A 52,714-nucleotide genomic window follows, 5' to 3' on the forward strand; every position below is an offset into this window, starting at 1 on the left:
TCTCCATTACTAACAATCCCTTTCCCCCCAAACCCAGTAGTGGGATTAGGATGTTAATTGGGTTGTTACATTTGTGGCGTAAAAATAAAACTTTATTCTTATATCCTTCCTTTATAGAAAGGGATTATCAGTAATAAGGTCTAACAGTTTCATTGTTAGCATTATATTCATCTTGCTACTGCAACCGAAGTTTTAAATGAATGGTAATGGAATGGTAACCCCGTCTGTGTTATCGGCATACACTGGCATGGCACCAGTGAGGGATCATAGATGAGGATGAAGTAAAGACAGGCTCATGGCGACGAATTTGGCAATAATTAATCACGATGGTTTCTTAGAGGAACTCGAGGGTTTTGGGAGGTCGACCTCTACGCGGTCGTATATCGATAGCACAGGTGGATTACTATTTAATTATCACTCACAAAAAAATACTTGAACTCTGATGCGGGCATAAAAGATATAGATAATGCGATAATATAATTTTTATATTTTAATTATGGCAATAACAACGTTTCAGTTATTAACAACTGGACGCGAAAGTCACAAAAAAGCTGTTACTTCTATCGGTGTACCTACCAATAAAAAGATAAAAAGTATAGTAAAACGTTCTATCTATAGCACAGGCATTTCTGTGATCTATAGTTAAATTAGTTTTTGACAGTTTATGGCTGCCATATTTATTTTATGGTGTCGTTAGTCACTCTCACATGTTTAATAAAAGCCGTTAAGCTATTTAGGCTATACGTTGCGGCAATAGATCCGGACATAAATAAGTACAACAACGAAAAAATATTATGCTTTGGAACTACGAGTATGTTAAAGTAATATAGGAAGATTACAATATTTCATTTGATTGTAATACTGTATTTTTAGGGGATGGTTAAAACCCAAACAGGATTAGCTAGGAGGAAATCCTTTCCCCCTAATGAGGGGGATTAGTAATGCGTAATACCCTATCGTGATCGATCCCCGTGGTAACTACTGGAAACCATTATGCTAAATTCCAGGTATATTTATTACGATGGGATAAATGATCTGTTAGCGCAGGCTGGGTTACTATTCCATTACGACCAAGTAACACTTTTTATACAACTTTGAAAGGCAAACAAGCTGACGGCCCACCTGATGGAAAGTGGTAACCGTCGCCTATAGTCATGAGCAGTACCATAGACATAACAGAGTTTAATGTTTCGCCCAGGATACCCCCTTATGCGTTGCCATTCCTGAGGACTCAGGTGTTATTCCTCTGTACCCAGTAAATTCACGCCATATCCCACCCTTCAAATCGAAACATACAAGCCATGCAAACACAACTGCTTCACGGTTGAAACACGAATGGGACAGAGGTACCCAAGCAATCGACTTTTGTACAAAGTCTCCCTCTCTTTTTTAATGATATTTTGAGCGTGTATCCACAATTAGATGTATTTGTCTCCAACTTGCTGGAGTTACGTCAGATGACCACAGAGTGTTTATATTCAGTTATTTAAAATATAAATGTTATTTCTATTATTGTTATGTAGTTATATTGTATTTAACTTTATTAATATTTTTCTTTTAATAAAAGTTATAAAGTATATGTTATTGTCTTAGTGCTTTCTTGGATGAACGCATTCGAAGACTGTAAAGCTCAATTAGTTGATCAAATAAATAAATAAATTATCATTCATAAAAAAAAAATACCTTCACTTTACTTATCCCTCACTGGTATTCCACCAGCGTAAACCAATATTGTATATAACTACCAATTTTCATACATTCAAATATAAAACATTATGCGGTACTGACCATACAAACAGAGGCTCGAAGAACTGCAGCACGATCACGAACCCAAGGGTGACCAGTATGAGACCTAAGTTGAGGAGCAGCATCAGGCAACACATGCCCTTCACGTTCGGGCAAAAAGGGTTCGGAGCCGCCATCGCGTCTACCTTCACACCAGCCTGAAATATTTTTATACAATTATTATAAATTATTAAACTAAATTTCAAAAACGGTCATTTGACGACGCTTGGTAGGTTTAGTGTTAAATTTGTTTTGTTAGAGGAGTTATATGGTGTAATTACACCGTATCTATGTATTTATGCCAATTCTCTCTAATGGTAAGTAGATAGGATTGAGATTACCTTTCTTGAAACTTTGGATCTGTGGGTAGATGCGACAGAGGGCGCCACCGCGCTCCTGTACGAATACACGCTGCGCGGCGCTCGCGACTGTCGACTGTGGATAAAATAATTATTTATTAAAAAATATGTTAAGATATATAACTAATTAGTTTGTAATTAATTCAGCAGAAAAATAGCAACTAGCACAAATAAAAAAATAAATAGAAAAAAGAATTCAACCAATGAAAAATAACAGAAAAATACGTAAAAAGGTAACACAAAATAATGTTCACGACTATAACTCTTAATGGAATAGTCAGAGGTATTCATTCTCAATTAGCATCGTGGTGTAATAAAGTTGACACATCCCTTTGTTTTTAATTCTATTTTTTTTTTATATTTGGTTCCAGCATAGAATAGGCCACCCTTTCCTTTCCCGTGGATGTCGTAAGAGCCGACTAACGGAGAGCGAGAGGGATAGGCAGCAGCATCCCCCTTAAAACATCTCTAAAGCCAATTCGTCTGCCAAGCGTGGCAACTACTGACAGAATCCTCCAAGGAGAAGGCTTAATATTCTCGTCAAGAAATTTATCTAGCGCAGTGTGGTGTCATGTGAATTGGAGCCTGCCTTATTTCCAGTCGCGTTTAATAATAATTTCACTTATTTACACGTAGGTAATGCGTGACGCATCCGACACGACGAAGGCAGTCTGTCAGTAGGGTTGCCAATTTTTTAAGGGAACAGTGTTCTTTCTTGTAAGTACAGGATAAACTGGAAAAATGAATAAACTTGAAACTTATATTTTAAATTAGTTCAAGCTATGTTAGCTGAACTTAAATAAAATAAAGCGCTTTAAAAAGTATACCAATAGCACAGTAAAGGCATAAGTACTTTCTTTTTACATTGTTTCCATATTTGTCACTTCTTTATTCTTATATATTTGTTTGAAATAAACGACAACACTGTCTTTACATCTTTTTACACAATCGTGTATTTGTTTTTATAATAACCAAATAAATAGAGGATAATTGTATTGATTGTACAAATATTCCTGTGTTTAAGTAATATTTTAAAGTAATATTCTTTCGTTCTTGTAATCTGGAATTGCATTCCGAACTAGGTGGTAGTTTCATAAAAAAATGACTGTGCAAAAATTTTTTTTTTATACAACTTACAATGGCAAACAAGCTGACGGCCCACCTGATGGAAAGTGGTAACCGTCGCCTATAGACATGAACAGTACCATGGACATAACAGAGTATACCGTTTCGCCCATGATACCCCCCATGCGTTGCCATTCCTGAGGACTCAGGTGTTATTCATCTGTACCCAGTAAATTCACGCCATATCCCACCATTCAAACCGAAACACAGCCATGCAAACTCAACTGCTTCACGGCTGAAACACGAATGGGACAGAGGTACCCAAGCAATCGACTATGTACAAAGTCTCCCTCTGGTCTTATAATTACTTATTTATTAATTAACTTATAATTACTTATTTACTTTACTTGAAGAATTACGAGTAAGATTGAAATCTATAAAAAAAAAAACAGACTTCAATTTTGACAAAACCAATTATTTTATTTCAAAATTAAACTATTGAACCGATTTTGATAAAATTTCTGTGGGATCAATTTGTATGTATCCTTTTAGATAAAAAACAAAAATTGTAAATTGAACTAATTGAGTTGTGAGGTAACAAACATAAGCAAATACAACCGAATTGAGAATCCCCTTTTTTGAAGTCGGTTGAAAAAATATTCTTTTTGTCTTTAGAGAACAAATAGAATTTGTAGGTTCAGCTAGTCAAAGATAATATGGATTCATAATAATTAATAGTAAGGTAACAACCCTAGTGGCGACTAACGACGGGACATCTCACACTGGTTGGTGTCACGTGCATCACGACTGCATGGCATTCACACTATAACTTTACATTATATACCTATAGCATTGAAAATTAAATGAAAATGTAGGTACTTTTCAAGTTCCTAGGACCACAGGTAAATACCATCTTTTATCTATGGGTTACAATGTATTTCCTAATTTAGATTAATCAAAATACCTATTAATGTAAAGAGCCTATTAATGTAAAGAGAGATTAATATTTGATTATTTATTTAAACTTTATTGACCAATGAAATGTGGTACAAAAGGCGGACTTAATGCTATAGGTATTCTTTACCAGTTAACCTATAGGATATGTAGAGATATTTGATAAGCCATAATTTAGGTATAAGTGTAATTTATGGCATTTTTTTGGAAAAAAATAGTTAAATTTTCCCAACTCACACTATATGCATAAACATCGTAAAGGATTTTATCCATAACTTCGAAAAGTTTGTTTAATGATTCTGATAACTGATCTGATAATGATTCTGACTAACTCAAATGGGTCAGTTAGACTACATTGCTAGCAATCCCTTTCCCCTTGCATTTTATAATTTGAAGGAGATAAAAAACACCACTGTAAAGAACATCTTAAAATTCCTATCACTGACAGTAAACTTGAAAAAGGGCGAGCACTAATGATCATAGACGTCGCAGTGTTACAGGTTTTTCTGGCAGAAAAAGTCCGGTGGTTTGGTTTGATCATTTGGAGAGGATGGATGAAAGAAGAATTACGAAAGAGATTTATCGAGCAAGAATGAATGGAAATGTCGGTAGGGGCCGCCCTAGACGGACGTATGTTGACCAAATAGGCGACATGCTGAAGAAGGGCCAAATTAAAAGTACCCGTAACCGGCGAGCGTGTATGAAAAGATTGATGAATGTGGAAGAAGCGAAAGAGGTTTGTTCGAATCGAAGCATTTGGCGTTCCATTGTTTCTGCCTACCCTAATGGGAGACAGGCGTAACTGATATGTATGTATGTAAAAAGTCTGTCTCTCAATAATAATAATAATAATAGGTCTTAGTGCCTAAATAGCTTAATTAATCATTATGAAATTTGATATATTACGTACTATATAGGATGGAACAGAACAAAGGCTATTTTTTATAACAGCTAGTGTCATGATAAAAAAATCTACTAACGACTTCTAGTAAGAGTCATTAATGTCCAAATAAATCGATTGAAAATATTTCAAGAGGATGACAAACGCTTATTTTATGTTTGACAAGTCAGTTTGATCCTTTATGTTGCGAGAGAAATCGTTAAGTTCTTTTGTAAAGCACTTTTTATTATCCATCCTTTATAAGCTACCATTTAAATAGAAAGTTTTCAATCATGCGTTATATTTGACAAAAAATACCGGCTAACGAGCCACGAAGTCCTAGTCACCGTAATCTGTACAAATATTTACTGTCTATAAATAAGATGTCATGTCGCTGGTGCTGATAAAAAGACAAGTAAAAGCCCTTTTGAATAAACATTCCTGGTTGCCCTCACCATGGATCACGACTTCACTTACCTAATTTCTGTCGAACGTGGATACTTCTATTACTCTATGGTATATTTATTTTTTCATTGAATAATAAACAATTTTATCGTTTATTTAAAAAAATATAAATAAAAAAAATATTTTACATAATAAAATTTAACACTTCAAAGAAAAAAAAATATTTTACCGCATAGTAACCACAGAGTAATAGAAGTAGTATTATTCTATAATAAGTTTCTTTTTTCATATACTAATAGACAATTGTAATTTTTTACTTTATTTAAAAAATATATTAAGTAGAAAAATTTAAAAAAAAAAATGCTAACAATTCTAACAAACAAACAAAATATGTCAATTTTCGACTCAACATGAGTTGTTTAGAACAAAATATTCAGATTAATTATTCGCTAAAATGTACTCTCAAAATGTTGTTAATGATTTATTTATATTTTAGCTTGCATATAAAATTTAATTTCTCATATTAATAATGAGGATAGATAAATAGATAGGTAGACCATCAATATACAATTTAACATTCACGAACATACAATAAATGTAACGTAAAATTTATAATGTACACTAGTATTTAATCGTGTTTATACCAGTACTATATTGCATAGACATTTATTCGCGTAGTAAAGTCGGCGTCTTTTAATTTGGGTCAGTGTGTAAGTCATTGATACCCCGTACTTACTGGTTCTGTGACTCAGTTGCCATGTTTCCTATAAAATATACGCATATTATTCGTAAGTTTTGGGTTTAAAATTGTTTTTTTTTATACAACTTAGAATGGCAAACAAGCTGACGGCCCACTTGATGGAAAGTGGTAATCTTCGCCTATAGACATGAGCATAACAGTACCATGGATATAACAGAGTATACTGTTTCGCCCATGACGCATGGGGGATGCGTTGCCATTCCTGAGGACTTAAATGTTAATCTTTTGTACCTTGTAAATTCACGCCAAATTAATTTTCAGTGTAGAGTGTGCTCAATTTTTGTAGAGTGTGAAGTAATAAGTTGTTTTGTGATTGTTTCTGTTTATCCCAAGGGTGGATAGGCGTGTTATAGTAGATACTTATCAAGTATTACGACACACCCTCAACGGCGATCGGATCGGACCACCTAGCATGACGCTAGAAGGTACGCTACCGAGAAAGACACCTGGGTCGAGTCAGCATTTCAATTCCCGCAGCAAAATACCCATTTCCTTTATGTTTGATTTTATATAACTTCACTTACGGATCACACATCGATCTGAAGGCACTTATTATTGTAATAATTAATTTTAGAATTAAATTTAGTTATATTTATAAAATTGGTTTTTTTGGGTCTTCCGCCTTCAATAACTGGCGTGACAGATATGTATATATGTATGTGAAGTAATAACATACTGTGCGCCATTCCTTTTTATGAGGGGATTGTTTGTATGGGGATTAACAGTTCCATTACTGGTAATTATCATCATTATCGTATCAGCCGTTAACGGTCCACTGTCGAATATAGGTCTCCCCTATAGACTGTCATAAGGAACGAAGCTGTTCCTTATAGCAGTTTATTTTTGAGGGGATTTTACCAGTAGTTGCCACGCTTGGCAGGTGGGTTGGCAACCGCAGTGTGACTTTTGGTGATGTTTTAAGAGGGACGCTATTGTGCATTCCTCGATCAATAAGTTCCCTTAGTTTTTTTTTTTAATGAATGACAATGGTATTGTAACTCCGCTTGCATTAATAGCATACACCCAGTGGAGCACCAGTTAGGGATGATAGATGAGATGAAAAGGCAGATCAATTAATCCATCGTGATGAATACATCAGGAATTTAGCACGATGGTTTCAGAGTGAGAGTGTATTGCTAGCAATAGCATTGGTAGTCCCCATTGCTAATAATCCTTTAGTTCTCTTACGACACCCACGGGAAAGGATGATGTGGCCCATTTTATGCCGGGACCACACGGCGAACTGCTGGAAATATGTTGGATTAACTTATAGATAGTCTCTGTTCAATATCAATGTGGAAACTTTATGGTGAATATCATGGTGTCTGAACCGACTTAATTCTCACCTACAACCTCTAATTGTTACCCTGCTAGCGTAAAACCAGTAACGCCTAATACATTAGCATTCAATAAAATTTTACTACATTTCATCTCTAGGTCCTTGTAAGAGGCAACTAAGCGAATAAAGCACTACACATGTATATCAGAAGAGAATTCGAAATAAAATCTTATACCAATCCACATGGCCAGCGTAGTAATATTAGATAAATATCCTCCTGTTAAGGGAAGGGACCCATGCCCAGCAGTGGGACATGAATAGGCTATTATCGCATGATCACACGAAAACTGAAGAATGCACCAAAGTAAATGCACCATACAATAAAGTCAGTGTGACCGTGACAAATTCAGTTTACTTTCTACTGACGCCCTTGATTGCGGGGCGTGACGGTACCACTACCATTACTAGGTAATTTGGGATCCTGGGAACTTGGGATTTTTCGGTATTACTCAATTTGACGCCATGACTGTGCTCACTTTGATGCACCGCCCGCTCAAATACGTGGCTCGGTACTTCGGTCGTTTGTCTATAGGTTATAGTTTTTGTTGAGTACCTAATGGAGTTTTGGTGTATTTTCCTTTTTTCTTTCCTTTTTAAGTTACATGAAGTTATGTCAACAAAATCTTTTATCTGGTGAGAGTACAACATTAACGTAATGCTTTTCGAGTATTATTTGAAAGAGTTTATTGAGTATTATGAAATATATTTACAATTTGAACGTATGTATGTATTTGTTATTAGGTTAACAACAAATGTATAATGAGCTTAGACAATGAGTTAATATTCAAAATAAGAACGTTAATTTTTTTGTAGTTTATAATGAATATTGTAAAAGAAAAAGAAAAAAACATTAAGCGGCGGAAATAAATAAAAAAATTTAATTCAAATTACCAAGCAAGATAGTGTTCATTAGATATTGGCCGCATGTATTTTCTAAGATAATAAAAGGTTTTTAATTTTCCCAGATCAAATTAAATTTACTGAAGATTAGGCTGTATACGTTACTTCATTTGACTTTTCTATTGTGGATAAATTAATGCTACTACTTAAATTATCTATTGTCGCTTTCAGACAAATTACCAACGCGTACGTAGAAAAATTGTAAACAAGGAATAGAGTTTAAAGATTTTTTTTTTATAAATACGATACGGAATTCTCTAGATGCGAGTTCTACTAGCACAATCGATTTTTTAATAGATAATAGATTTATAGATAGACCGTTGTAAACATGCATTTTTGTATACGATGCATCGGTTTGTGTCAAATGAAATTAATTATATTCGGCATTAACATGAATACACAGTTTGATATATGTCTTGTTTCATATATATAGTTAATTTGGGTCTTTAACCTTACAAATAATACACGAACGCTCGTGTATGTGTTTTGTCACTGTCAAACGGATAGAATTTATGTGAATAGTTTATCTAATCTAATGACGCCCGCGCAGGTTTATCGGTTCTAACAACTATACGATTTACAGTAATTTTATGGTGTTTCGTCAACATATGGTATTTCAAATATCTTCACCGACTTCGGAGTGCTAAGCAAAACGATTGTTATTAGTATGCACGTTACGTATTATCTGCATATATTATGCATTCCGTTTCATTCGTGTTTTTGCAACCAAACTGTTGGGGTTGGATGCGTGTTTTGGTTTGAAGGGTTGATTGCATTTTAGGAATTTATTCAATTCGAATGAATGTCAATTGCAAGTGGCTAATGGATAATAATGGACATGACTTATGATGTACTTTGTGATATTTATAAAAATATCAGCTATTATTAAAAAAAATAACAGTATTTACCTACTACGTGAGTATGGGGCTTAAAAGGAATAAATCTTTTCGATAACAAAATAACTGTCAAAATTGATTCAACATTAATGAACGGATCACATCTTAATACACGAAAAGTATAAACATGTTGAGAACTTTCATCTCAGATCAAGAATATGCGGTCCTCCTTTATCACCATATCAGCCCTTAACTATCCATTGCTGAATAAAACCCTATTAGGCGGATTTGCCAGCAGTTGCCACGCTTGGCAGGAGTATTGGCAACCACTGTTAGGTCTTGGAGATGTTTTAAGAAGGGCGCTGTTGCCCATTCCTCGACTATTAAGCTCCCTTAGTTTTCATTTACGACACCCACGGGAAAGGAAGCGGTGGCCAATTCTATGCTGCTATCACACTGCTATATCTTCATTATGCAGTTAGTTGAAAGTTGGTACATATATCATAGTCACAATGTAAAATGCCCCGCAAAATTGTATGCGCAGAAACGTAGGAATGCTGTACCTATCAAGCTGTTGTGGTAACAAACACCATAGGTATTTCAACATGGTATACAACAAATTGTATGGAATACCGTATGACCCACAACGCAACTTGAATCCAGATTAGCTTAGGCCGGGGTCAATAAATCGCGGAGAAGTCTAGGTTCGATTCTCGCGCCGTCATTGTACTGCCGCGCGGTTTGGATGCTGGTTGACTTATTGTGACTTTCATGTTGTTTATTATTGACTAATATTTAGCTGCGACATTGTCCGCGTGACCGGGTTTTAAGTTAGTATGCAGGCTTAATTTTTTTTGTCGTTTTTCGACAGGTTTTCTTGGGAAAATGTTTAGGTTTCGTATGTTTGGGTAGAATAGTGTCTTAAAAGAATGCTAATAATTGCGACTTCACCCTGTATATACGATACTGTTTTATGTAGCATTAGCATTAATATTACGAGTATTAATTCTGTTCAGAACACAAAACTATAACATCATTTCATCATCATCATCTCAGCCATTATCCGTACACTGCTGAACATAGGCTTCCTTCACAGGTCATTGGGGGATTTTGCCACGCTTGGCAGGCGGGTTGGTAACCGCAATGAGTCTTTTGGTGATGTTTTAAGAAGGACGCTGCTGCCCATTCCTCGACCATAAGTTCCCTTAGTCCCCTCTAACGACACCTATGGAAAAGGAAGGGGTGATCAATTCTATACCGGGACCTACACGGCAACGTAACATTATTTAATATCTTTTTATTTGAAAATTGTGGATTTTTTAATATGTTTAAATTTATGATTATTTTTATGTGGCCATACTAAAATGAAATTGTCATATGGCAAGTTTTCGTACTCGTCTGTTCCCAATTCTGTCCGTCAAGTTGTACACCGTATAAAATTAATTTCAATAAATTATTTTCCATAAAATTTCCCAACGGACCTATTGTTTCCCCAATAGCCTGTTGTGTGGTCCTTCGAGCCGGATATGAACCAGCCATCTACGGATCATAAAAAACTTCAAAGCTTACTTATTATTTTCCTAATGTCTATGAAAAAATAAAACGTGCGGATCTAATCTTTAATTACAATTTACGAAGCGTCATAGAATTAATAATACCTATACAAATATGATTTACCTACTTCTTTAACTATAATTTTATTGATGTTGTTTAACATGTTCTTCTGTATTTATTGTAAACAATGTATATTTTTAATGTAAACACATATGTAATGCAGTTAAAAATGATAAAATAAATAAAATAAAATAAGCATGTACGGAGGAGTGTAATTACGTATAATATTTACTTGATGTGTGTCGTTGCATTAGTTGCTTTAAAAGTGGTTAATGATACCTATTTAGGTCGAAAAAAGGGACTTTATGAAATTAATCGAAATATAGTATGTTCTTAAAAAAAAAAAACAAAAAATCTTCTTCATTTAAAAAAGTTAAAAATATTAGGAGGTTGAAATTCTTTAGACATTCTTCAAAAGGGGGGTAAAGAGGTTCCTTCAGGGTCGGCAACGCGCGCGTAATACCTCTGGTATTGCAGGCGTTCATAGGCTACGGTAACCGCTTACCATCAGGTGGACTGTATGCTTGTTTGCCACCTCAGTGGTATAAAAAAAAAAGACATTTTCAACTCGTATTACTTTGTGAAAAATGTCTAGTTTCACATAATACTTTATGAAAATATTAAAGTGCCAATATTTTTGATTTTTTTTCCTTAAGGTCTTCTTAGTCTTGTATATTTTGATTAATGGTATCAGAACTTTCTCCAATTTTTTTTTATGCAACTTCGAATTTCAAACAAGCCGACGGCCCACCTGATGGAAAGTGGTAACCGTCGCCTATAGACATGAGCAGTACCATGGACATAACAGAGTATACTGTTTCGCCCATGATACCCCCATGCGTTGCCATTCCTGAGGACTCAGATGTTATTCCTCTGTACCCTGTAAATTCACACCATATCTCACCCTTCAAACCGAAACACAGCCATGCAAACACAACTGCTTCACGGTTGAAACACGAATGGGTCAGAGGTACCCAAGCAATCGACTTTTGTACAAAGTCTCCCTCTGGTAAAACTTTCTCCAATGAATTCTATATGCTAACTTCTTAGAGGTCAGAAATCAATAGAATTCAATAGAGTACTAGTTCACCTACATAGTTCGAAAGCGTTTAGGTGCAGAGATAAATTACAAACATTTATAGACAGGCAAAAGAACGTAAACCCCGTTACGATAATGGCGTCTCCGATAATATGAGTTGTAAACATACAATCAAACTTGATTCGCGATGACTCCAATATGCATTCGCGATGAGTCATGTGCTGCAACGATTGCACTCGGTATGGGCAATTTGCCATCAATCTAGCCGTTTAATGAGAAGGTTTTGTTTGTGATTATGTTGGGTGCAGACGGGCGGTTCGTATTGTACGTTTCAAATTTGAATATTATAAAAGTATTTACAAAAAATTTGCTCTAGTCTTAATGAAATAAAAATATGTATGAAAGCAGCATTACAAGTAAGACAAAGATGCAACAATGGAAGTATGGGACCATTCTCAACTTCGATTATTAAAACTAATAAAGAAATCAGATCAGCGTTGGTTTGAAAATATAACACAACCTGCAAAAAAAAATGAGTTCGAAATGTGTTCCTTAATTTTTAAAATAAATTCTTGTGGTAGTTTATGGGTGAGATTTGTATCTATTCAACAATAGACAACATGATGAAACAAGTTTATTTCCCAAGTAAAGTAGGTATAAAAACCAATAACTACAAAAAGGAGGTCCTCCTGTTTTGAATTCGGTTGATTATTGTCACTTCAAATGATATTAATTAAAAAACACATCTATGTAAAACAACCATTTAAAGCAAATAAACGAATAAATTAATTGAAATGTTGCTAATGAAATACCTATTTGTAACATGCGTATGCACATGTCACAAATAGACGGTTGAAACGTAGCGTTTTATTAAAAACGCTACGTTTCAACCGTCCGTCTAGTCGATACATGGACGCATGGCGTCTTGTAATTCGACACGTTTCGAGATCCGTTGTCTGAATTAGTGAAATCGTCAGGATTTAGCGAGACGAACTTGTAACGGTGCCCCGCCCGTGATACACGCTTTGAAGGTGGCCGCAATTAGGTGTGCATCTATCTATCATCAGGGGGAGACTTTGTGCCAAAGTCGTTTATTTGGGTATCTCTGTTCCATTAGTGTTTTTGCCGTGAAGGATGGGTTATGGCAGAGAAATTCCAGGTTTCACTTCCATCCTTTATAGGATAACAGAGCGATAAAAAGCTTCAAATAAACATTACATTGACTAAACAATATTTATTTTATTTACTTCTATAAAATTTTGTTAAATACTTTTTAGTATAGAGAGTGTTTTAAATTATTTTTATAGAAAGACTGTATTTTTGTAATAAGTAAATAGAAATAATTGGCAATGAATAATACGTACCCACATTTTTTTTTCATTAAATTATAAGGTTCTTACGGACAGATAGACATATACGTTAGATTTGTGTTAGAAACAAAATATATAAACATAGAAAACAGCTGAAATATCGAAAATAAAACACAGTCTAAAATTTTATAAATAATCCCGGACGGATATCAGTTTCAAAGAGAATTATTTTGGTTTTATTATATACGTACAGGTAATAAAAGAAACTGGTTTTGAAAATAAATTATTCGCAGCAAAGAGAGATCTTATCAATTCTTACGTTATGAACTATATATTATATACTGTGATGCCCATGGGACTTCCATGCGTTGCTATTCCTGAGGACTGAGGTAGTATGCATCTGTACTCTGCCATATCCCACTCTTTAAATAGAAACACTGCCATGCAAGTACATCTGATTCACGGTATAAACACGAATGGGATAGAGGTACCCAAGCAGACGACTTATTTTTATGAATACTGTTACTAACGATATACGAACTATACTTGTAGTCTACAATTAAGTATACAGGCGGAAAACAATATCATATGCATCTTTTTAATATTTGGTATTTTTACCAGAGGGAGACTTTGTACAAAAGTCAATTGCTTGGGTACTTCCGTCCCATTCGTGTTTCAACCGTGAAGCAGTTGTGTTTACATGGCTGTGTTTCGGTTTGAAGGGTGGGATATGGCGTGAATTTACTGGGTACAGAGGAATAACACCTGAGTCCTCAGGAATGGCAACGCATGGGAGGTATCATGGACGAAACAGTATACTCTGTTATGTCCATGGTACTGCTCATGTCTATAGGCGACGGTTACCACTTTTCAACAGGTGGGCCGTCAGCTTGTTTGCTATTCTAAGTAGTATAAAAAAAAAATGTATCTATCTCGTAGGGTTCAGCCTGCGTTTGCAATGTAAGCGCAAAAAATGTGTCTATTTATGATATCACATTAGAAACCTCTAAAATTATCAGTGTTTCTCTACAATATTGTGCATGTATTATACATACAAACCTTCCTCTTGAATCATTCTATCTACTAAAAAAGCACCGCATCAAAATCCGTTGCGTAGTTTCAAAGATCTAAGCATACATAGAGAGAGACATCGGGAAGTGACTTTCTATAATGCAGTGATCATGTCAATAGTCTTACCTCATTTCGGAGGGTGGACGGTAGGCGGCACTGGTGACGTACACGTCAGAACCGGAGTCGGCGCGAGGTGAGCCGTTCGGGTGGGACCGTCGACCGTTCCGGTGATCACCGTTCCGATGATCACCGTTCCGGTGGTCGCCGTTTCGGTGTTCACCGGAAGGTGATCGGGTTCTCTCGTCCATTGTCTGAAATAATGGCTTTGGGTCAGTGGATACCTACACTTAGGGGCGGTCGAAATTGTTCTAAGTCCTGGAACGTTGTAAAACCAAAGTTGACCCTCTCGAGAAACTTTATTTTTATGTGCGTATAAAAGTGATAATATTGCGACATCGAAGTCCTTAGCCCATAGTACCATTAAGAGCTGAACTATACTCTAACTATGATTTAATTTACTTCTGTGACATTTTTACTTCATCACTAATGATCACGTGCATCAAATTGAAACATTTGAAAATATTTATAATAAAATAATAATAAAAAAAAAACTAATTAGGTATTATGTTCACTTGTTCTCTCTACCCTTCAAATACACCTACGGCCAAAAAATAAAAAAAAAAGCAGACGAATTGAGAACTTGCTCAAATGTCTTCACTTTTGCTTAAAAAATATTAGATCCGACGCGTAAACTACTGCAATGCGCTATAGAGTTATTCCAGAATTTCCCATTATGAATAAATACCCAATATAAATTCACAGTGCATTTTCTCGCAGGAGCCGTCTCTGGCGCCATTGGTTTCAAATCCACGATTCTTCAAGAATATATGCGAGGTCCTTATGCTAAATAACCTTTAGATTATAAATATTTAAAGAGCTTAGCAATCTGTATATAGTTTTAACTGTGCCCTCGTGTCTACATCTTTATCTGTGAAACCACAGTTTCATTTTCAGTATATATATATATATATATATATATATATATATATATATATATATATATATATATATATATATATATATATATATATATATATATATATATATATATATATAAATGTAAATTTCATAGTAATCGGCCTTTACCTATTAATAAACAAACTGTAAACAATCTATAACAAACAAACAAACTTACATTCAAATTTTTTATATTAGTAAGAATTTATTTTTTGAACTTATTATCAATATAATCAATACTGTCGATAGTATTGCATACCGAGTCGATTATAATCGAATGAATAGCGTAAAATCTTCTTTTTTTTCTAATTCCAATTTCAAATTGTTATTGTCCTTACACTATCGATTACATCGATATTATATATTAATTAACGATTGATTCAGGCCGCACTATTGCACGCCATTCGCGGTAGTTTTCGATAGTCGTTACTCCATGAATACCACGCTAAGTTTAGCTGAACAATAATCAATTTACTGCCATTTAATTTGCAATAAAGATGTGTTATGATTGGGCACTTTATGTTGCTGTTTCCATTGAGGTCGTGTTATACGCGTGGAAATACCTAACAATACTATTTCAATACATGTGTACACATTAAATTAATGCGGCAATGCGTAAGAGCTTAATTCTAAATGGAAGTTTCTTTGAGTATACTACATACATTAGTCGTGTCACAGATAATATACTACAGTCTTGGCATAAAATAGGCTACGACTAAGGTAGGGCGAGGGATGGACAGCGACGTTCCTCTTAAAACATCTCTAAAAGCCTAACTGCGGTTGCCAATCCGTCTGCCAAGCAACTACTTGCATAACCCCCTAAGGGGGAGGTTTATGTTCAGCAGTGGACAGTTAAAGGCTGATATGGTGACGATGATGCTACATTCATACAGCCCTCGCTTATTTCAATAGTAATAATATATTGTGAATGCAGAAGTTTGTGAGAATGGATGTATCATAAATTAATTTCACAATATTTTTGACTTTCATTATTAATTACATATTTAGTTTATGTTGGTCTCTAGAATAAAGATTTCCCTGTGATTTTTTTTTTATAGAACGGTTTAGAGAAATGGTGCTTCAGTATTGACCGCGTTGTCTAATTATCGTTTAATTTATTTGTATTTTATTTTATTTGGGAAACAAAAAGTACAATTAACAGACAAAATAATACATAATAAACATTCAGTAAGAAATAAAGTTACCATTAGGATTACTAGAGGGAGACTTCGTACAAAAGTCGTTTGCTTAGGCACCTCTGTCACATTCGTGTTTCTACTGTGAAGCAGTTGTGTTTGCATGGCTGTGTTTCGGTTTGAAGGGTGGAAAATGGCAGTAATTTTACAGGGTACAGAGGAATAACATCTGAGTCCTCAGGAATGGCAACGCATGGGGGGTGTCATGGGCGAAACAGTATACTCTGTTATGTCTATGGTACTGCTCATGTCTATATGTATATCATGTCAAATAAATACACAATAAATACATATTACTGTATATACATATACTGTATATAAATACCAATAATGTATCTGTTTGACTTATTCGTATGACATAAATTGAGATCGTGAATTACATTTGCCGCAGTTAGCGGAATTGGCATTCCAAGAGATATGACCGTATTGCCATATTAATCGGTGTCTACAGACGGACAGGAAACGAGTGATGTATGGCCGAAATAAATCGACATCTGTTTTCACAGCGAGGAATGTGCGCCGTTTATATTTTACACTACGTAGTTTGTGTTATGTTATTTAAAACTATTACTGTGGGTAGGTACTGTTTTAATGTTACGCGCAAATTTATTTGGGACGATAATGAACAATAATAAATTTTTATTTCTCTTAAATATCTACTTTTTGAAATGGTACTACTAATGTAGTAAATTATGTCGTAGAATAGGCCATCCTTTCCTTTCCCGTGCATATCATAAGAACAGAAATAAGGGAGCTTATGGTGGAGAGTTTTTTTTTTGATGGGTGAAAATGGAATGGTAACCCCGTCTGTGCTAACGGAATACGCCAGCGGAGCACCAGTGAAGGGTGATATATGAGAATGAAAACAGGCCAGTTAGCCCATCATGATGAATTCATCAGGAATTAACCATGATAATTTCCAGGGGAAACCCCTGGTTGGGTATATTGCTAGCAATGGGATTCTCAGTCTTCATCACTAACAATCCCTTCCCTTTTCAAATTCAAATTCAAATTCAAATTCAAAAATCATTTATTCATGTAGGACATTTTAGCCGCTTATGAACGTCAAATTTTTACATTATAATTTTATATTTTCCCTACCGTCCAGTTCGGTATATAGATCCAATTGAGAAGAACTGGCAAGAAACTCAATTGAATTACTTTTTTTTTTAAAGCCAGTTTATTTACAATGTATATTTATATAGGTGTCTATGTCTAACATTAAATGAAAATTCAGTGCATGAACAACTATTGCCATGCACACTCGTCATTCAAGTAATCGTTTAGTGAGTAATAGGCTTTGCTCAGTAAATATGATTTAACAGATGTTTTGAATTTATTTAAGGGTAATTCCAACATATCCTTTGGTATCTTATTGTAAATTTTTATACCTATTCCCATAAAAGACCTATTAACTTTTTCTAAACGATACTTGGGGACAGCAAGTTTGTCTTTAAATCTAGTATTAATATTATGAATATTGCTGTTTTTTGGAAATAAGTCAAGATTTTTATGAACATATAGAATATTTGAATATATAAATTGAGAAGCAACGGTGAGAATATTTGCCTCTTTGAATTTCTCTCTTAATGAGTCACGACTCTTCATACAGTAGATCGCTCGAACGGCACGTTTTTGTAATATGAATATATTCTTAATATCTGCCGCTTTTCCTCATAGTAATATTCCATAAGAGAGTAAACTATGAAAATAACTAAAATAGACTAATCTAACAGTATCAGTATCAGTGTACTGTCTAACTTTACGCACGGCAAAAGCTGCTGAACTTAGTTTCGCTGCAAGGCTTTGAATTTGTGCACCCCATTGTGTTTTATTATCTAGTGTGATTCCTAGAAAGACAGTAGATTCTATAAATTCGAGAGATTCGTCATTTAATTTAATATTGCAATTAGTATTAAAACTTTTAGATAGAGAGAAATTAACACATTTTGTTTTTTTAGCGTTTAACATAAGATTGTTAGTTGTAAACCAGTGCAGGAGACGCCGCAAAGCACTATTTACATCGTCATAATTATTAGTCATTCTATTAACTTTAAAAATCAATGAAGTATCGTCTGCAAACAATACTATGCCGCATCTATCCTGCATGGCATATGGGAGATCATTAATGTAAACTAGGAATAAAAATGGACCGAGAATAGATCCTTGAGGTACACCCATTTGCACAAGTGACCCGTCAGACGTAGCGTTGCTAATCTTCACTTTCTGTATTCTATCAGATAGATAAGATTTTATTAAATTTAAAGCATTGTCTTTGACGCCATAAAAAGCAAGTTTTTTTAGCAATGTATTATGATCAACGCAATCAAAAGCCTTAGAAAGGTCAACAGGTTTTATGGTGGAGGGTAAGGTAGTAGCGTTCCTCTTAAAACATCACCAAAAGTCAAGCGTGGCAACTACTGGCAAAACCCCACTTATGGGGAGGGAGGCTATGTCCAGCAGTGGATAGTTAACGGTTGATACAACAATATAGTAAAATTGACAGACGATGTCTGTAAATTAGAGATATTTAATAAAAATTTATATGAAGGGGTTTAATAAGATAAATAGAGTCCAAAAGCAATCATTTTTAGAAATTTTGTCTGTTTCCCTTTATGTTTGATTCGGTACCACGTAAAAAGTACTACAACAAATTAGATGCAGTTTTCACAGTTGTTTTTGAAGGTGTAACTTAAATTATGGTGTATATTTTATCTTGATACGCCATCTAGGAGTAGTTTTTATTATTATTTCAGCCGTTCCCCATAAAGGGAGTTTTGCCAGTAGTTGTCACGCTTGGCAGGCGGGTTGGCAACCGCAGTTAGGCTTTTACATATGTTATAAGAGGGACGCCGCTGCCCATCCCTCTACCATATGGTCCCTTAGTCGCCTCTTACGACACGGGAAAGGAAGGGGCGGTCCATTCTATGCCGGGACTCACACGGCGAGAAGTGTTTTATATCATTGCTTTTCCTACTTCTGAAGTCCACGTGTACGAAGCAGCGTGCGAAAAATCAGTGGTAAATAAACTTAATTGATCACTAATTGATATTTATATCCATTTTTGTATACATTTAGATTGTTTGTTTAGATCTGACCACGTCAGTCAAATGTTGTTTAACACATATTTTTCCAAAACAAAACAAAGTGTGGCATTTTTCAAGAGTGCTAGTAATAACTAAGTACGGTAATCCTATTTACATGAACATTGACAAATCTTGATTTATAACACAAATTCACTCATATCAGAATACAAAAGTTTTATTGTTTTTGGCGAAGCGTTTGTAATTCACATACCCTTAAATTACCGTTACACAGATGCAATAATCTATTAAATTAATATTAACTTACCGTATATTCAGATAATGTCCTTTCAGAAGGAGCTCGGTGGCTGTCATTTTCGTCTCTGGATGATGCTCTAGGCAAATATCCACCAGACGACGGTGAGTCTACGCCAGATCTGTGCGTAGCCACATAGTGGTTATTTTTTATTTTGTGCGCCATCTTTATTTTCTACAACCCTAAGTAACACTCACGGACATTTTCAAATATCGAATCAACTCGGCGCCGTTGCCCGTGACATTATGTTTTTTTTTTACTTTTTTTTCTTTTTAATCAGTACGATGTTTCGGCGTGTGGCCAGTATTAATGTCTAATCAGTCATCGTTCGTTCCAATTTCAATTTGTTTTTCAATGATTGGATCTTGATTTCCACTAGAATCTGGTGCAACTATTCTTTGTAGGTTACCAGTACAACGTGGATCTGTAACAAAGGAATAAACTGGTTAGCTTTATGGAATTTTATTGTTTATTTGACCTTTCTTTCGGCCAACCTTCAATTTATACATTAATTTTGTGGTCATAGATTCTGACCTATTCGATTCAATCAGCCGATCAAAATTGGAATGTGAGTTATAATTTTAGAATGATTACCGATAACACATAGAGAGTAAAAGCTAAATAAGGTTGCTTTCACTGTAGGTACCTACCTATTTGGAAATAAAGATGCCCTGTAATGATCATTCGAATGGTTCATATTCTTATCATTAATCGATTCTACTGTTTCCGTATAATGAAATCGTGATCTGATGGAATTGAACAAAAACTGACTGACATATCAGGGTTGCTATAATTAAGAACAATAGTTGAAACATTTAGGTCACAGAGTAAGTACATCAAGCATTGTATACTGTTATATGTATATATATTTTCTTTAATGAAATTAGCGTCATATTTTAAAAAAACATTTGTTGAATATGTAATCAAGCTATTAATTATAGTTTTTAAAGAATATATTTTTGTATAAATAAATTGATAACTCCCTTCTTTATAAAAACTGAGACTTCCTACAAACCTATTTTAGCCACTGAACTGTTTTGTCACTTTTTTCAAATTGAAGATTTTGCCCAAAAGAACAAGACAAAACACTTCAATAACTAAAATAGGTTTCTGAGATGTATATAATTTTTATGAATAAGTAGGTAAGCTGCTAAATAATAATATATACTGTATCAAGTTATTATTAGAAACTAGCTTTTATCTGCGACTGCGTCCGCGTGATTGAGATAAAAACTAGCCTATATCCTTCTCCATCTCATACAGAAGATATATACTAAATATCATTGTGATTGGGTGAACCGTTAAGCCGTTGTAAGGTAACAAACAAACAAACTCATTTTTAAACGGTTTTTTCACATTTATAATATTAGTAAGGATAGTAAGAATTCATTATTCTGTGTCTGATTGGAGATAAACGGACAGAAAAATAAGTTTTATCTTAATTCAAATTGTTAAACGGCCAGTAATCCCATAAAAATATGTTCAAACTCGCTTAAGGGATAAAATTTTATTATATTATATCAGATCAAATTTCAAAACCATAGATAAATCATTTAGTTATAAAGCATAGATCATATACGTCTAAATGGAGTGTCTCCCCAGAAATGCATCGACAAAACGGCCCAACTTTTCTTCGGAATCTTGTAATCTTTTATCACATAAACCATCATTATGTTTATATTTATTATATTGCAACACTATCAGACTTTATAAAAATAAAGGGTTAGCAAAAATTTTATGAATAGTTTTTGACAACTACTTATCTACTATATTATCTAGATTGAGTATTACACCCTTATCTATAAAAACTATAACCTTTATAAAACTTTTTTAACTATTATACTTTTTGTCACTTTCTTTCAAATTAGGAATTTAGCATAAAAGAAAGAGATAAAACAGTTTAATTACTAAAATAGGTTTATAAGAGATTTGACGATTTTATGATTATGGGAGTTATATAATATATTCAGACATAATTTGGGAATTTTTTTAATACATTTACTTACAACACTAAATAAATGCGTTTTGTTTTGATTTCAAAAATATCTAGTTAGTCAAATGTCAAATTAGCTGACTAAATTCTGACATGATTTTGATACTCGATGCTCTATCTATATAATGTAAGCACTAGATATTTTAGTCGTTTATCTTTTTAGATATACAGGACAGCACATTAAATGGTATTTTGTTTTTTCGTACGTCATTTGATATTTTTCGCTCCATCTACAGTATACGATCTATAAAAAAACACTGAATATACCTGTCGCTTACCTTTCTAGATGTAGGGTACAGTAACATTTAATTTCGGGAAAAGAAGTTGTCACTTACGTGGTCTAATAGCCTCATTACTGGCAATAATGTCAGGTCGACCTCCTCGTGGTTCTTCCTGGAAACCATCTTGATAAATTCTTGTTGAATCACGATGGGTTAATTGACCCTTTTACATCCTCACCTATCATATTACACTAATGTCTCGCCTGCGTATCAGTATACGCAGGCGGGGTTACCATTCTATTTTCATTCCATAAAAAAGTACCATGTAATAAATAAATGGATTCAGTTTTTGGGACGTTTTTTGACTCGATGCTCCATCTACAAATATATGATCTATGGAAATCACTGAATATTTCTCTCGCTTATCTCTTTAGATATACATTACAACAACATCATATTAAATTGTATTCCGAGTAAAGTCAAGCTTTAATTAGCTTTAAAATTAATAGAAAACGTGGCGACGGCTTCCGTCGTGATAGTTCGAGAAACGGGCCGGCGTCTTGGGTGGTGTGCGGCGTTTTATTACTGTTTACATTTATTTATTCACTGTCCACTTTTATTCTTGTTACTTTGTAATTAAATTCAAAATTGGAAAGGATTGTTGCACGGCACAATGTTTAAACAATTTGAAGGTTCTTAAAAAATAAATAAAAAAGAAAAATATACATGTAAACTGAATTACATATATGTTTTTTTTTTAATACCGTCCAGTTTGGAATGCAGTTCCAGATTTTTTTTTATTTGTAATGCGGTTATGTCGCCTGTTCTAAACCGATTTTGAGAATACTTTTTGAAGGTAGGGTTTGCTTCCATATTGGTTTCGTATTAATTTTGAATTTGCTATTTTATGAATAATTTTGTTTTCGTCAATTTAATGTAAGCGAGTTTTGATGATTTTTTTTTATAATCGGAAGAATCAGTTCCGTAGTAATTTAAGACGGTAAATGCCACTTCCTGTTACGTGAGCTGTCAGTTTGTTATTAAGATATATGAGTAAACATTATAAAGAGGAAAGATTTGATTGTTTATTTGTTTGTTTGTAACGGATAAACTATTTTAACTATTTTATTTAGAATTGCGAGATATTAGTTAATTTAAAATATTTGCCCGATATTTAATATATTTAAATTCCTGTAAATATATTTTAAATTCCTGTCTGCTGATAAAATACCTATTGCATAGTGTAAGTACATAAAATTCTTTAGCTACTACTAGAACCTTGAACGGTATTCGATAACATTGTCCATTACTTGTACCCTTAATCCTTTAATAATAAAGGCTAAATTCCATCGATAAATCAATGAGATAATTCTGTAAACTCCACATAAAACAATGGCAACAATAGCGTGTCGATCGTCGGAATCGATTATTGTGACGCAAGGTATCGCGCACTCGATTCGATTTATATCGAATAGGTACTAAACTATTTACGATATGCTAAATCGCTTGTTACGTTACAGTCATAACTTGCAATTTCATATTTTTGTTGGCAATGATTGTACAAATGTATTTGGTAATAAAAAAAAAACATACCTCTTTTATAGGGGGAAAAGGGATTGTTAGTAATGGAGACTGAGCTATTGCTAGCAATATACCCAACTAGGTCGACCTCCTCGCGGTTCCCCCTGGAAACTATCATGGTTAATTCCTGATGAATTCATCATGATGGGCTAACTGGCCTGTTTTCATTCTCATCTATCACCCTTCACTGGTGCTTCGCCAGCGTATCCCGTTAGCGCAGGCAGGGCTACCATACCATTTTCACCCATAAAAAAAAAACTCCTTTATACGAAGGAATCAGTGTAAATATTACTTTCAATGCTTTAATATTAATGTATAAATATTCATTATAAGTAATTTTGATTTATCGAAGTCGTTATTTAAGATTTTTTTGCATTCTTATATTGTCACATCAAACGAATATTAATTTACGAATTTAGAGGTGTTTTATTTCTTCAAGAATTAAAACATTAATTTGGGTAGGTTTAGATAAAAAGAACAACATATAAACTACGTCTGAAATTGAATGGCGAATGCGGTGCAGCAGGAAAACTTTTACCAGAGGGAGACTTTGTACAAAAGTCGATTGCTTGGGTACCTCTGTCCCATTCGTGTTTCAACCGTGAAGCAGTTGTGTTTGCATGGCTGTGTTTCGGTTTGAAGGGTGGGATATGGCGTGAATCTACTGGGTACAGAGGAATAACACCTGAGTCCTCAGGAATGGCAACGCATGGGTGGTATCATGGGCGAAACAGTATACTCTGTTATGTCCATGGTATTGCTCATGTCTATAGGCGACGGTTACCACTGTCCATCAGGTGGGCCGTCAGCTTGTTTGCTATTCTAAGTTGTATAAAAAAAAAAGAAACAACCTAAATAATAATTACGTATTATAAGTCACCATGTAGTCCCGGAATAGAATGTGCCACCCCTTCCTATCTCGTGGGTGTCGTAAAAGACGACTAAGGAAACTCAATGTTTAAGCAGTGGACAGCAGCGTCCCGCTTAAAACATCTCTAAAATCCTAACTGCGATTGCCAACTCGCCTGCCAAGCGTGGTAATTATCGGCTATACTTCTCTTATGGGAAAGGTTTATATTCAGCAATGTAAAGTTAACGGTTGAAATAACAGTAATTTTCACTTTTTTCATTTTTCAGTAGTGGGGGTTGCATCCTACGAAATCGTTCCAATCATTCTGTCGATGAACGGTTTTATCCCAACCAGTCTGGAACAACACCTCAGACGTTTGGGATTCCGAGGCGATTCATTTCCGGGAAAGATGCAGACAGCGATGTTCTTAGGTACTGCCCGCATTGTAAGCTGGTTTCTTTCCCTGGAGCCCGGAACTCTGGCCGACTGTGATTTTGCAGGGGGTCTTTTTTTTATGGGTGAAAATGGTTTGGTAACTCCGCCTGCGCTAACGGGATACGCTGGCGGAGCACCAGTGAAGGGTGAGAGATGAGAATGAAAACAGGCCAGTTAGCCCATCATGATGAATTCATCAGGAATTAATCATGATAGTTTCCAGGGAGAACCGCGAGGAGGTCGACCTGGTTGGGTATATTGCTAGCAATGAAATTCTCAGTCTCCATTACTAACAATCTCTTTCCCCCCTTTATAGGGGGTCAGTTTACCATCTCTCTTAAGAATTTTAATAAAGTTAAAAATAAATTACCTGCTTCTTAAATCCTCATGTAGAATGTGACGGACAGAAAGCCAATCTATATAATAATACTATATAGTAGGTAGTCTTTCTACATTTACAGGTAAACTATCATTATACCGCCCCATCGTTTTAAGTAAGTAAATAATAATAACTCTAAACTCAATTGATAAGTCTGCACATGTTTCGTCTCAATCGATAATTGAATCTAGAAGCATGTGGCAAGCTGTGGAACAGTCTTTATATAGGAACGACTGTGTTATTTATATACTTTGCATAGTGATCGTTTATGCAAAGTTTAATAAGGTAATGTATTTTATATATGTAATAGTTTTTAAAATAGAGTTACCTATTGTGATTTAGAGAATTGCAAAACACACAATGCCTGTCAATAAAGTTTAATAAATAAATAAATAATTTATGAAACTTTAATACGAGGTCTGTCCGGAAAGTTCGTATAAAAGTGTTCTGGAATGCGAGAAAGAGGAGTGGGGAGGCCAGGTAAGCGCAGGACCCCTTCCTTATGTCCCTAACAATGCTTCAGTTCTGGTCTGACCGCCGTGCGGTGCGAACTGGCTTGTCACGCCATCTGTGAAGTTACCTCTTAACGAAACCCCGTCGGCATGGAGCCCGCTTCCGTTGAAGAGCAGCGCGTCGTAATCAAGTTTCTCTCGAAACTCGGCAAGAATGGCCGTGAAATTTTTGCCGATCTAATTCGATAAGACATCCGGGGAACCACGAACAAAAAAATCAAGAAAATCCCGCTCAAATGTCAAGACAATGTTGATTGTTTTTTTCGATGTTCGGGGGATTGTCCATCAAGAATTCGTCCCTCCAGGCCAGACAGTTGATGGAAAATTCTACGTCGATGTGCTCAGACGCCTCAAAGCTCGTGTGGCACGAGTTCGTCCAGAATTGGCGCGAGAGGGGCGTTGGATTCTTCACCACGACAATGCCCCTGCCCACACCTCTCTTGTTGTCCGTGAGTTTTTGAGTAAAAATTCCATTACGGTGACCGAACACCCCCCTATTCGCCGGATTTGGCCCCGTGTGACTTCTTCTTGTTCCCAAAAACCAAATTGGTACTTCGGGGGCGGCATTTGGGGGACATAAATGAGATAAAAAAAGCTACGACGGGGCAGCTGAGAAACCTACAACCAGAGGACTTTCAAGGAGCCTTCTCACAGTGGAAACGGCGTTGGCACAAGTGCATTATGTCACAGGGGGAGTACTTTGAAGGGGATAAAATTGATTTACCTGAATAATTGTAAAATAAAATTTTTAAAAAACTTTTATACGTACTTTCCGGACAAACCTCGTACACCTAGAAAATGTAAATGGCGGATTTAACACCATACGGCGATATCTACCTGGCGACCGTAGACAGGTATAACAGAAAATATAATTGACGGTGCAACGTAATGAACAATATTAAATTAAAACAGCAATTAATTAATTATACAATTAATTACTAGTAATTAATTAATTATTTTTTACGTAGATAAGAATTTATTTTCTTCTTAAGTTTGATATTCTTTTTAATTATTTTTTTTTTATGATAATTCTTCATTTATAAATATTTTTGACAGTCAAATTTGAATTTTATTCAGTTTATGTGAAATGATCAATGGATGAAAATGGAATAATAATCCCGTCTGCGCCAGCATTGTACCAGTGATACGTAAGTGAAGATGAAGTAAATTTTTTTAGTAATATAAACTAAAGGTCAGCTTAACATATTATACCTGATATATTGCTAGAAATGATGTGAAAGACAGGTGCTTGAGTGGCAACCTCGTACGGGCAAATGCAGTGTAGAACGACCATCCACTAGATGGAGTAGTAATTAGTAATAAAATATTAAATAAAATATTAGACAATTTAAAAAAAAACATAACAGAATTAAGAATTTTCTTCTTTTTGTATTAAATTAAGAATAGGGTACACATAGCCATGCCCTTGAAATTGATATCTTGATAGGAATGTCCAACATTCATCGATTGTTCAGACAAAGTGCTCGCAGCAGAAACTGTCGTACAATGCCGTCTAATTACCTACTTATATTAATTAACTGTTACATAGCCAATTACTTAACTCGAACGTGTCTCAACTCAATAATGGCTTACTCAATCGAGATTAATGCGCGCCGCACGGGAATCGAACACAATACCTTTTGTATTAGTCCAATGATCAGAGATGGATGAACGGGCATTGTTGTATATAACATATTAATTTGTTTGTATGATTGTTGTGAGGAGTTATGTTTATATCGTGTTTACGAGTATATTATATAGGGTGTTTTCTTTATTAGTGATTTTTTAATAAGTTCATTTGCAAGAAGAAAAAATAATGGAATTTAATCATTATATATATATATATATTTATTTAATTATATATATATATATATATATATATATATATATATATATATATATATATATATATATATATATATATATATATATACCAGAGAGAGACTTTGTACAAAAGTCGATTGCTTGGGTACCTCTATCCCATTCGTGTTTCAACCATGAAGCAGTTGTGTTTGCATGGCTGTGTTCCAGTTTGAAGGGTGGGATATGGCGTGAATTTACAGGGTACAGAGGAATAACACCTGAGTTCTCAGGAATGGCAACACATGGGGGCTATCATGGGCGAAACAGTATACTCTGTTATGTCCATGACTATAGACGACGGTTACCACTTTCCATCAGGTGGGCCGTCAGCTTGTTTACCATTCTAAGTTGTATAAAAAAAAATATAATTGCAATGTGGTTCCGGTACCTATAGAATCGACCAACCTTCTTTTCCCGTGGGTGTCGTTAGAGGCAACTAAGGGAACCTTATAGTAGATTGATGGGCAGCAGCGTTCCTCTTAAAACATCACTAAAAGCCTAACTGCGGTTGCCAATCCGCCTGCCAAGCGTGGCGACTACTGGCGAAACTCCCTTATGGAGAGAAGGTTTATGTTCAGCAGTGGACAGATAATGTTGATATAAAAAAAATTATGATGATGACATATTTCTAGTTTCTGGTAATATATACCATATTAACAGAAACTATAAATATAAGTTAAAATTCTCAAAATACAAAACAACCTGGTAAATAGGTACATAATATTATTGTAATTATGTATTAAATTGTTTATAATTACTCCTCTCCATCCAAAGGTTGTCTGGAAGAGATCGCTCTTACCAATAAGGTCGCCCATTGTTTTCTCATTGTGACTATTTCTTGTAATTGTTTATATTTCTAATAAGTTTACTACTGTAATCTTTTGGAGGAAACAATAAAGAGTATCTATCTATCTATCTATCTACATACCTATTATTAATACTAGTACTAACTAACAGGCTAACTGGCCTGTTTTCATTCTCATCTATCACCCTTCACTGGTGCTCCGCCAGCGTATCCCGTCAGCGCAGGCGGGGTTACGCTGGTAATACCATTTTCACTCATCAGAAAAAAAAAATCAATATATAATGTCGAAATGAAGCACCCGATCGAAATGAATTTAGATATCCGACTGATATGGGTGAGACCGGAATGTGTATTTTTTTTAGAGTAACCGTATAGATATCGTCTATTGTAACCCAATATAACGGTAACGATATTACTTGTACCCATGCCTAAACAATACTTTAGTAACGCACTGTGTAATAATTTATAAAAGCAGGCTTAACTAATTACTTGCAGCACAGTTTATATTACAACATCATTAATGATTCGATTATCAGTCATTGTTAGTAAAAACACTGTCAATGTCATTATACGCAACATAGATGTGGAGTGATTCGCGATGGAGTTACAAAACTGCGCTCTTTTTGTCGAAATCGAATCGTAATTTTGTTTTGTTTATCGACCGACTTAGATAAATCATTTATACGCGATTCGGCTGTAATTTATTTTTAAGTTTATTTCAAAAGGAGGAAATTTTTAAGCATTCGTGTTTCTACCGTGAAGTAGTTGTGTTTGCATTGCTATATTTCGGTTTGAAAGATGGGATATGGCAGAGAATTTACAGGGTACAGAGGAATAAACCTGAGTCCTCAGGAATGGCAACGCATGGGGGTATCATGAACGAAACAGTATACTCTGTTATGTCCATGGTACTGCTCATGTCTATAGGCGACGGTTACTATTTTCCATCAGGTGGGCCGTCAGTTTGTTTGCCATTCTAAGTTGCATGAAAAAAAGTACAGCTCTGATGATATCTTCGCCGATTCTACACTGATATTTATAATTCTTTTTAAAATGAATAGGATTTGTATTTTAATTGGCGCTGTAACAATTTTATTACAAAATTACTACTTTCTGCGAAATAAAATCATAAATGTATCGACGTACAATAATAAGGATTCCTAATAGAACATTAGGACTATCTAAACTAGAAGTATGCGATATTTATTTTTTTCAAAAACACCATGAATATGTTAATACGTCATTAAGTCATCTAACGTAACACATTTTGACAGGGTATCTTTGATACTGGCACCATTACCTTTCTAGATAACAATACTTATTTTATGCACAAAGTAGGAAGATAGGCTATTAACTACTTATTAAGAGCAGTAAATTGTCACATAAATTACTTATACACTATTGCTACATCTATTTGTATTAATGTCTGTCATCAGAACTGTCAAATACAAGCTATTATATTTATTTAGACTGTATCAAATATTCAAGATCACAGCTTCAGTTGTCCCAGAGCTGGTAAGGAAATGTGGGCGAGCGCTAAGTCTGTTGTGGTCATTTCTCAAATTCCTGCAACTATGTATGTACTTTGTTGCAAGGTAGAGGATGTAGCGTTTTAATAGGATTTATAATCGATGAACTGTAATAAAATTTGTATGTATTGATTTATAAGACTAATGAAAAGAAATGTAATGTAGAATAGATGTAAATTTTTAATATTGTTAATAATTTGCACGTCGATATAGAGGTAGAATGTATATGGGAAATGTAAATCTCATTTCATTATATCTGTAACAATAAAAAACTGATAATAAATTCTAAAATTTAAGTTTACAATTTATTATTATAGTTTCGGTTATTTAATGAATTCTGTTATGGGCTATGGATATCTAAATAGTGTATCTTTTCTTATTTTTTAATGTAGTACTTTTTAAATACTTTGCACATTTTATTGGCTACCTTTTAGTATTAATAATTAAAAAAAATCTCTTTTAAAATATTGGATATTTTAATAAACGTTTACTACGTTTAAGAAGAGATTTTTACTACATTACATCACTGTATATTGTATTTAAAAATATAGATACCTTGAGAACAAAATAAAACACAAAAAAATTGAATTGGCTCTAATTTTTTTTTTGTATTTTTTGTGTTGATATTATTTTTATAAATCTTTTTGCAATCGTATTAGGTACTTTATATTGGGTACAATCTTGGGTTGGTCTCATATTAATTATATCAAAAATTAAATAGTTTTATTTCTTTGGAATTATTAATCGCTTTCACCTATAATTTGTACCGAAAGTTCAGGCCATATTTTTCAACGACCTATTGTTTGTGAATAGGCACAGCATACATGTTTCGGTCAGCGGCGCTGCCTCACATTTACTTGTTCGAGTGCAGCATGCATGAAATAAATGTATTTCAACGCAACATTGAAAGCTTTGTTTCTTATTTTATAGGCTCTTTTGTGAGATTACTTATGTACACAGTGATACACTGTATGTATAGTTGGAGAGAGTTTATGATTATAATGACAGATATACTTACATAATAAGCCTTTGTCTTCCGCTTGTTGTTTCTTGGCAAGAGTAATTTCTAACACAGTGGGATCAATTTAATTTTTTTTATGCAACTTAGAATCGCAAACAAGCTGACGACCCACCTGATGGAAAGTGGTAACTGTTGCCTATAGACATGAACAGTACCATGGGTATAACAGAGTATACTGTTTTGCCCATGATACTCCCCATGCGTTGCCATTTCTGAGGATTAAGGTGTTATACCTTATGAAAACATAACTGTTTCATAGTAGAAATCTGAATGGGACTGAGGTATCTAAGCAGACGACCACTGTTTAAAGTCTCTCTCTGGTAGATAGTGTTTTGGTAACTATTTTTTTAAGGCGCTATATACGCTGGCGGGGCATCGGTGATCCTCACCTATAATACGATAGGTGAGGATGAAAGCATGTCAATTTGCGGCCAATTCAAGAATTGACCACGATGGTTCCCGGGGGAAACCGCTATAATGTAGGAGAGAATTATTATCTGTTGAATCTAGTAATTATATTTATTACATTTATTTATAATTTATTTATTCTTTATTAACCATATCACAAAAAATGTTTGGTACAAAAGGCAATTATATAGTTACTGTCTAAATTATATATTTTTTATATACAATTTAGCATTTAAAAACAAAACAAAATTAAATTTAATGATATTGTATTTCGAAAGTTTGTAGCGATGGATGGATAACTGTTTGTTAATCTTTCACGCAAAAACTACAAAACGCAATTGAAAGAAATTTAGTACACGGGTAGGTTATATCCTAATTTAGCACATAAGATATTTATATATTGATTCATGAGGGTAAAGCCGCGGAATACAGCTATATATATATATATATATTCATTTCCACGGTTGTATGGAAATTGTTGTCGGGACCAGTTGACCTGGTAACTTCCAGGAGCGCACAATGTGACCGACTAACGTGCACTATAAAATGTAACGGTTAACGTTTAGTACATTTTGTGCAGTCAGTTAATTTAAATACTTGTAGTTAAACTATATTGTCATGTCATGTCGTATAGGGAGGTCAAGGATATGGTCTGGGATAGAGGTGGCTGGAAGAAGATGCATGAATTAGTTGCACCGACAAGAGGAAACTCTTAAATGAAAAGAGAGAGAAACTATATTGCCATAAACTATATATATATATATATATATATATATATATATATATATATATATATATATATATATATATATAATAATAATAATAATAATAATAATATAATAAACAATACTATAGGCTGTGTAGTCCCGGCATAGTATTCCCTTCCTTTCTTGTGGGTGCCGTAAGAAGCGACTAAGAGAGGGCGAGGGATGGGCATCGGTGCGTCCCTCTTAAAACATCTCTAAGGCCTAACTGCAGTTGCCAATCCGCCTGCCAAGTGTGGCAACTACTGGCAAAACCCTCCAAGGGGAAGGCTTATATCAACAGTGGATAATTAAAAGCTGGTAGGTTGATGACGATGAAGTAACATAAATAAATCTGCATAATTTCTCTTCTAATTCTTCGGTCTTATCGTAGGCATCTACGACTTCTTATTTGTCAAGAGACTTCAAAAAGAAGGAGGTTCCAAATTCGGTTGTATTTTTTTTATATTTCTTACCTCATAATTCTGTTACTAATACCTCATAGGTACGTAGCGGAAATATTTATTGCCTGAATGCCTGAATGTGACAGAAAGTGACCTCTGACTACTTCTCATCTAATGGTATCTGTTATTTATTTATTTATTTAGAATATAATATGGCGAATATAATACACACAGTGCCTTTTATTTATATTTCTTTTTATTATTATTTTTAATAAGGAATTTCGCGACTGACTCTTGGCCACAGCAGAATATCAGTGTTTTGTTTTTTTTAAGGGCAAAGCAATAAACTGAGTTGGGACCATTTTGTGTTACTATGGCACACGCATGAAGGAAAGGAAAGAAAAGAAATTGTTGGTTTATATATTTAGTTTTTTTTTTTTTTGTTTTGTTGCTTTTTTATTTTCATTTTTTATCTCTTTTACTGTGTATTATGTGTATGTTTTTTATTGTAATTTGTGTGCTGTAAGTAATGTAAATAAATTATCTATCTATCTATCTACTTCTAAACAGATTTAGGAAAATTATTTTTAATCTAGAAAGATATACTTACAGATTGGTCCAATAGATATTTTATCAAAATTGATTGAGTAGTTTAGTTTTTAGATTAAAATAACGTGTTTTGTCACAATTGAGGGAAATATTTTGTGGGACACAATTTTAAAAAAAGGAGGCTTTTATCAATACATTTATTCTTTTTAATAATTAAAAATTGTGTACCACACATAATTTTTTAATTATTAAAAATTTACATATACTTACATATTATATAAAGAAGGTAAGATAGAAAGAAGGAGGGGGAGAGGGAGACCGAGACATAGTTACCTCAGGCAGATCAAGAAAGGAGTTGGTGTCGTGTCGTATCAAGAGGAGAGAAGAGACTCGCTGAAAATCGTAGTGAGTGGCAAGAACTCCACCGACAGTAGCATAGCTCTTAAATAGGATAGATAGACATATTATATATGCTATTTACATATACTATCTTGTCTTGTATAAATCATAAAAGTTTTTATTATTACTACGTAACTACTACAACTTAGGAAATAACAGATATTGCATGAATATCAAACACAATTATTCATTCAACGTGAATGAATAAATCAATGTACACAGGACTAGTTCATTAACTAGACCTATTTACATTTAAATGAATTGCATATGATAGAGGTAATATCCTGTATCGTACATTTATACATTAAAAAAATACTTTTTTTTTATTTATTTATTCATAAACAAAAATTTGTATTTGAATGTCATAGATACAATAATTTCATACAACACATAAAATATAAATTAATTTTTTTTTATACAACTTAGAATGGCAAACAAGCTGACGAATAGATGAGCAGTACCATGGACATAACAGAGTATAGGTACTGTTTCGCCCATGATACCCCCCATGCGTTGTCATTCCCGAGGACTCAGATGTTATTCCTCCGTACCCAGTAAATTCACGCCATATCTCACCCTTCAAATCGAAACACAGCCATGCAAACACAACTGCTTCACGGTTGAAACACGAATGGGACAGAGGTACCCAAGCAATCGACTTTTGTACAAATATTACAGTCACTTAATCATCTCTTAATATAAACAATATATATATTCAAATTTACTATAATTAGAATTTGTCAACTGAGTACAGACACCTTTCATTTTAGTGACTTTAATTGTTTAGGCAACTAATTAAATAACACCACCGCTTGGTTTCGTGGACAATGTTGTATTTTGTTAAATATGGGTATAATAACCTTTTGTAAATCCATCCTTCTTGTAATTAATTGTTGTTTCATACTATTACTTTATTCAATCCAATTAGAAAATATAGCGCATTAAACTAAGTTTTGCGGTGCCCTGTGATCCCAGCATAGAATGCGCCACCCCTTCCTTTCCTGTGGGTGTCGTGTGAGGCGACTATGGGAACTTGGTGGTCGAGGAATGGGCAGCAGCGTCCCTCTTAAAACATCACCAAATACTCAACACCGGTTGCCAATCCGCCTGTCAAGCGTGGCAACTACTGGCAAAACCCTCTTTGAGCGGGAAGCTATTTATGTTCAGCAGTGGACAGTTAATGGTTGATATGATGATGATGATGAAACTAAATTTTGCTCTTATTTTAAACTATCCAGTGATGTTTGAGACTTCTTTCAAATATTCGCAAAGTAGACTGGAAGACATCTTTATTTAAAAAAGTCCACCATTATTACAATTTTCTGATTGGACGCTGCTCTTTTATGTATGAAACTTTACCCTATATGCTAAAAAGAATTAAAAAAAGGAAACAAATAACTACACGTATATATATTTTTGATTCAAATTTTGTATGAAAATATGAACTTTTTTTATATCGATGTTTCAAATCCAAACAAATTGAAGTGGTAACAAAAACTAATAATATTACAAAGAACACCTTATCCGTTAATTACATAACAAGGTGTGTGTATCATCACGCCGGGTCGATTGGGAGCTTACCGTGTATAAAAAACCAATCAAAAACCCATCAAACAAAAATTAAGTTTGACGCCTTCCCATTAACTTGGTATCGGTAATAAGCTTGTCGACTTATTGGAAGGAAGACACACGATTGTTTTGTTCAAATTAATGCAGATGAAGCGGTCATAATTTTTACGTCACTTGTATATAGTTACCATAAAGCGATTTTTTTATTCAAACAATATTAAATTTTAAAAAATAAATAAGATTTATCCTCAACAGCAAATTTTTAATTGCAAAAAATCGATTTTAACGGAACACACATAATAACTGACGAGATGGTTCATATATCTATCTATACAATAGAAATATTTGAATTTAGAATATATTTTTTTTTTAATAGTAAATAGCAAACATACTGTCTACGGTTGAAAACAATTATATGTTCTAATTTCAAATGATAATTAGTCCTTGGGCTGAGAGTATTTGACGCCATAGGTAGATAGACAGTTTGTGTCCCCAACAAAAAACACATAACAACAAAAAATAGTAGCCGCATATGTCCAGTATAATTGTATTCTCGTAATGAAATAGTTATATATTATTTATATTTGTTATGTATAATTTAAATACATCTCGCGAGTTCTAAGAAACAAGTTCCGTACTATTAGAAATTTATTTTGACTACATTGTACCAGTGCCGTCAATGGGCCCATAACCTGTGCCATAACGTTGTGTTTTAATGATGGCCACGCCTATCTTATAAAGCCTTCGCTAAGGATAAGGATTTTGATAATATCTCAATTGAATTAAGATAGTGTACCCAGATATTATTATTACGTTACGAACATTATAGTCATGGTGTGTTAGAACTCATTCGATATGGTGAAAACACGATTTGGCTTTGTTATTAGAAATCTTGTTCAAATTATCTTGGGATATTAATGGAATGACGGACTATTATTAACAGCTATTACTTACTTGTGTTAGAAGAAAAAAAAAATACTTGAGATAATGAAAAAAGTGAGAGAGTAAGAGTTCCAGAGAGTGCGAAGATATGAATGTTCAAAGAAAAATTGGGTAGACAGGTAGGTTATACCCATATCCTAATTTAATAATTTATAAAGTGACTAGTGATTCGGCCGACTTCGCACATGTAGATACAATAATTGAAAATAATATATGTTGTAAAATGATATATAATATAGTTTGTAAAATAAATAAATAACACTCGTAGAGCAAAGGCTACCCCTTCTTTTCCCATAGCTGCCGTAAGAGGCAACTAAGGGTGGAGGGATGGACAGCATTGTCTTTTTTAAAATATTACGAAAAATCAAACTGCGGTTGTCAACGTCGCATGCCAAGCGTGGTAACTACTGCCAAAACCCCACTTATGGGGCAGGCTTATGTTCAGCATTGGAGAGTTAACGGCTGTATTCAACAATAATAAAATAAATAAGCATTAATTCCCCCTTTTTCATCATATTTTCTTTTGGTCAATAAAGTTATATAAATAAAAATATTTAAATTTAAGTAAGTTATGTAATTTTAGATAGACAGATAAATACTTTGAGTCATTTATTACACACGTAAATTAACGTCTGAATTCATAAAATCAAATTAATTACTTTTATTTTTTTTTAAATATAAAACAAAAGATAAAAAAGAAAAATATATTTTAATTTGTGGTAAAAGTACTGTCCTTCAACACGATATAGGTCAGAAGAATATGAAATACTTTTTTTTTAAACCAGTGCTGCGTGAAGGAATGATAATTCATAACTAATTTGAGATGATCACAGCGGTGGGGTCCGAAACTCCAAACGCGGATAGAAATAAACAAAAACTTACACACACCATTAAAGTAATAGTCAATACAGTAACATCGTATAGTTAAATTTGAATAAATAATAGCTGAAGCCGGATACAAATTTTAAAGGATCTTAAATTGTTGGTTAAGTTAATACGTGAAGCAAACACATTGTACCTCTTTTTACGAAAATTGCGCGGATGGAGGAGTATGAAATTTGGCACACTTATAGTTTATATAGAGAAGCATTGCAGAATGCCAATATATATTTTTTATAAAAAACATTACACACACTACCATGTATTTGACACACACGCATATATATATACTCTTTTGTTTATTGTTAAAGTCTGCGTTCAAATTGAGAATAGATTAATATTGTTTGTCTTTTAATATTATTTGTCTATAGCCTTAATGAATGTGAAACATGACCATAATAAGTTCGTTTATTACTATATACATATGTTATGGTCGAATTTCGACCACTAGTCTTATTAAAAATGTCAAACGAATTAAAAATAATTTTTAGCTATTTAATTAATGTATAAATGAGTATATTTTATTTCTATTATACAATATAAGGTATAAGCAAGACAATAAATGTAACGATACAGTTGTACAAGTACAGTAAGGTGGTAAGTGTTTTGTCTTTGCCTTTTGTGATAAATTCTCAAGTTGATCATTCACTTCATTCATTTGTCAAGGGATACGCTGGCGGGACACCAGTGAAGGGTGATCGATGAGGATGAAACAAGCCAGTTAACCCATCATGATGAATTCATCAGGAATTAATCATGATAGTTTCCAGGGGGAACCGCGAGGAGGTCGACCTGGTTGGATATATTGTTAGCAATGGGATTCTTAGTCTCCATTACTAACAATCCCTTTTCCCCCCTATGTACATATATTAACCTGTATTTTACGTTACTGTATTTGATTTGAATTGTTCAATTGTCATTGTATATTTTTATATTTCTGGTGTAATAAAGAGTTAAATAAATAAATGTATAAATTTAATTTGTAACGGTTACATTCTTTCACCTTAGAAAGCTACATTATTGAGTAACTTAGACTGTATTTTTTTAAATAAAAATATTTAGATCCACTACTTACCAAAAAAAAAAACACTTATCTATTTGCCGATGAGATGCCGAGGCGAGTCGGTAGTGTTTGATAATTTCAATATAATGGAGTAAACTATGACTTTAGGGCGGAAAGGGGTCGTTAGTCATTACTAACGACCCTTTTCCGCTGCTAACAATTTACCCTATCAGGTCGACCTTCACGCGGTTTCCAATATAAACCGGGCCGACCGATCTTTCATACTCTATCATCCCTCACTGGTGCTCCAATAGTGTGAACCGATAACGCAAGCGGGCTTACCATTTCATTTACACATATCAAAACAAAACCTACGGCTTTAAGCACATTACACAGCTATCTACATACGCTTGCTACCAATAATAATAAAAAAAAAACACTATTTTGACATCACAGATTGAGTCTGATTCGTTACACGCGATCCGGCGGCTAAGTACGACCTTCTCGCGCGACATTCCGAACGAGTTACGAAACCTTGCAGATAGATACATCAGTATAATTATCAGGTTGCGAATTACAAACTGGGGCGGTTTTTTGCGTGTGCATGCAATATGAAGTGTGAAATAAGTGTATGAGATCCTTTTTTGCACTGGAAAGGTTGTATTTTATGAAAGTAAGAACGGTTATCGATTGCCTAATATCTATGGTTCAAGCTCGGATAAATTTGGAACTAGATGGCGTTGTGTGATATGTGGAAAAAATATACAGGGTAAAAACAAAGTTATTTATTTATTTATAGAATAATGGATTTTACAGTTATAAGAACTTAATAATTAACCCTTCTTTGTATGATTTTTTTTATTGGTGAAATAAATCAAGGTTTTATAATTAATGTTCAAAATTAAAGGAAAAATGGTTAAAAAAATAAATTTGACAACTAAGGTTTTTTTTTCTGCAATGGACATTAAAAAGGTATCGAGACACGATCAACTTAAAGTGAACTTGTTCTTTTATATAATTTTTAGGCATTTAATGTTATGATGGAAATTTCTACCATTATTCAATGAAGGGTTAAATATTTTATATATGACAACAATAAGTTAATTTAAAGCTACCACACATAGTTAATGAAAATTGAATTAGTTAAAGTCTAGACAATTAATAAGTGTGCAAACATAAGCGTATTAGCGTCCTTTTAAGGTAGAGTCTTTGTTTTACTAATGAAACTGAATATTTTCACAAAAAATATGGGTTGAAAAACGAGTAAATATTTTGAGCCTCCCATAATAACACTGCGTGATATTTTTTTTTTATCGCATTAGTATTTTGGATTTACGAAATCTCGTTTCTTAGTTTTACGTACAGACTTTGACTTTAGCCTGTATAAGTATAAATATAATAATAATTATAAATATATAATTATTCTTTTTGCACATTCAAATTATATAGATAAGACAGTTATGTATATGTAAATATTGTGAGTAAGGATGGACTTATCTCTGAAAGAGATCTCTTCCATTTAACCCAATAATATATTAATATATATTATAAGATATGTACATTAACTCTGTAAAAATTATATATATATATATATATATATATATATATATATATATCAATACAGTCAAAGAATTTTATTATCTGTGTATAGTATTATATTATCTGTGGTATAGATATAGATAATTGCAATAAGACAATAGTTGTCCTAAGCGGTGCCTTTCATTTGTGCAAATTTCTACTTGAAATACTTCCAAACAGCAGGGCGGGGCAAGTATATACTTACGAGTATATATACAAGTTCCAATACGCACAATCGTGAACTTTTCGAGTCATTAGCAATAGTGTTTTAAGGTCGTATTGTGGTTTACGGTCCTACTGTTATGGTAGGGGGAGGGGGGAGGGATTGTTAGTAATATATACTGCCAATTCCATTGCTGGCAAATGGGATTGGTAGTCTACATTTCTAACAATAATGTATGTCGTGGCTTTATCCATTTAAATAAAATAAAAAGATATCCTATAAGTCAATCTATGGGAAATGGTTTCGCACAACATACGAGTATGTATATACAGATACTAACAGAATACTTTGATAGCAACCCATATGTGATTATCCATATAATGTATAACAAAACATATAATATTATATTTATATTTTGCCCATATAGCCCGCTTATTATCGTAGAGAGGTAGTTACTACATAATATGTGTGATAAACTATGTGTGTAAAGATATATATATGTCTAAATTGATTATGTAGCTAAAGTTTATAAATTAGTTAAAAGATTTGTAAGCAGAAGAGGGCCCATTACTTCACGATACAGGGAATACTAATAGGGCATAGTGTGAAGTCTTGGGAACAAAATGTATTATTATACTTTAAGAGTTGACACTGCTATTTAATGTATATTGATGATAAGATTGTGTTCCAAAAAAAAATTGAATTCAATTGTGGCGAAACCAGTTATTTTGATTTAAAAACTAAACTACTGAATCGATTTTAATAATATTTCTATGGAATCAATTTGTAAGTATAGCCAGATTTAGAAAATTCTTTTTCATATTGCAGATAAAAAATAATTTTCTAAATCGGTTTACAACTGATACAGTTATGAGGTAACAAAATAACAAAAAAAAAAAAAAAAAATTACGATCGAATCGAGAATCTCTGTCTTTTTGAAGTCGGTTGTTAACAAGAAACGTATATATACAACCACTAGAAGTAATTACGCAATAAAATAAAATAAATATTAATTGTATTGTATAAATATTTACAATACATTGTCTTTTTCCAAAGTACCAATATCGACAGGTATAATCAAAGAGCTATTTTATAATGTATAAAAATCAAATTTAATAAATTGGTTGCACAGATTTTATACAAACGGCTTTTTGCTCGAAGTGACGAACGTCTGCTTGCCATTAGGTACATTGTAGTCACTTTGACTAGTTATGATAAAAAATAACTTTTTATTGATATTCAAGTCGCATCACTTCGCTTACTAAATTAATACATTGATTCAGATACGGTCCTATAATATTTGATAGCGTAATAATCCCATTTTGAATAGACCAGAGCCTACGTAATGAGAAAGTAGGTAATTAAATTTGTTTTTTATTATGGATCATGGGTGGGCCAGAGTGGCGTAAATTATTTTTTTATTGCCTCGCTGACCTCTTTACTGTGATCGTGTTCTGACGGAAATTAAGTTAAAAAGCAAGGATCAGTACCCAATTGACTCATCTATAGGTTTTTAGATTGTATTTTGTATTTTATACTTCTGACAAATAATGAAAGGTAGAGTTTTTAAGTGACATTCAAATGAAGAAACTTTCTCAATTTGTTAGAATTTATGTGGATATATATGATTATGTTGCCGTTTTTGATAATTATTTTTGCAATTGGTATGTTTTAACTCATTTGTTGATTTCATAATTTTGTAATGATTAAAAGGTGTCGTTTTTTGCGGAATATATAGTAGATTGATGGAAGTAAAAAGTTCTATCTACCGCATTTTTTGGAAAAATTATAATAATATATAAGTAAATAGTATAATTAAATATAAAAAAGTCAAATATTATAAAGGATTAATTAGTCTTAATAATATTATAAGTTACGACTTTCACCTATTTATCTTAATCCACAGTAATAATTTCTAATTTGGTAACCCTATCACGCTCAAATGTATGAAAAAGTTTACCAGCTTTTTTTAAAGCAAACAAACTATGTATATACTATTCAAATAGCAAAAAATAGTTACTGTTTCAATATCATTTTTATCAATCTTTAGCCAATTTTCAATGTGAATTGAAGCAAGTGATATTTAAATTTGATTTACGATTGTTATTATAGTATAATGACCTTTAATAGGCGTAGGCAGGTATAGTTAAATAATAAGTAGTCGCGTAGATTAATCAATAAATATAATTGACTTTATTGGTTTGTTCTTTTTATGCAACTTAGAATGGCAAACAAGATGACGACCCATCTGATGGAAAGTGACGAGATTGGTGAGATTGTTTCCAATTTGATTTTTATTATATCTTTTATTTGAACCTAAGATCGGACATACAACAATTTTTTTCAAAGTATTTAAGTATATCTGTGACTTAACTAGATAAGAATGCAAAATTTTTGAATTTTCCATTCAACTTTATAAATCTAGGAGTTACTTTCGGAAACAAACCAAATTGAAGTCGATTTGAATTTGTATGCATAATTTTCTTTTATAATAAACTTAGGTTGAGTTTAGCTGGTTTCAAGGTTTGTTCCGCATCAGATATAAGATCACTTAGCACTACCTCATATCCCGGATTCGCGCAGTAATTGATGTTGCCGACAGACGGATAAATAACTGATATATATCAATCATAATGGCAATGATTTCGTTTAGTTACGGGCGTGCGTGTCTAAATTTTTGTTTGATTCGCGGTAATGAGCGTGTAATGTTTGTTGTGCAGCAATTTTTTTTTTAGATTTAAGTCTTATATTATATAGATAAAGCATCGAGCCTCAAAAACGGATTAACTTTTTGTTAGCTAATTGTCAAATTAGTTGACTCGTTTTTTTATGTGTTCTATATATTTACGCATAAAACATATCTTGACGTAATATTTAATAAATAAAATAGTATTTTAAATATTTATCACGCAAATTTGTAAGAAAAAGTTGACCAGTTTTTCTCGAAGCAATTGTATGGAGACACCCTATCTTAATAATCTATGGTTTACGTGGTATACGAACAAACAGGTTTATGTCCCGCAAAAATAGTTACTTCAATTGTATTAGAAACAATATGGAGTCAACATGGCATTAAGTATTATTCGTTGTAAAAAGAATTTTTAAAATTGGTTAGTAAGTAAACAATGTCCATTTTTTAAAGAGAGTTATAAGAACGTAATTAAGAATCTGCACTGCCCTTTCTTTTCACAAAACTGGAAATGAATCTAAAAGAGTTAACGCAATAAAATAAATAAATATTCAAAGTATTTAACAACTATTTATAATATGTCTCTGTCCAAAATATCGATATGGATCATAAAAGACATAGCTAAGTGTAAAATTTTTGGAATCAATAAATTGGTTGCATAGATTTCATATAAATGGTTTTTTGATCGAAGTGACACAAGCCTATTCCGAACATTATATTAATTTTTTTTTTTTTTTTTTTAGTACGTTTGTTCCGTTTGGAACAGGCTAAGGTCGGAGACCATGCTGCCTAGTCTTCAAAAAGATAAATTGTCTGGAATTTTATTTTTCTAATGTCGCTTCAATTATTGTCATAATCTTCAATATTTCATTTGTCAAATCCGGTAAGTACATTTTCATAAATATCTTTTCTTGAGTTTTCTTAAACCAGTGGATTTATCAAATTAAAAATAAATAATTATAAAAAATCATTGTCTTGCAATTCAATAAAAGTATTCTTATAGCTCCTTGAATGTTGTAGTAATATAAGTGAAAATAGCTTTGAAACAAGAAGGAAATCTTAAGAGAAGCGGGATTGAGTGCGGGATATTTTCGGGTTTTTTGAAGATAATCCTAAGTTCGTCAAACATAATGTGTCTTTGAATGACAAATTCAGAGCAATCAAAAAAAAGGTGATGTAGAGATTGGGCTGTATTTGAGTTACACCATGTGCATGATGGGGAAGCGATCATGCCCATTCGGTGCAGGTGTTCGTTGAAATGTCCGTGGCCGATTCGTAATCTACAAATATTGGTGTAAAATTTTCTGTTTGTGTCCTTTCCTTTGCAGAACCACGGTTTTCCAATACGCCAATTAATTTTGCGGTACCATTTGCCTTTAGTCTGTAATATTTGAGTCCAATGCTCCTCCCATTTAGTTGTAACGATTTTATGTATTCCAATACTACAATCTGAATAACAAAGGGGTAAATCTTGAACACGAGCAGCACTTGAATTAATAATTTTAGCCAAAGTGTCTACTTGTTCATTCCCAAACACTCCAATATGTGAAGGGGTCCAGATGAAGATAATATCTTTTCCATATATAGTACAGAGATGATAATATTTATTACGAATTTCTTGAATTAAGTAGTTTGATGATGAAATGAATGTGTTATTTTTTAATGCCATAAGAACACTCATACTATCTGTAATTATAATCCATTTCGAATATAGTACCTGTTTTTCTATGTATTCTAATGCTAAAAATATAGCTTTTGCTTCTACTAGCCAAAGTTGAAATTTTATAACCGTGACCAAATCTATTTGACAAATCGTAAAAAGCCACTGAAGTGCTAAGTGCATTTTTGGAACCATCTGTATATATCTGCCTGTAGTCAATAAATTCTGATAAAGTCTCATACATATCGTGCTTTTCTTTTATGTCTTTACGTATAACAATTTTGATCTTACAGAACTTACTCTCATAAAGGCCATTATAACAAGGAAGTATCTTACTACTATAGATGTTATATTCATCTCGTAAATTCAAATCATTGACAATAGTTTTATTCAAAAACATAGAAATGGGGCAATTTAATAATTTGAGTATGAGTGGGTTATTGGAAACTGAAAAAACTTTGAAGAGAAATTTGAGTTTTAGGTATTCGAAACGAAGAAGGATAGGAGGCAAATTACATTCTACTTGCATTGAGATAATTGGAGAAGTATACATAGCACCTAAAATAAGTCTTAAATTCATATTTTGAATTTTTTCGAGTTTTTCTACTAATTTATGTTCTGAGGCATAACAAAAGAAAGCGTAATCAAAATTACTTCTAACAAGAGATTTGTAAAGTAAAAGGATAATTTTAGGATCAGCTCCCCAGTTACGACCAATTACAGATCTTATTATATTAGTGGCTCTTAAAGCACGATCTACTAAGCAATCAACGTATAGATCCCATTTTAAATTTTGATGAAAAATTACCCCCAGAAATTTAACGCTACAGTCTGTTGGAAGAGTTTGATTATTATATATAATATTCATTAATGGAACATATTTATGAACTTGATGAAAAACAACTACTTTACTTTTGGTTAAACTAATATCGAGGGAAAGAAGAGAAAAATATTTCTCAAGTCTTTTTAATGACTCATTTAACACTAATTGCATATCAATAATATTCTTTCCTTTTATATAAATTAATAAATCATCGGCAAATTGCAAGTTGTTCACACTGTTTCCTAAAATTGAATTAAGTTTATAGATATATAAAATATATAGTAGCGGGCTTAGAATACCACCTTGACATACTCCTTTAGAGCTTAACCTAGGTCCTATTAATTTACTATTTACTTTAACATACACTTCTCTATTACTAAGAAAATTATAAATCCATTCGATAAGTTTCATTGGAAGAAATGAGGATAAAATCGAAGATAGAACTGTTAAATTTACATTGTTAAAAGCTCCTACGACATCTAAAAAAACAGATAGAACATATTCATCGTTATTCAAAGCAGTACTAAGGTCGACATAGAAGTTCGCTAAAATTTCGCGCGCTGAATATCCACGGCGAAAACCAAATTGATTCGATGGTAATATACTATTACTTTCAATAAAGAACTCTAAACGCTGTTTAATTAATTGTTCGAATAATTTGCCTGCACAGGACGTCAATGTTATAGGTCTATAGGAGTCGAAATTTGTAGGATCTTTACCGGGTTTAATTACTGGAATCAAACAATCCATTTTCCATTCTGGTGGGATAATACAGTCCTTCCATAAATCGTTAAAAATTTGTAAGAGTTTAGTAAGGTTTATTTTATTCAGCAATCGAAACATATTGTATGTTAAGCGATCAAGGCCACTAGCTGTATCTTTTCTAGATTTTACTGCACTGGATATTTCATCAATTGAGAATGGGTCAGTGAGAAATTTTGGGCATGAATTAACAGAATTAAACTGTTTGTCATCAAAAGGTGAGTGTACAAAATCAGGAGTATATTTGCGTAAAAAATCATTGACCCATGATATATCTTTAAAATGATTTTGACGATGTTTTGAATTTAGTTTTCTCATATTTTGCCAAACAGTGGAAATTGGTGTTAATCTATTAAATTTGGAACAAAATTCCTGCCACCCCTGTTGTCTTACTTGCTTAATTACTAACTTTTTAACAGCTTGAACTCTTTTAAAATTTATGTAATTATCGAGAGTTGGATTTTGTTTAAACCTAAGGTAAGCCGCTTTACTATCATTGACAGCTGTCGCACACCTGTTATTCCACCAAGGTACTGCAATATGTTTGTGCCTCTTTGAAGTATTTGCACCGCTATTTGATAAGTTCCTACGTGGAACGGAACGTTCCACAGCTGTCAAAATAATTTTACAGAACCTATTGTAATTGTTTAAGGGTTCATTGACATCATACTCGAAATCCAAAAGTAATTGATTAACAGTTTCAGAATAAAGATCCCAATTAACGAGACGTAGGTTTATACGATTTAACAAAAGTTTATTAACTTCATCTATAGGAGCATGTTGTTCACCTGACGGAGTTGATGAAGAGTTCTTTGTGTTTATTTTAGTAAAAGTCGGCAGGTGATAACTTCCTAACGGATCATCATGAACCGACCACTCGCATTTTAATGATATGGATGGGGATACCATAGTTAAATCAAGGCCATTGGGTCTCCAAATATGAGAGCCAACAGTAGTAACTTGCTTATCATTTAATAGTACCAAATTACATTCATCTAAACAATCAAGAATGTCTTTACCTCTTGTATTAGTGGAGGTACAACCCCACATAGTATGATGTGCATTTAAATCTCCAGATATGATAGTGGGTTTAGGAAGAGACTCCAAAAAGAACTTAAATTTGGCTTTAGTAAAACTAGGTGTACTATTGGTAGGACAGTAAATACTGGCAACTGAATACCAAGAATTATTAACTTCAATACTAATAGCTATAGTTTGCAAAGAATTGTCGAAAAAAGAGTGAAGTTTTTTATATCTAATACTATTATGTATAATAATCGCTACTCCATTGTGGTTATTACCACAATCATTTCGTTCTATACAATAATCTTTAATTTTTAATTTGTAATGTGGTTTTAGCCAAGTTTCTGAGATGAGAGCAATGTGAATATGATGTTCATTTAAAAATTGTGTAAAAATATGTCGATTGCTCAGTAGGCTCTGAGCGTTCCACTGTATGATAGTTAATTGGTCTCGATTGAATTTTGTGAAATAGGTCTATTACCAAAAGTATCATATAACACATTCAAAACACTTTTAGTGTTAATAGATGTGTTCTTTGTGTTATGTAGTGAAATAAGTTTGATTATGCTTTCTATTAAAAGTGATAAACTCTTGTTATCAGAATTTAGAATTGAAATTAGGTCTACATTTTTTTTAGGTTTGTTACCCAGTTTAGGAAATATTTCAGTGCTAAGTATATCTCCAAAAGAAGCAGGTCTGAATTTAGATCTATTTTCAGCAATTTTCCTTTGTTTAACAGGGCATTGCGGTGATACACTTGTGTGATTTCCATTGCAGTGTACACAAATAGCGTTTTCCATTCCAGTTGTACAAGTTTTATAATTATGCTCACCTTTGCAGATGCTGCAACGCTCAGAATTCTTACAGAATTTAGCTAAATGTCCATACCTCAAGCACCGGTAGCATTGTTTAACTGGTGGTATATATGGAGTGACATTGTGGCGCCAACCTCCAATATCCAGATATTCAGGTAATACAGATGCAGCAAAAGTAATTGTCACGGTTAGAGTTGGCTGTAACACATATCCATGAGTCAAGGTATTTTTTCTTAAAATTCTTTTAATAGCAATAATTTTCTTAGAACTCGATATCATAGTATATATTTTTTTATTAGATATATTTGTAGGTACATTTCTAATAACGCCTGTAACTTCTGTTGAAGAAGCAGGAATACCGGCCTTAAAATGGTAGTCATTTAAAAAAGTTTTATTATTTAAAAAAGCATTGGCTAAGTCTGGCTTTTGAAAGTATACTCCGATTTTGAATTTATTTATAGATCTAAGATAAGTTACCCCTTTATTAAATCGTTTTAAACAGGAGGAGAGTGAGAGCAAGTCTCTGGATCCAATGGTTTTCTGACTATCTGAGGATTCTACAAAGACAACAAATTCTGTCCCAGGGGATTCCTCGGGATATCTTCTAATATAATCTGTGACGTAGTAAGGTTTATACTTATCGGCCTTATCAATTTCAGATTCTGAGTCAGTAGAAGTATCTTCCGAATATATATCCTTGTCATTACAAGGTTCATGGTCTACATCACCTGAATCGTCATCTTTTTTTTTCCTTTTTCTACAACTGCGCTTCCCCATGAATGCTAATTATATTACTGTCGCTGAATTTAGTGAAAATATAATATTTTATTAAATAATAAAAATTGATAGAGATAGTTTTAATAAATTAATAAAAAAAATTTAAAAAACCCGCTTGTTCTTATTCGAGTTTCCCGCCTTTTTTTTTCCATTATATTAATTTTTTTTTTTTTTTAGTACGTTTGTTCCGTTTGGAACAGGCTAAGGTCGGAGACCATGCTGCCTAGTCTTCAAAAAGATAATTTGTCTGGAATTTTATTTTTCTAATGTCGCTTCAATTATTGTCATAATCTTCAATATTTCATTTGTCAAATCCGGTAAGTACATTTTCATAAATATCTTTTCTTGAGTTTTCTTAAACCAGTGGATTTATCAAATTAAAAATAAATAATTATAAAAAATCATTGTCTTGCAATTCAATAAAAGTATTCTTATAGCTCCTTGAATGTTGTAGTAATATAAGTGAAAATAGCTTTGAAACAAGAAGGAAATCTTAAGAGAAGCGGGATTGAGTGCGGGATATTTTCGGGTTTTTTGAAGATAATCCTAAGTTCGTCAAACATAATGTGTCTTTGAATGACAAATTCAGAGCACTCAAAAAAAAGGTGATGTAGAGATTGGGCTGTATTTGAGTTACACCATGTGCATGATGGGGAAGCGATCATGCCCATTCGGTGCAGGTGTTCGTTGAAATGTCCGTGGCCGATTCGTAATCTACAAATATTGGTGTAAAATTTTCTGTTTGTGTCCTTTCCTTTGCAGAACCACGGTTTTCCAATACGCCAATTAATTTTGCGGTACCATTTGCCTTTAGTCTGTAATATTTGAGTCCAATGCTCCTCCCATTTAGTTGTAACGATTTTATGTATTCCAATACTACAATCTGAATAACAAAGGGGTAAATCTTGAACACGAGCAGCACTTGAATTAATAATTTTAGCCAAAGTGTCTACTTGTTCATTCCCAAACACTCCAATATGTGAAGGGGTCCAGATGAAGATAATATCTTTTCCATATATAGTACAGAGATGATAATATTTATTACGAATTTCTTGAATTAAGTAGTTTGATGATGAAATGAATGTGTTATTTTTTAATGCCATAAGAACACTCATACTATCTGTAATTATAATCCATTTCGAATATAGTACCTGTTTTTCTATGTATTCTAATGCTAAAAATATAGCTTTTGCTTCTGCTGTGTAAATACTAGCCAAAGTTGAAATTTTATAACCGTGACCAAATCTATTTGACAAATCGTAAAAAGCCACTGAAGTGCTAAGTGCATTTTTGGAACCATCTGTATATATTTGCCTGTAGTCAATAAATTCTGATAAAGTCTCATACATATCGTGCTTTTCTTTTATGTCTTTACGTATAACAATTTTGATTTTACAGAACTTACTCTCATAAAGGCCATTATAACAAGGAAGTATCTTACTACTATAGATGTTATATTCATCTCGTAAATTCAAATCATTGACAATAGTTTTATTCAAAAACATAGAAATGGGGCAATTTAATAATTTGAGTATGAGTGGGTTATTGGAAACTGAAAAAACTTTGAAGAGAAATTTGAGTTTTAGGTATTCGAAACGAAGAAGGATAGGAGGCAAATTACATTCTACTTGCATTGAGATAATTGGAGAAGTATACATAGCACCTAAAATAAGTCTTAAATTCATATTTTGAATTTTTTCGAGTTTTTCTACTAATTTATGTTCTGAGGCATAACAAAAGAAAGCGTAATCAAAATTACTTCTAACAAGAGATTTGTAAAGTAAAAGGATAATTTTAGGATCAGCTCCCCAGTTACGACCAATTACAGATCTTATTATATTAGTGGCTCTTAAAGCACGATCTACTAAGCAATCAACGTATAGATCCCATTTTAAATTTTGATGAAAAATTACCCCCAGAAATTTAACGCTACAGTCTGTTGGAAGAGTTTGATTATTATATATAATATTCATTAATGGAACATATTTATGAACTTGATGAAAAACAACTACTTTACTTTTGGTTAAACTAATATCGAGGGAAAGAAGAGAAAAATATTTCTCAAGTCTTTTTAATGACTCATTTAACACTAATTGCATATCAATAATATTCTTTCCTTTTATATAAATTAATAAATCATCGGCAAATTGCAAGTTGTTCACACTGTTTCCTAAAACTAAATTAAGTTTATAGATATATAAAATATATAGTAGCGGGCTTAAAATACCACCTTGACATACTCCTTTAGAGCTTAACCTAGGTCCTATTAATTTACTATTTACTTTAACATACACTTCTCTATTACTAAGAAAATTATAAATCCATTCGATAAGTTTCATTGGAAGAAATGAGGATAGAATCGAAGATAGAACTGTTAAATTTACATTGTTAAAAGCTCCTACGACATCTAAAAAAACAGATAGAACATATTCATCGTTATTCAAAGCAGTACTAAGGTCGACATAGAAGTTTGCTAAACTTTCGCGCGCTGAATATCCACGGCGAAAACCAAATTGATTCGATGGTAATATACTATTACTTTCAATAAAGAACTCTAAACGCTGTTTAATTAATTGTTCGAATAATTTGCCTGCACAGGACGTCAATGTTATAGGTCTATAGGAGTCGAAATTTGTAGGATCTTTACCGGGTTTAATTACTGGAATCAAACAATCCATTTTCCATTCTGGTGGGATAATACAGTCCTTCCATAAATCGTTAAAAATTTGTAAGAGTTTAGTAAGGTTTATTTTATTCAGCAATCGAAACATATTGTATGTTAAGCGATCAAGGCCACTAGCTGTATCTTTTCTAGATTTTACTGCACTGGATATTTCATCAATTGAGAATGGGTCAGTGAGAAATTTTGGGCATGAATTAACAGAATTAAACTGTTTGTCATCAAAAGGTGAGTGTACAAAATCAGGAGTATATTTGCGTAAAAAATCATTGACCCATGATATATCTTTAAAATGATTTTGACGATGTTTTGAATTTAGTTTTCTCATATTTTGCCAAACAGTGGAAATTGGTGTTAATCTATTAAATTTGGAACAAAATTCCTGCCACCCCTGTTGTCTTACTTGCTTAATTACTAACTTTTAACAGCTTGAACTCTTTTAAAATTTATGTAATTATCGAGAGTTGGATTTTGTTTAAACCTAAGGTAAGCCGCTTTACTATCATTGACAGCTGTCGCACACCTGTTATTCCACCAAGGTACTGCAATATGTTTGTGCCTCTTTGAAGTATTTGCACCGCTATTTGATAAGTTCCTACGTGGAACGGAACGTTCCACAGCTGTCAAAATAATTTTACAGAACCTATTGTAATTGTTTAAGGGTTCATTGACATCATACTCGAAATCCAAAAGTAATTGATTAACAGTTTCAGAATAAAGATCCCAATTAACGAGACGTAGGTTTATACGATTTAACAAAAGTTTATTAACTTCATCTATAGGAGCATGTTGTTCACCTGACGGAGTTGATGAAGAGTTCTTTGTGTTTATTTTAGTAAAAGTCGGCAGGTGATAACTTCCTAACGGATCATCATGAACCGACCACTCGCATTTTAATGATATGGATGGGGATACCATAGTTAAATCAAGGCCATTGGGTCTCCAAATATGAGAGCCAACAGTAGTAACTTGCTTATCATTTAATAGTACCAAATTACATTCATCTAAACAATCAAGAATGTCTTTACCTCTTGTATTAGTGGAGGTACAACCCCACATAGTATGATGTGCATTTAAATCTCCAGATATGATAGTGGGTTTAGGAAGAGACTCCAAAAAGAACTTAAATTTGGCTTTAGTAAAACTAGGTGTACTATTGGTAGGACAGTAAATACTGGCAACTGAATACCAAGAATTATTAACTTCAATACTAATAGCTATAGTTTGCAAAGAATTGTCGAAAAAAGAGTGAAGTTTTTTATATCTAATACTATTATGTATAATAATCGCTACTCCATTGTGGTTATTACCACAATCATTTCGTTCTATACAATAATCTTTAATTTTTAATTTGTAATGTGGTTTTAGCCAAGTTTCTGAGATGAGAGCAATGTGAATATGATGTTCATTTAAAAATTGTGTAAAAATAAGTCGATTGCTCAGTAGGCTCTGAGCGTTCCACTGTATGATAGTTAATTGGTCTCGATTGAATTTTGTGAAATAGGTGTATTACCAAAAGTATCATATAACACATTCAAAACACTTTTAGTGTTAATAGATGTGTTCTTTGTGTTATGTAGTGAAATAAGTTTGATTATGCTTTCTATTAAAAGTGATAAACTCTTGTTATCAGAATTTAGAATTGAAATTAGGTCTACATTTTTTTTAGGTTTGTTACCCAGTTTAGGAAATATTTCAGTGTTAAGTATATCTCCAAAAGAAGCAGGTCTGAATTTAGATCTATTTTCAGCAATTTTCTTTTGTTTAACAGGGCATTGTGGTGATACACT

General features: G+C 33.1%; 1 protein-coding gene across 1 annotated transcript; it reads right to left on the bottom strand.

The window, feature by feature from the left end:
- Positions 1 to 1,736: 1,736 nt before the first annotated feature.
- LOC116413454 (uncharacterized) lies at positions 1,737 to 20,330 on the bottom strand. Its single transcript, XM_052897884.1, has 4 exons — positions 19,882 to 20,330; positions 14,444 to 14,628; positions 2,127 to 2,220; positions 1,737 to 1,943 (listed from the first exon to the last, which is right to left on the bottom strand). Exons 1-4 carry the CDS (start codon positions 20,032 to 20,034, stop codon positions 1,752 to 1,754), a joined length of 624 nt encoding a protein of 207 aa, XP_052753844.1. The 5' UTR covers positions 20,035 to 20,330; the 3' UTR covers positions 1,737 to 1,751.
- Between the last annotated feature and the right edge of the window lie 32,384 nt (positions 20,331 to 52,714).

The sequence above is a fragment of the Galleria mellonella genome, unplaced genomic scaffold (assembly GCF_026898425.1).
Source record: "Galleria mellonella isolate WM207_F2 unplaced genomic scaffold, CSIRO_AGI_GalMel_v1 utg1188, whole genome shotgun sequence".
Lineage (NCBI taxonomy): Eukaryota > Metazoa > Arthropoda > Insecta > Lepidoptera > Pyralidae > Galleria > Galleria mellonella.

Coding starts and splice junctions, on each gene's coding strand:
- LOC116413454 (XM_052897884.1), bottom strand. CDS start 20,034: ATGGCGCACAAAATAAAAAATAACCACTATGTGGCTACGCACAGATCT. Junction 2,221..14,443: donor CGTCCACCCTCCGAAATGAG/GTAAGACTATTG, acceptor TTTTATCCACAG/TCGACAGTCGCGAGCGCCGC. Junction 1,944..2,126: donor GATCCAAAGTTTCAAGAAAG/GTAATCTCAATC, acceptor AAAATATTTCAG/GCTGGTGTGAAGGTAGACGC.